Source organism: Gossypium hirsutum, chromosome D04, assembly GCF_007990345.1.
Source record: "Gossypium hirsutum isolate 1008001.06 chromosome D04, Gossypium_hirsutum_v2.1, whole genome shotgun sequence".
NCBI lineage: Eukaryota > Viridiplantae > Streptophyta > Magnoliopsida > Malvales > Malvaceae > Gossypium > Gossypium hirsutum.
In genome coordinates this window covers 52,042,354-52,114,442 of record NC_053440.1, presented here as the reverse complement: position 1 = coordinate 52,114,442, position 72,089 = coordinate 52,042,354, and the positions used below count along the sequence as shown (strand labels likewise).

The 72,089-nt window shown below is 32.8% G+C and overlaps 5 protein-coding genes across 5 annotated transcripts; all 5 read left to right on the top strand.

Moving 5' to 3' along the window:
* Positions 1-17,292: 17,292 nt before the first annotated feature.
* On the top strand, positions 17,293-19,749 carry LOC107898941 (uncharacterized). Its single transcript, XM_016824514.2, has 6 exons — positions 17,293-18,009; positions 18,086-18,288; positions 18,374-18,584; positions 18,665-18,750; positions 18,846-18,937; positions 19,018-19,749. The coding sequence occupies exons 1-6, from the start codon at positions 17,920-17,922 to the stop codon at positions 19,257-19,259; spliced, it is 924 nt and encodes a 307-aa protein (XP_016680003.1). The 5' UTR covers positions 17,293-17,919; the 3' UTR covers positions 19,260-19,749.
* Positions 19,750-28,158: 8,409 nt separating this feature from the next.
* Positions 28,159-29,187, top strand: LOC107898100 (ethylene-responsive transcription factor ERF054). Its single transcript, XM_016823646.1, has one exon. The coding sequence runs from the start codon at positions 28,159-28,161 to the stop codon at positions 29,185-29,187; it is 1,029 nt and encodes a 342-aa protein (XP_016679135.1).
* A 2,783-nt stretch (positions 29,188-31,970) lies between these two features.
* LOC107898942 (protochlorophyllide reductase) lies at positions 31,971-33,978 on the top strand. The gene is made up of 5 exons (XM_016824515.2): positions 31,971-32,253; positions 32,335-32,421; positions 32,566-33,100; positions 33,202-33,560; positions 33,657-33,978. The coding sequence occupies exons 1-5, from the start codon at positions 32,200-32,202 to the stop codon at positions 33,810-33,812; spliced, it is 1,191 nt and encodes a 396-aa protein (XP_016680004.1). The 5' UTR covers positions 31,971-32,199; the 3' UTR covers positions 33,813-33,978.
* A 10,989-nt stretch (positions 33,979-44,967) lies between these two features.
* LOC107898943 (probable polyol transporter 4) lies at positions 44,968-48,246 on the top strand. Its single transcript, XM_016824517.2, has 2 exons — positions 44,968-45,560; positions 46,377-48,246. The coding sequence occupies exons 1-2, from the start codon at positions 45,344-45,346 to the stop codon at positions 47,738-47,740; spliced, it is 1,581 nt and encodes a 526-aa protein (XP_016680006.2). The 5' UTR covers positions 44,968-45,343; the 3' UTR covers positions 47,741-48,246.
* A 1,253-nt stretch (positions 48,247-49,499) lies between these two features.
* Positions 49,500-51,099, top strand: LOC107898944 (bifunctional epoxide hydrolase 2). The gene is made up of 3 exons (XM_016824518.2): positions 49,500-49,742; positions 49,825-50,039; positions 50,247-51,099. Exons 1-3 carry the CDS (start codon positions 49,673-49,675, stop codon positions 50,895-50,897), a joined length of 936 nt encoding a protein of 311 aa, XP_016680007.1. The 5' UTR covers positions 49,500-49,672; the 3' UTR covers positions 50,898-51,099.
* The last annotated feature ends 20,990 nt before the right edge of the window (positions 51,100-72,089 follow it).

Here is a 72,089-nt window from a genome sequence, read left to right as displayed (position 1 = left end):
TAATATTCGATGTCATAAAATAGAGGATCTTCATTTATAGCACAATGTTTGGTACCACAATGAACATGCATAATATTATGAGTGGCATTATTTTGTAAATTGAGTAAAAACCATTTCATTAACCACCATTTCTAACAAATTTAGATTTATAAAATAAATTGAAACTAATGTTTGAAAACTAAAAAAATCCTAAAGGTACAAGTATTGAAATAGAAATTACATTTCTAGGAAAATTATGAATATAAAAAGTCTTTTTTTCTAAAATTAAAACAAAGCCACTTCTAAGCACTAATTTGTAGGTTCCAATTGCTTCTACATGCAACTCCATCTTATTACTCGGATAGATGTATCACTCAGCTCCCTCAGGTTTGTTAATCCCTGTAAGCAATTTGAGACATGGACTGTAGAACCAGAATTGATCTACCATGTGTTATAACTTACATCAACCACATTTGACTCAAACTAAACAAGTGAGATTGATTTACCTTTCTTTTCAAGCCATTTCTTATCATTGATACAATCTTTCTTTAAATGTCCCTTCTTTTTACAAAAGAAACACTTCAGACTCTTTCTTTATGTCAAATTGGGGATGCATTTTAGCCTTCCCCTTTTGATTGGTTTGGGTCATTTTCTTTACTTAAGTAACCTTTAGTGCACTCTTTCCCATTTCCAGTATCAATTGAGTTTCTTCTTGATCACACATGGTCTAAAGATCATCGATAGACCATTTATCCTTATATGAAGTGGAAGAATGTTCAATATAAAGTGCACTAAGAAAGATTCAAACATTTTGACCTTAAGTGCTTTCAATCAAGTCGCTAAACCCCTTAGTTTGTTGATATTGTTACACATGCCTTTCACACTAGTGAGCTTTATTAAAGTGAATTTCATGATTAGGGTGTTGGCTAATGACTTTGAGAAATCTTGAACTATTTTTCAATAGCTACTAGTAATTCTTAGACATTTTCATGTTGCTCAATTAAGCCACGAACATCAACAAAAGTCTTTCTCTTTATGAACATGATATTTAAGCAATGAGACCACTCCTATTTTTCATGCATAGCAAGATCAACTTGAATGTTGGTTTCAGTTATGTGGCACTCATATTTCCTTGTGGCATATTCAATATCCAAGCACCTTAAATGGAGGTGAATACTTTCCTTCCATAACTTAAAATTCTCACTAATTACTTCAGGGATATCTACTCTATTATCAAACATATTCACATGTTATAAAACTGCAAAATAAATGAACATACATGCTTAAAATAAATTTGAGGCATACATAAATTATAATTTACCTATGCAAATTATGTAATTAATAAATCTAGTGACATAAAAATTGCCTTGTGGGCTAAATTTTTAATTCAATTTAATCCACTTTATGATAGAATTATTGTTTTATTTCTGCGATAAAAATATATTCACGTGATAAAATTATTAAATTCATTTCCATAACTCTTGTGGGTAATTATAAAAAGGCATATAATAATTTTATCTTAATATTAATATTTATGTTTTTTATGTGATTTTTAACCTTAGTAGTTTTATTTAACTAAAATGGGGAAGAGTAACAACACCAAAAAAAAAGTCAAATTTTGCAATATAAAATAGAATGCCAAAGTCTTCTAAGCACTTAAACACACCTCAATAGATGATATTGTTTACTAACATGAAACTGTTTTTGTGCTTAGAGACCTTGGTTGACTTTTACTCATATCTATAATAGTTCTACCATCAAGAACTATCATAACCATTTTCTCTTAATTTCATAGTCATAATTGAAGGTTATGAGTATGTAAAAAAGAATGTGGGAAGTGGTTAGTTGACCCTTTTTCAAATGGTCCTCACACTATGGACCACTTGTAACACCCCTAACCCGTATCTGTCGCCGGAATAGGGTTACAGAGCATTATTAGAATTTACAGAACAAATAAACAAATATTTCATGTCATATAGCATTCAAATTAGTAACCAATCGAATTCAAGCATAATGTACCTTATGTGAGCCCTCGAGGCCCAAAATACACATTAGAAACAAGTCGGGACTAAATCAGGTGTAAGGGACACACGCCCATGTGGTCAGGCCGTGTGTCTCACACGGTCAAGAGACAAGCCCGTGTCTCAAGCCGTGTAGGCATTCGAAATAGGGACACACGGCCAAGCCACACACCCATGTGCTAGGCCATGTGAGCATTCTGTTTTGTAATTTAAAACATGCAAGGGACACACGGAGACACATGCCCATGTCTCTACCTATGTGTACAAAAATTAGGCCATTTTCAAGCCACATTTCTCACCTAACTTGTCATCAACCTATCTCAACATTTTTGGACATCAACAAACCATAATAAGACATTCAAATCAAGCCAAAATCAAGTTTTATACCTGACATATCACCACATATATCCAAGTATCCAAACTTACCAAATTAACAAAATACACATATATGCATATTTGTACCAAACATACTATCTCAAACCAATCTTCAATATGCCTATAAATTATTCATTATTCAACTATACCAAACACACATTAATCAGGATAAGGCCCTATATATACATATCAAAATATATCAAACACAAGCCACTCTAATGGCTAGTCTCAACAAGATAACTTTATGCCAACATTGGCCAAATTAACCTATACATGCTATTATAACCAAAATTGATTTACTATATATATCGAAATGGGTTGATGGATAGTGTGAAATAACTCCGACCAGCTTCCAACCAAATCGAGCTTCTAAATTACTATAAAATAGGAAAAATAAAATAGAGTAAGCATTTAAGCTTAGTAAGTTCGTATAACATGGAATTTAACTTACCATTATTTCACATATAAGGTAAGCATACAAGAATTATCCAAACCAACTGGGCCAAAATCCTAAACACATATCTTCCTCATGTTAGTGAAGTAATCACATATAATAGCCTTTAATCATGGACCAACAAAGTCATCAAGCAAGTTCCACATTCTAGTAACAACCAATTCACGCATCAATATATCAGGTAATATCATTTTCATGTACTTCATTTATATACAGGTAATAGTTTGTTTCGAACTCATATTATCTCATATCAGAAATTTGCCCATTGAACCATTTAAAATATTGTTGGATACACGGGTAGTGCACACGAAGTGTACAAAATTATAATTTGTCAATTCATATACATGTATGTTTATACAAATATGTAAACGGGAAGCTCTTTCGAGCCATATAATGGGAAGCTCATGTAAATTGTATAATGGGAAGCTCAATCAAGCTATATATCGAGAAGCTCATAAGAGCCATAAATCGAGAAGCTCATGCGAGCCAATTATCGGGAAGTTCAAGAGAGCCATTAATCGGAAAGCTCGTGAGAGCCAAATATCGGGATGCTCATAAAAGTTGTGGTGTGTCCGCAACACATGTAAGACCACAACCAATCCGAGAACCCTAATGACATGTCATTTGTATCCATCGAATTTCTAAAGTTCAAACGGGATTTTGTACTTTTCGAATATGTGATCAATAATATACATGGCATTTTATACAAATCACACACACAAAAATATTCAATTCAAATCATACAAATATATAATTTAGTTACACGAACTTACCTCAACAAGTATACGTAGATTTGTAAGCTACTAATCCGATACTTTCTCTTTTCCTCGATCTAACTTCGTATTAGGTCTATCCGGATCTATACGAATGAATTTAACTCAATTTAATACAATTCATAATCAATTCAATCCAATATACATATTTAGCAAAATTACTATTTTACCCTTATACTTTTAATTAATAATAATTTAGTCCCTAGGCTCGAAAAATGAAATTCGTACAATTTAATCATTATTTCAAGCCTAACCGGTTTTCATACATATCAATTGCAGCCCATATTTTTCACAAAATTTAGAATTTTTCCATAAATTTTTCATCTTTACAATTTGGTCACTAAATCATAATTTCATCAAAATTCTCTTTACAAAAGTTGTTTATCTAACAACAACCTTTCATTTTCTACCATAAAACTTCAAAATTAACTATACTCATCCATGAAAAAACCCTAATACTTTAACGGTTTTGCAAATTAATCCTCGAGATAGCTAGATTAAGCTATTACGATGTTGGAAACATAAAAATCATTAAAAACGGGACAAGAATACTCACCTAATTAAGCCAAATAAGTTTGCTAGAACTCAACTTCCATGGCTAGGGTTACCATGTTTTTATTTTAGGAAAGATGATGAAAATGATATTAATTTAATTATTTATTTCATTTATCATCATTATTTTATCATCTTTCCAAAATTAACCTTAATATTTCTTTAATTTCCAATGATGAATAATCATCCTTATCTACTAACTCCTCTAAATGGTATATTTTCCATATAAGGACCTCAAATTTTAAATTCCATAGCTATTTGATACTTTTAGCTACTAGAATTCAACTTTTGCACTTTATGCAATTTGGTCCTTTTTATCACATTAAACATGTAAACAGTAAAATTTCTTAACAAAATTTTCATACGATATTCCTATCATACTTTAGACCATAAAATAATATTGAAATAAATTTTCTTCTGACCTTGAATTTGTGGTCCCAAAACCACTGTTCCGATTTCACTAAAAACGGGCTGTTACACCACTAAAGCCACTTAAGACAACTCCTGTGTTGTAAAAGACCAACGTTTCATACTATTTTTTAAATTTATTTTTAAAACTTTTGAATATTATTATAATTTTTAAATTATTTTTTAACATGGCATATAAGACTAATCATGTTATATCAATATGAAATACACATATATGGATTGCCACACCAACATCGTTAAAAAATTAATGGTCAAATATAACTCTTTCTGAAATATTGATGGTCAAATTTAGCTCAAAAAAAGAATAAGAGCCAAATTGACAAAAGATGTAAACGTTAAAAGTTACATTTATTATTATGCCTATTATTTATGAAAAAAAAAACTTCAAATTTCATCGATATCTTCTTACTTTGTCAGTAGTATTATATTTTCAAATAATGTTTCAAAGAGTCCATTTACACCATAACGAGGGGAAAAAATGTATTATCCTAAAAGAATTTTTCAAAAATATTTTGTTAACAATTTTCTCAAATTTTAGTATTAGTCTTTATACCTGAATTTCTTTTTAATATTTTAATTTGGTCAATTTTAGTTCTTATACTTTTTCTTTTATTTTTAAATTTTTAATTTTGACTCAAATGACGACCATTAAATTCACTAACTTTTTTACGAGTATTATGTGAAAATAACAAGCTGACATAATATTAAACACGTGACGATATGTTTACATTATAAAATTTTAGAAATAATAGATTTTAATGAATTCAACGGCTACGATTTGATCACGATTGAAATTTCGAAATTCAAAAAGTATAGGAACCAAAAATAGCCATATTAGTTTTGACTTGTATGAAGCGATGGTTAATGCTCTTATCAGACACCCATTTAACACAGGTTAGAACCGTGTGGCCCCATCCCCAACCTTAACATTGTATAAAAAATTATCATATTAAAAAAAAACTAATTTCACAACTTACGCATAACACTAAAAGCATAATAGATTCTTTTCTTATTTTTAAGCATAATGATAAATTTAGCCCTCAACATTTACATTTTGTCAATTTGGTTCTTATTCTTTTTTTAGTTAAATGTGACCATTAACCTTTAAAAAGAGTCAAATCATTTTTTTAGCGGAAATGACGATTAAAACATTAATTTTTAACGTTGTTGGTGTGGCAACTCGCATGATGGTCCATATGCACATCATACTAACATAACATCATTTGTTTTATATGTCATGCCAACAAATAATTCAAAATTTATAAAAATTAAAAAATTAAATCAAAATTAAAATTTAAAAAATTAAAAGGTTCATGAAAATTGAAAATATATATAGCATGAAGTACACATGGATTGTCATGCAGGTTGTTATGTTTAAAAATTTAACATTTTAATTAGTATTCTACTTAAAAAAACATCATTTTGACTCTTTCAAAAAGTTGATGGTCAAATTTTACTCTTTTTAAAATGTTGATGGTAAATTTAACTTAAAAAAATAATAATAACCAAATTGACAAAAGATATAAACATTAAAGATTAAAGTTGACATTATGCCTTATTTTTACTTGGTTGCATTAACGTGACATGCAACAAAAATGGTAGGCAACGATACTAGTTATTGAATGGGAGTTATATGCATTTATTTCGCACCGAACTAAGGGAGTTGATTTGGTGGGAGGGGAGGAAGCTGTCTTAAATGCTTAATGTTTATAGCATATGATAACCATTCACCTATAATCCCTCATATGTATTTCAGCCATATTTCTACATCTATAGCTTCACGCATGACAACAAAATATTAGACCACTTTTCACCACAAACCCAAGGCCCCCCTCAACAGAAATCATGAAACATGAAGATTCATCATAATTGGCATCGTTTGTCACTCAACTAGGCTGGCAGATTAATGCCATTTTTAGATACCCAACTTGGGACTGTGCTTGCTGCATGCTACTACAAAAAAAAAAAACCGAAAACTTGTCACAAGTAATCCGTTTGATCTTTTGGATTACAACTGTGGATGTAGTTGAAAGTAGAGACCTGGCCAACTAATAGAACTTTTGTATATCCACCAATGAACATGCAAGTTGCAATTGGGTGCCCATGTGATCCTATATAGCTTTCAATTAAGTCTTGGAATTAAATTTGCTGATAGGTTTTGGAACCACTTTCTTCCTTAAGATTTTATAAGGGTGGAAGTCTCGCCGTAGTAGTGCTTATTGAAAAAGTAAATGGTTGACCACAAAATTTGCTCTATTCCCACGAGTAAGGATCGAACCCGTGCCCACATGATTGAAGGACGAAGTGAGCTATTACCATGCCACACCTTGTGGTTATATCCGCATTAGATTTACATTTGAGGAATGATGACTTAATTTCATTTTTGAATGAAGATGATAAAAGTACCATGGAGGCCCTTATATTAGGAGTCGGATAGTATTTTGCCCCTTCTACTCAAAAAATGAAAAAGTTAGTCTCTATACGATAGATCAAAGAGCAAATTGATCTTTCTGTTAAACATTAACCAAAAGGACTATTGATCTGATGTATAGAGTCTAAATTACCTATTTTTTAATAGACAAAATAAAATACAGTTTGACCTCTAATACAGAAATTTTCATAATACTTATAACAATTTCCCAAATCGGGTAAATGGGGCAAACACCCACGGATTATCCGCCAACTCTTTTGCCTCTTTTTCTTTGGTTCTGCCATAACTTTGAGCTTTCCTGCCCTAATTTTCTATTCTATATAGAAAAGGAAAAATTCAACTACGCCAATCAATGACCACTTTTTTTTTTCCTCTTTTCCTTTTTCTTGTTTAAAAAGGTGATTGGGATGTAATATTTTTCCAAGCAGAAGTAATGCATTTCCATCTTTACAACTAGTCTAAAATGTAGGTCCCTTTTTGCTTTTTTAATATTTTATTGATTACAATAATGAAGTTTTGGTTTATTCACAAGCTTAATATTTAGCTTCTTATATTTGAGTCTTCATATAAATTATATATAATTATATTAACATTACTTAATTCTCACACATGAATGGGTTTTTGTTCTTGAATTTACTCAATTTGTTTTTGTAATTTTAATTATAATGATTCTTCTAATGTTATATTATGTGTAATTATACTTATGATTGTATCTGTAACGTAATAAACATATTTATCAGAAATTTATATTAAAAATAATCATTGGTTGAAATGAGTCTCGTGAGTTCGAATTTCATTATGATTAAATTTTTATTAATTTTATAAAAAAATATAAGTATAATTAAAAATTATTTTAGTAATTTCTTATTCAAATTGACGTCAAATTAGTTCGTGAAACTTAAACCCTAAACCAAAAATTGTTTTATTCATCCCTTCTCGTTATTTTTTTATTTAATGAAATATTTCCAATTTTTAAAAATAATTTTATAATTACACAAATCATTTCACTCAAAGTCATAATTAAATACATATTTGAGATCCCATGGTAAAAATAAAAAAGCTTCAAAGGTAGTTAACGAGAATCCATTATAGTGATGGAGAAAAATAGCAGAATAACATTGACAATTGACTGCATTGGTGGGTCAGAAAGAAGCCTACATTTTATCTATTTACTAATGAACCACTAGAAATTAAAATGATTAAAAAAGGCATTCTCACAAACTTTAACCTTACCTTTATCTTCGTTAACAAGTAAAGCCTCCATCACTACAAAAGGTGGTGGGGTGGGGGACGATCTTGATACATATCAAGATGGATTCTAAACTCAATCTTTTTTCTTTTTTCTTTTTTAACATGGTAGATGTTAAATTTTAAGTAAAATTAAAATATTTAATTATTTGTTTGATTAAGGAAAATGTTGTTTACCTCTACCTGGTTTCAAGTGTCAAAAATATCCTCCCACTATAGCAAAATAGGCTTTTAGCGACATTTTTAGCGGCGTTTGAACAAAAAACACCGCTAAAAATGACGTAAAACGCCGCTGAAGATCGAGCATTAGCGGCGCTTTTTTTTAGAAGAATATGTGTTTGAGGTGGGGCTTTCATATTACTTATTTGTAGAATATGTGGAATTTGAAATGGGTAAATTGCATCTTTCATTTTGAAAAAAAAAAAGAAAGAAATTCACTAATTTTTTATCTTGTAAGATGCATGGATTAGATTGCATGTATCAATTTTAGTATTTTTATATTTATTTATTATAATATTATTATAAATATTTGTAACATTTCAATAATACCATGATTGAAAAAAATTGAAAGGGAAAATTAATTCATTCATTCAATGAATGAGACCATACAATTCAAAGGGGAAAAATAACGCGCTACTGGACAAGCTCCATCAACACAACAAAAGCTTCAGTATCAATAGAGCATTATGGCATGTTGATGATTAGCTCTATCACAACTCAGGCACAACATATTAAAAGTGATTGTAAGCACTTAATACAATAAGGAAATCAGCTCCGGGTGGTCCAAAGTGGCAGGCATAAATCGGTAAAAGAGTCGAGCATCCACCAAACTAGAGAGAACGACGACAAAACTAACGCTAAAATCACTCGCAAAAGCAAAACTACATGCATAAGCAATACTAAAAAGCGAACTACAAGAGTAGAAAAAAATTTAAAAGTGAAGACTTATTAAACAATGGAAAAACAAACAAAAAAAACATATAAAACTTAAGAAAACACGAGTCCAAACCGACTCATGAAATCATTTATTATTATGAAATACTCTCAAAATAGAATCAGATTAAGAATTCAACCAAGAGCTACTCACTTTCTAAAAGAAACTATCAGTGGTCAGTAGTATTTCAACGATGATAGACACCGTCGTCTATCCATCACAACTTGTGAAGACAACAAAAATACCCACAAAATAGATCTGTAAACTGTTTTAGAGAAAAGACGCATGGAGTGAACAAGAAGAAAAGAAAAAAAGTTAATGAGCAAAAGAAAAACACGACGGTAGCTACCCCAGAGGCTAACATCGCCGTTAGACAAAAACCAAAATATAAAATGCATGGTTGAAAATTTTTAAAATAATATAAATGTTTAATTTTTAGAATTATGATAGTTTTTATTATGATAAATATAAAAATCAATAAAATTGCACCCAATGCATACAAATATTCATGCAATATTAAGAAAATGTTTTTTTTTTAAATCACTTTAATTCACATGCCATTATACGTTATAAATATAGTAAATAATATCATTGAAACAATGATTAAATATAATATATATACATAAGAATATAATATTTAGAATATATAAAAACTAATTTCACATAACTATAGCTAATATGACATAAATACAACAATTAAAAATAAATAAAAATGGGCTATTAAAATAAACTTAAAACTAAGGAATTATACCAAGCCCAAGTTTTTGGGCTAAAAGCTTGCTGGGCCAAGTTGAGATGACGGAGTGGCCTGTTGGGTAGCTCAATCCGGTCCGGGTTCAAACCGGGTCCTTTGACCTAGGTCAAGGCTTGAAAGAGAAGGCTTTACTTTTTTAATTCATTTCCTCCCTATCTTCCAAAAACAATTATTCTTTCTCTTTCAAAAAAAAAAAAAAGCTTGCAGTTAGCTATCGTAGCTTATTCTGCCATGCTCCGACGCTTTCTCCGGTTGGAATATAAAAGTTTCAAACTTGAAAATCATTAGAATCATGAAAATCGAATTTAATTAACTGAATTAGATCAGTCGGATCTATTATTGCTATTAATTGGACACTGTCTGCTGTAGTGAGAATGCGTGTAAACCTGTAGAAGGCCATATTTTAGGCCCATTAAAGCATCTTTCAAGAGGGCAGCTTTAAAGTTGAAAAGATTTAAGAGGAAAGTAAGCTCCAGTCTTATGTACAGAAAGCCCAACTTGATCTTCAAAGTTTAATGAAATACAATAATACATTGTTTTGTTTGTACCAAATGACGAGTACCTCTAAATTTCCTATTTTAGATTATAATTAAATAATGATAACTTAAATTTTAAATGAAATACAATTTTTCTTTTAATATGTTCATACAATATGTGATATTAAAAGTTGGAGATGGTTTACACAATATATCAAAAGTGGTTAACAGGATTCAAGAGTATTTAAAAAGTTTGAGACAATATTTGGGTTCGAGTATCAATAATGTAGTGTGAGCTTAGACTTCTTAGTGATGGAGGGAGTTTACATAAGGAGGAGCTTGATGCGGACGTTTTTGGATAAGTGTCCTAGTACATGGGATTGGTAGTAGAATCATGGAGGCTTTTTATTAAGAATTGATGGGATGCGATCTGGTTACATCATGGAGTATTGGTAGTAAAGTTATGAGCTATTTATTGTATGTAGGCTTGAATGTGATAAGAGGTCTCAAAATGGATCTCAATAGTTTTCTATTGGAAAAATCCTTTTTCAAACAAACTCCTTATTAATCAAGGTGATTGATTTGACAAGATATCTCAGTTAAAGTCCTTATGTATAAAAAATATTAAACTTAAATAACAAAGTATTTACAATCTTAAACACAAACAACAGCCATTTTAGGTAAAACATTTTAGATGATTTTGGTTTAAATCAAGTAAATTTGGGTTAAGAAAATTTCAAATAGATAAGCACTACTTTCATGATTTTTTTTTGGCTAAGTTCAAGGAAGGGATAGCAAATAGCAAAGCAAGACGTTCAATCTATGAGACTTCTTACCATGAATTAATGCATGAATCATAGCAGGGGAAAAAGGAAAATTGATTTTCTTCTGGTTTATAGATTAAAATTTAATTTTAAAAGAAAATTTTAGTCTCAAATCTGAACTTAATTTTACTCGTTCAAATGATTCATTTTGTTCTTTAAAAGAAAATAATTTTAAAAAAAATTATAAAAACATTTCAAAGTAAAAACCCATAAATCTAAATTCGGTTTAAAACAAATCGAACGGACTACTTAATCCATAAACACTTGTATAGCTAAGTTCCAAACTCCATTTTGTTACAATAGAGCAGCCAAGTTGGCAAATACAGGTTTGATTTTATCTTTATCTTAAATTTGACTTTACTCTTTATGTGGATATTTAACAAGAATGAAAGGTCAAAAATGAGTTAACACGGTACCGTAGCTTTACCATCTTATAAAAAATATTTTAATTATTTAATTTCTGATTTATTAATAATTGTGTTAAATAAATATTTAGTATTCGTCAGACTTTTCATATCATTGATAAGAAATTATTTTATGGACCTTTCTGACCACATGATCTATGGTTTCTTTCTAATAATTTCTTGACATTTCAGTAAATTTTTTCATGTCATCGATACATAATTTTGGTAACTTTTTTACTCCGAACCCTGAATCCGAACTTTAGACTATGGACAAAAGTATTTATCAATTAGGGTTAGCTCAGCTTGTGTTATTAATTAATAATAAAAATAATAATTTCAATTTAAATTTAATTATAAAAGCGACTAATTTACCATGTCAAAAAAATTTTACGGGACTAGGCCGATTAAATGAAAAAAGACGGTAATGGGCCAATTTTTGAAAATCACTTCCAACTAGAAGCTTTTTCAAGTGATACACAGAAAAGTGCTTCCAGCTGGAAGCTCTTTCCACCATATTTCAGCAAAAGCGCTTTCAACAGGAAGCTCTTTTCCCCTGATTTTTTTAGCGTCATTTTTAAAGGGTAGGGTTTTGTTTATTTAAATTAGGGTTTAAGTTAGGGTTTTGTTTATTTAAAGTAGGGTTTAGGGTTTTTGTTTGAGATTTTTAATTAATCTTTTTGTAATAATTTTTTGAGATGTTAAATAATATTTTAATTCAAAATTTAAAAAAAATTATATTTTTACACCAATTGTATATTCGAATCCCGAAAAATTGAATTGAATTCATAATCGAAACTCTATCTACTTTGCAGGAATAAAATATTAGTTATTAATTTTTTTCGCCTTCTTAATATTGACGGAAATGTGGCTCTTATCATGACGGATTACAGAATTTGTCATTGATAATTTCAAAAAAAAATGAATACTTTGTATTAGAAAAATATTTTAGGAAAATGTTAAGATAATTTAAATAAATAAATTGAGAGAGCAAAAAAAAATAGAGAATTTAATTGGGTTCTAGAGGAATTTGAAAGAGAATTGATAATATGAAAGAGAGTTGAGATTGAATTGGGAAAAAATGAAATGGGAGGGTTCATAGGACAAATTTTTTTACCGTGGGTGGCAACGGCTAATTAAATAGCTGTTGAAAGTATGTGACTATTGGGGGAAAAGAGCTTCCTTCTCGAAGCACTTTTGCTGAAAAATGACAGAAAGAGTTTTCAGCAGGAAGCATTTTTCTGCATATTACCTGAAAAAGATTATAATTGGAAGCGTTTTTTTTCAAAAATTAGCCCATTCCCGTCATTTTTCATTCAATCTGCCTAATCTTATAAATATTTATTGGTAAATTAGTCTATAAAAGCATACACGTTAATAAAATATTTTTTAAAAGCCTAAAAAAGTAGCCGTACAAGAAAATTATCTTAATTTAGATTGCTGCAATGAATAAGTCTAATTCAAATTACAATATCCCAAATCTCTAATTATCCATCCTACCATATATACATATACATATATATATAACCATGTTTAGGCTTAGCAACCAAAAAAAAACCATGTTTAGGTAATATAATTACTAGGGTTTATTATTTTTAGTGAAAACAATTTCCTTTAATAATATAAACACACCACAAATCTAAACCATAGTTCTAAATCATATTATATATATATATATATATAACACAAGCATATTGAGTTATAGATTAATTATAAATCAAAATATTTACTCTCATTAATGATTTGTTATTACATTAATTCTAAATTCTAAATTATTAAATATTTTAAAAAACTTCTCTTTATTACTCTATTTTGAATTGTAACAATTTATAATTAAACCAATTAATTACTATAATAGTATAAAAGTGAATATATTTACTGCTTATAATTTCAACTATTTATTTTATATTAAAACTTATTTGCCATGAACAGTCCAATTTTTATTTTTAAAATAAATTAATATCATACAACAATAACACATTAAATTAATAAAAAGCATAATATCAATGGAAATAAAATTACAACAGTTAACAAACAATTCAGTATTCAAAATCCATTTTATACATGTATGAATACCTATAAATAATATCCTTGAAGAGTTATGAAACACAAGAAGAAAAATTATAAATCAAATCATTCTATTTTATTCTTTTTAATTTATATTTTACAAAATTTATTTTAACTTTATTTATTCTCTAATTTTTACATTAAAATTAAATAACTGTTGCATCAATAAAAACTAAATCGAAATATTTCTTGTTTTAGTTCTATATAATTAAAGCTTAATTTTCAGACACACCCATAAATATATATTTAATTTACATGAACGTTAAATTGGTTAATTTTTTTTAACAATCTTATCATAGGTTTTGATCATATTTGTTATTTTTTATACAATATTTAAAACTACCCACAGCTCCTCCCTAATCTATAAAAAAGAGAATAATGAGTTTCAGCGCATTTGAACCTACATCCTTCTGCATTAATAACAATACTCATATAAATCGAGCGAAGACTCAATCTGCTTGGTTAATTTTTTTAATTCACATGAATGTATACTTTTAATTCCGGTGTAAGAACATGATTCTACAATATCCCTCTCCTTTGAAAATGAACACCTTTAAAAATAATTATACGAACTATTTTAACGATTTATTTTTGTTCTAGATATTTAAATTTTATACGACAAGGTGAAGGGGGTTACAAGCTTTTATCCCCAGGCAGTTGGAACTTAGATTTAGAATAATTAATAATCACCTCAAAAATTAAAATATTAAGACAAAAGTAGTTAGGAACAGTTACAGAAAGAACAAATTAAAGGTTGTTAGACTAAGATCCACTGTTTAGGACCACTTCATAGGTTTAATAAGATCCATGGAAACATGCTCTAACAAACTCCTTTTTTTTTCTCTATATTTTTTCAATTCAATTTCTATATTCTCTTTTATTTTCGTGTAAATTTTATTGTTTATGTTCAAATTTCGTTCAAATTTATAGTTGTTTCTTTCAATAACATGCACAACATCTAAAGGGAACTATCCAAATAAAAATTCATCATTTGCTACTCAAAATTTCGAACCAAGATAGATAGATTCTATGAGTGAACAATCTTTAACCCCCAGACCTATAAACCAAGCTCTATTGAAGAGATGTGAAGAATCAAAAACTAATAAAAATGAAAAATAAATATTTTGATATTTCATAAAGGTCAGGCTACAGTAAAGAGAAAAAATATTCCATTTAAAGAACATGAGAGAGGATAATTTCCATAACAAATTATACAAATAGCTCATTTGTTGTAACCACCTAACCAAAGTGTCATGCAAACCTTGGTGATAAAATCCAACTCATTTAATAGTCTGGCTAGTATGAACACTTATTTTGATTAAAAAGGTCAATAATGAGAGTTCTAATATATACGATTTTAGATTAAAATAGATATAAACAGTGATGGACTAAAACTCAGAATCAATTTAAAAGATAACTCACACATAATTTTTTGTTTGCCTACGACGAGATTTGAACATTATAATTTCGTCCAAAAATTTATTAACTTTAAATTTAATTATTCCACTTGTTTTAAAATCGATTTATATTTAAATTTAATTATAAAATTTTCATTACTACACGTGTGTAATATTCATACAAAAAAATTTCGAGTGATTCAGATCCCTAAGTTAATACTATTTTAGATGATTGGCCTTGGATTATTTATATGAGTTGTATAGATCAAAGCTTCATTTTCAAGCCTTTTCTTCGTCAACAACATGATGAATCCACCTCTTATTAAATTTATCTTTTAATTTGTAACCATAATTAGTTTGTCTTTTTTTAATTCTTCAATTCATGCATTTGGCTTGCAAATAATTAGCTTAAGATCTCACCATAGAAAGCGATTACATTATTAAATTAGCATCATTTTATATTGATATATTTTATATACATATAATTATATTAATTCGATATAAAAATGAACGTATGTGTGTATTTGTTTTTTAAATGTATACAGTTGAATTAAAATCGAAATTTCATGTATAAATGTGAATCACAATTCAAATTTCACATGTATAATTACACCAAATCAAAGTTCATGTATCGAATTGCACCAAATCAGTTCAATTCAGTTATTGCAATAATTACCAAAACATATTAATATAATACATTCAATAATACAATAATATAATTACAAAAATACTAAATAATATAATACACTCAATTTTTCCTCTCTTCTTCCCGACGGGGACCATGGTTATAAGGTCCCCCAACACATCTTTTTTTCTTTTTTCAGATATGTTAAGTTCCATGTCCCCCAAAATTCTGTTACGTTAAGTCCTATCTCCCCTTGTTCGAGACGTTGCTGGCCATGGCAGTGTAACAGTGGTGCCGCCTATCAAATAGGCTTTACCATTCCAACCCTTTTCGTATTTCTATTAGAATTTTGACCCGCAACCCGTATACTAAACTCGTATTTTTAAACAAAAGCAATATAATATATTTTTTAAAAGGAATGTTGTTTGTGTCAGAACTGTCGAGGTGGTGCCGCCTTTGCACCACCCTCCACCACCCCAACAATACCATTTCCGTAATTAATCCAGTTGGTATCCCATTTTTGAAATTTTTAATTTTTTTTATATTATATATGTAAAAAAAGCCCTGGAAACCCAGAGCTTTTACTTGATCCAGGATGTGTGATGTATACGCCATTCCGAGGTGACTAGTTATTTAAAAGTGTTTGGTAAAACTTAGTTGATAGTTGAAAGTTAATATATGTAAAATGACAAATAACAGTGTGTCACATTTTATTGTCAAATATTTATTTGTTTATAATACTTTAGTCTTTATTGGATGAAATTATTGAAATAAAACACTATTTCAATGACAGAAAAAAGTCGAATTACAGTTACAAAAAAAATGTTGAATTACAAGGGAAAAAAATCAACTTACAAGGAGAAAAAAGAACAATATGAACTAAAAAATTTGACTTACAGGGAGGGAAAAAAACAAACTACTTAAAAAATGTACAATAATTTAAAAGCATAGAAAGAACTAACCTTAATGGATGGAATCATCTTGCAAATGAATCTCCATAGTTAATTTTTGTAGATTCACAGTAGAGTTTTTTTTTTTTTGAGATTTACTTTGGACTTTGGAGGTACAAGTGAAAATGAAAGAATGGAGGCTACTAATATCTTTGCACCCTTATTAGACTAGAGAACATATAGCAAAACGAGTAATTTTTTAGCAAGCTTGGTTAGATATATCATTCCATATATCTCATTCCCAATCAGCTCTGAAAAAAGTTGTTTATCCTTACGTTTTTTATTTAGAGGTTTGATTACTCATTTATGTCCAAATCAACTAAAAGAAGTTCAAAACGCTGTTTACCAAATACCTCATAGTGTAAGCAAAATAAACGCATGTTATTTAAGAGGGATGTAAATAATAATAAATCTCAAATTTTGGTTAATTGCAAACAAGTCCAGTTCTTTCTTTTCTCAAATTCTAAAAAAACCCTTTTGTTAATGCAAATAATTAAAAAGATTAATTAAAATAATTAAAAAGATTACTAATAAAGAAGTTCTGCATACACGTATCTTTCAAGAGCTGAGCTATAAATATGAAATCAAATGCTTCAACTATTATCGTCTTCCTTATCTAATCTTTCTTTGTCTTTTACAAGTTCTGTTCCAATAGGTATAGAAACCAATAAAATTTGAGAATTTTTCGGCTTTTGTCATCGAAACAAGAATAAAAGGGAAACTTTTCCCTTATTTTCTCTCGTTTTCTCGGACTTCACTTCGTTTTTCTTCTTCAGTTGGCGTGAAATTTGGGTTTGTTAAAAGAAAAACAACTTGTTTTGGTAGGTTTTGCGTAACTGGTTTTTGGATTTAACTTAAAGAATTAAACGTTGATTGGTCGTAGCGTTTTCCAAAAAGAAACAACAAAACCATTTCTTCATTTTTTATCAAAACCAGAGAAAGCTTGAATATTCAACAAAAAATTTTCCAACTACCAACAAAGACTAGGTTGAATCCAGATTTGTATTTATTTCAATTTTTTAAATTTAGTTTTCTTTCTCTCCATTTTCTGTTTCCTTAAATTTAGCTTATTCAAGCATTTTTTTTTCATTTATTTAACGAAATCGCGATAATCTCTCTCTTCCTCTATCCCCCATTGTTCTTCTCTTTTGTCTTCTTCAACTTGCCCTCTGTTTTCCCCTGTTTTTTGAGTTAGAGAGAAACCCCTTAATCTCTCTCTCTCCGAAATCATGATTTTCGACTCTGGTTCAACGCAATCGAACCTCGATTGTTTCCTCCATTGCACCACGCCTACTATCAAATCCCACTTCCTCTGCAAGGTCTGCAAATCCCCCTCTCTTTGTTTCTCTCTGTTTCGGTTCCATTTTTTAATGTTTTTTCAAAATGTTTTTGCAGAGCGAGATTAGGAACCTTAATCGTTTATGGCACCCTTGGGAGAGAGAAAAAGTTGAATATTTCACGTTGGGTGATCTTTGGAATTGTTACGACGAGTGGAGTGCGTACGGTGCCGGGGTTCCCATCGGTTTGAACAGCAACGAAACCTTGGTTCAATACTACGTCCCTTACCTCTCTGCAATCCAAATATTCACCAGCAGTAGGTAATAGAAATTGTTGTTTAATTTAAAAACTCATTAGTATCTGGAAGGCACATTCGGTAACATTTTTTGGGGGGCTTTAAAACAGAGAAGAAACGGAATCAGGCGATGGCGAGAGGGATTCTATTAGTGATTCTTATAGTGATGAAAGCGAGTTATGGAGATGGGACGGTTGTTCATCGGAGGAAGGTGGCTCCGATCAAGACAGCCTTTGGCATGTCAATAATAGATTGGGTTACCTTTATTTTCAATATTTCGAAAGAACTACACCTTATGGAAGGGTTCCACTCATGGATAAGGTATCATTCATGAACTATAGTAAGTGACCTATTGATTTTAGGTTTTAGGCTACAATTTATAGCTTCATGTCCCTTTGCAGATTAATGGATTATCAAGAAGATACCCTGGTTTGATCTCATTGAGGAGTGTAGATCTTTCTCCAGCTAGTTGGATGGCGGTTGCCTGGTAGGTGACATCTGTTCACAGCATTAGAAAAAGATAATACCTTCGTGTTTATGATTATTCGAATAAGAATTAATATGTGATGTGAATAATTACAGGTACCCAATTTATCATATTCCAATGGGAAGGACCATAAAAGACTTGTCTACATGCTTCCTTACTTACCACACTTTATCATCTTCTTTCCAAGGTGATGCCTTCAGCTTTTGTTTAAATTTAGAACATTTTTTTTCCCTTTTCTTTTTGCTGATGTTTATCGTGTATCTGTAGATATGAATCCTGAAGATAACATTGAAAATCCTAAAAAGAAACGAAATGAAGGGGACGATATATCACTTTTGCCATTTGGTTTAGCCACTTACAAGATGCAAGGCGACGTGTGGGTGTCAGGCAGTTGCGGCCAAGACCTAGAGCGACTAATGTCGCTTTTGAGTGTGGCTGATTCATGGCTCAAGCAACTTAGGGTCGAACACCATGACTTCAATTATTTCACCGGAATTCGACGTGGCTAAAACATAAATTTACTTTACAAGTAAATTTTCTTCGTGAAACCAATCCCATGGATTAAAGCGACTGATCACTAATTACCAAAAAAAATACAAAAACAAAAAAAAAGAGAGAAAAAACCAAAAAAAAAAAAGAAAGAAGAGAAACCTAAGTACGGGTTTTATTCTGGTTTTGTGCTTTGTGAAGTAATAGGGGGACCTTTAAACCTTATGAGCATTTGTGGTTGGCACTTAATATCGAAAACCCTTTTCAAAGTGGTCCAATCTGAGGCCAACCATTACAAGATTACAGCAAGTGGAGCTGTTTTTAAGCCTGTTTTCGGGCTTATTGCTGTAAACAAATGGGTTAGTGAGGCTCTTTGGGAACTTGTTTTTGGATTCTTTTTCACCATTATAGAGCCAATGAGAGATGTGGAAAAAATTGATGATAGCCTCCACAGTTTGACAATATTTTCTTTATCCCTATAGCAAAAATATTCAATCACTCATTTCTTAATCTTGATTTCATACTCTTTGGAGTCCTTTGTGTGATGCTAACATATGCATATGCAGTGACCAACTTATATCACAATCGCGGGTGCTTATATTATATTTCTAAGTTAAATTAAATTAAAATTAGGTTACAATTTTTAGATTACTTGACTTGATAGGGTTAAACTATAATATATTGCAAACAAATTGTCTCGTATATGAATCCAAGTTATTAATCAAGAAGTAAGTTCTTTTATTTTTGTTTTCTTTGTCCACAAGACTCGAACTTGAGATCTTATTTAAGGAATATCAAATTCTTTACTGTTCGATCCAACATGTATTGATGTCTCAAGTTTTTCTTTAACGCCTAGACATTGACTTGATTAATTAGAGTAACTGATCAACTTTATATTCAAATCGTCTCATCCAATTTTGCATAGTTTTTAAAGCCGAACAGAACCGGCTGGATGGACCGGAAATCGGTTCGAAATAAGGGGTTGGACCAATTGACTCGTCGACCGATTGAAATGAGTTAAAAACTTGTAAAGTCGGTGGTTGAACATGTTTTCTTTATTTGTTAATATTTTTATTTTTTGACTTTTTAAATAATTTATTCAATTAAACTAGGCAAACTGGACAGGCAGGGAACTAGTGGTTTGATCTATTCGACCACTTATCTAATTATGAAAACCTCGCTATTTTAAGCATGTTTTTATTAATCAGTATTTTTTAGATTTCCAATTTGCTTTTTACGTGTCTATCAATAACATTGGAGTCAATTTGCAAATCACTGATGCTACATTTAGTAGAATTATTATTTTTTACACATGTTTTAGTATATAGGTCAGTAATAAACTAACTTAATTGATAATGTTTAGTTATTTTTAGCAAAAAGAAAAAAAATTATTTACGAGAGTTTTTGTTTATATTTCTAATTTCTAATTTAAAATTAGACAAACTTTTTCATTTATGGGGATTATATTATTAAAGTTTTAAATGAATATGCAATTTAGGTATAAAGGTGATTGAGGGAGAACTAATTTGAAAGAAATTGGGACGACAAGACGAGGGTTTAGCAGTTGATATGTTGAATATGGGATTGACTATCTAACATTAAAGCTAGCTATAAAGTGCTGTAAATAGCCATAGCTCCTCTGACGTTGACAATGAAAATGTATCTCCTTTACTAGTTTCTAATAACTTCGTTCCACCGACATGTTCTTTAGAATAGTTTGTGCACCTACTCCAAATTATTGTCATAATATAAGTTGTAAAATGGTCATTGTACTGTTCCCCTGATCAAAAGAGAATCAATCTCGATGCAGCTACAGATTCGGAGCAGCCCTTGGATAGCTAGATATCTTCCTCTTCTTCTTCTTCTTCTTCATCTTTACCGTCATTCACTTGCCTTCATCATTATTTGACATTTCTCATCAACTCAAGCATATTGGAAACGTTTGCGAACAAAAACTCAGACATCCCTATAGTTAGTATTCATAGCTGGATTACTAAATAAATAACAAAGCTATCTGTGCATGTCACATACATTAACACGAAATTCCAATAAACTTTTTAGAGTTACTTTCGGTTAATGAGTGCAATCAATAAATTTTCCACTCGGAAACATAAAAAATGGGAAGCCCCACGATTCCACATTTTTATCAGGATGCATAACATAAGATCGAGTGTTTTTTTTTTTTCTCTAAATGCAACCACTAACCAAGTGTTATAAGGGAGAGTGGCAACATCACATGGGGGGCAATTGGCTCCATTAAGTCAATGTGAGCGTGGGTTGATATGGGTTGTATGGCACTTGGATTTTTGGTTAGCAGTCATCAACTTCGGCTGCCATTCCCACGGCTCAGATGCCTAACAGCTGTTGTATTTTGGGACTTCTATTTTTCTTTTTGGGGAGTGCCTCAATTATCTAACTTTACACACTTGCTTATTTGTGTGGTTTTAGACTTAAAAGAAATGAAAGACAATGCATATTAGAAGGAAACGCCAATTGTTTTGCATGTATTGGACAAACAATTCACTCATGCACTTATAAGGTAAATATTTAACAACTCGAGAAAGATAATTACGAATTTCTAAAAATTAATATTTATAAATTATAAAATAGATATGAAAGTCGATTGAGTTTTTGTTCGATTGGCATCGATATTGTTGTCTATGCCAGAGAATATGAGTTTGAGGCTGTCGATTGAGTCTTAGCTCGATTGGATTGGAAAAAAAATATGAATAACTTAAAATTTATAATAAAATTAATGTTAAAAAAAATTGTATCCCCAACCAACCACCAGACTGAATTTAAGAAATTGCTAGAGGAGAGAAGAAAATGAAAGCCATTAATTGGGATCACTAGAGATATGAAGTTGGACCTACATTATTAGACTTGCAAAATTGAATTTTAATATTCAAAGTTTCTCAATCCTAAAATATATTATTATTTTATTTTGATATATTATGTAATTTATATCATATAAAATTTAAATACATAATACTATATTTTAATATTAAAAGATATTAATTTTATGTTTAAAATTTTTAAAAAATAATCTTTAAATAAAATAATAAAATTTTTAAATATTAAATAAAAATTAACATATTTTTAAAATTTAAAAATAGAGATTGGTCGAAATATATTTGAATTAATCCTTTATTAATATGAGTGGACTTGAAAAAATTGTAAGATCCATATTTTAGGCCAAGCATGTTTTGAACGGTTATATATGGTGTTGAGTAAGTCTTGATTTGGTTGGCATCGAAATTATTGTCAATGCAGAAAGACATGGGTTCGAAAGCGTTGAAACGCGTTTCTCTTCCTATTTAAGGGTTCTTTAATTTTTATTAACAAACCAAAACTGCACAGAGATATATTATAAAGATTTAGAGACTTAAAAAAGGACATAATGGTAAATTTAGTCTTTAACATTTTTTTTTACTTTGGCCTTAATTTTTTTTTCTTTTATTGCTTTGGCCTACAACCTTCAAATTTTAGTTAAATTATTTTATTTTGGATGAAAAAATTGATTGAACCATTAACAGTACTGACTTGTTAACTCATGTGACAATTCATGTGTACTTCATAAAAATTAAAAAAAGAAAGAAATTGTTAAGAATTTAAAAGGAAAAGTTCATTGAAGTTATTAAAAGATATCCACGTTAACAATGAATGAAAGTACATACAGATTAGCATAAGGATTGTCATGTTAGTGCCATTAAAACAATTCAATCAATTTTTTTTCGAAAAAAATAATTTGGCTAAAATTTAAAAATTTAGAGCAAAAATGATAAAAAAAATTAAAATTAAAAACATACTGATTTAATTCTACGTTATAATTTCTCAAAAATATATTTATTTTTATTTTTTACTTTACATATATATGTAAGTATATTATATTTGTAATATTGAAACTTCTTTAAAAAGAAAAATCAAATAGCTAGTTGAAATGCTTTTGCACTCCTTGCAATTTTTCAATTCAGTACACTTTATTTATTTATTTCACAAATTCAGTACAATTAATTCAACGTTAAATCTTATTGCTGCACTTCGTCAGTTGGATTACTTTACTTGCACCAACCACCTGATGGCATTGGTAGCATTTTAGTGGGAGACAGAGCAAGTGCTTTTCAAATGATAACATGCATAAAAATATGAGAACAGAAATTTATTTAATACATGTCTTCAAATAGTTAAAATAATTAGTATAAATTTAAAATTAAAATTAAAAAGAAGAGTATTTAAAAAAAAGACATTTAAAAATAAGTAAAAAAAGTATCTTTCTCGTTATGTGAGTGACTAAAAATACCAATTAGAATTAAGTTATTACTAACTTATATTAAAATAAATATGTTAATATCATGCCTAGACTCGATTCGGTCTATGATCACCTCTACTCAATATAAAAAAATGTCTAATACAGTCAACATTCTCTATAAAAATCTTATTTGTCTATCAAGATTTTTTTCCTGTCATAGGAAGGTGACAGTTATACACTTAAAACAACATTTGGATGTTACAGTGAGATAGTTGATGTCACGTTATAAAAATTATATTTTATTAATAAATTAAATGAAATTATTTAAACACCAAAATAAGAATTTAAAAATTATATAAAGAAGTTTTTAGTGGGAACTTGTTCGTTAATGTGGCGAATAATTAATTAATTAATCATGAGTTATTAAGTTGAGTCTTTAATTTATAAGTTTACGATGTTTTAAATTAATAGTAGAATATTTAATTAAAAAATTTAATAATTTATTTAATTGATATATTTAATTTCACTGATTAAATATTATTTTTATTTAATAAAATGGATTAATATTTTATGTGAAATTTAAATATTTTATTAAAATAATATCTTAACCAATATCATTTTTATTTAATAAAATATAATCAAAATGTTTATTTATATAAAATAGCTATAATTTTTATTAAATTTGAGAACTAATTTAATAAAAAAATATATTTCATAATTATTTTTCTTGTATTATAAGCGAACTAATTTAATAAAATATTTTTTATCCTAAAAATTATATTTTAAAATAAATTATTCTTATAAAATCCAAATTTTATTCACAGCATTTCACCATGTACAAAGCCTATAGACCAAAACTTGTTGTGGGCTAGCTATGACCCAAAGCAATTATGGGCTTGAACTTGGGCTTAAAAAGCCTAAAATAAGGCTTTTAACTCCTTGATTTAGGAACAAGATGGTACATGGGCAATGGTGAACATGTTTTTAATATTTTTCAAACCAAATAAAAACTTGAAAATTTTCCGTTTAGTTTTTCAAAATATATTTTTTATTTTTACTTTTTTAATTGTTTTTTTATTTTTTGAAAATTTAAAAACGCATTTATAGATAAAAATAAATTTTTTTAATAATGAAAACATATATAATACCTATTTTCTTATAATAAACTTACATTTATATGAATTCGACCATAATATTCCAGTTTGAACTATGTCAATTCATTTAAAATTAAAAACTCTTATTTTCAAAGTTTTCCGTTTTACAAAACGTTTTTAGTGAAAATAATAAAAATAACTTTGTATTGATTTCTATTTTTTTACATATTTTCATTTTAAAACTTGTTTTTTAAATTTTTAATCAAATACGTTTTTCAATATTTTCTATTAAAAAAAACAAAAACAAAATTTTCTTGCTTATATTGCCTAAAACCAAACATATTATTTAACTTTTTGGCTTTCAAAAAAATTGGGTTGAATGCCAAATTATAAATATGATTTATATATAGTATATAATTTATTTTAAATTTCATATATCACAATATTAATAGGTTATCATAAATTATTTTTATATCTTTATTATTAAAAATCATTTAACAAACAATTTGGTTCTATAACTTTAGAAAACAATTTGCTTCTCATTAGGAGAATTTTGGTATTTAGGCTCTGATTATTTCACGTGAAAGCTTTTACGGAAAATATTTTTAGTTTTTTCTGATGTTTGTTTCATGTAAAATAGGATAGTCAATGTAAAATTACTCATGTCTTGCTAATTTGTTTTTTATAAGACATTTTCCACATTGATAAGGCTTTATTTACTAAAATGTCTTCCGACATTTTCTAGCCAACATTAGCTATAGATTAATATAAAATATATAACACTATCAATAACCAACCAATTTACATTCAATTATCAAGTTATAAAACTTTATAATGTATTCAATTTAGTCCCTAAAATCGAGACTAACATAACTTTTGATTTAAAGCTTCAAATTGAATTCTGATTTCATTACTATACATTTTGTTACAGTCAATTTTACATTTTATTTAGTTTAGTCCCTAATGTACCCTTTCTCATATCTAAGCTTAAAATCTATCACACCTAAAACTTCAAGAAATCAACAATGATAACTTTCTAAAACTTTAACAGTTTTACAAAGTAGTACTTGGGCTAGTTAAGTCAAGCTTCCATGACCTCAAATTTATAAAAATTACAAGAAAATAACCAATGACTTACTTGAATTTTGAAGTTAAAAGATTGGAGCCCTAAGAATGGAGTCTCCCTAATTGTATTCATGTTTTACGATTTTACCATAGATCCGAGCCCCTTCATTCTACTAATTGAATAATAATAAATTAGCTTTTATTTAATCTTTATTCTACTATTTTTTTGAAGCTAATTTATTATTATTCAAACAAATATTGTAGTCATCATATGGCGTACTACTAATTATGCACTTGGATAATATTATTAATTTAATGTTATGTAGTACTAATTGTGGTTTGGAAGCTAATTTATTATTATTATTCAATCTTTTTTTTTACACAATAAGGAATCATCTATTCACTTTAGTTGTTTTCAATTTATGACTCTTAATATTTCAGCTTAATAATCGAATAATATTATATATTTAATTTATGTATTCATTTATAAATGAATTATTGTAATATATGCAAAAAAATATAAAATATAAATTTATAGCTATAAAATAAACTCAATTCAACAATGTAAAGATAAGAGAATCTCAAATGTATGTTAATTTGTTTCATTGAAAACAACTTTTATGAAATATTTTCAAGAAATCTGTCAAATAATAGAAAATATTTTACACAGATTTATCTAAACATTAGAAAACATTAGCTTTTTCAGAAAAATAAATTATTTCTAAAAAAAAAATTCTGAAACACACTTTCAATGAAATAAACTAAGCCTATTGTTTTTAATAACTAGGCTTTGAAAGGAAATACCCCATAATTTAATCTCAAATGAGAGAAAGGATTGTATGAAACTGTGATTCCACGTCAACTCTATCCCTTTTCAATAGGAGAATGACAAATCATATTTTTTCTCCAGATATTTAACATTTTTAGTGGGATTTGAATTTTGTCAGGAGGACAATGTTGAATATCATGAGGAAAAATCTGATTTGTCATTCTCCTATTAAAAAGGGATAAGGATGACGTGGAATCACAGTTTCTTACAATTTCTTCTCCTCGAATGATGGGTTTGACAGTAACTTGGATTTAGAAACAATACTATAAAAAATATAAAAATAATTAAATATCTATATAAAAGTAGTATATTTGTAGACAACATTTACAAATATATTGAAAAAGAAGTCATCATTTACAAAAAAAAAAAAAATCTCTTTTAATTAACATTATAATCATATGCAAAAATTGTAGATAATAAGATAAGATACTTTAATCGTTAAACAATAAACGAAATGATATTTGTATGCAACTTACAATTATCTTAATTTTAAACGGGACTAAAAAATATTTATAAGGTTACTTAACCTGCTCCACAAGCAATAATTCTTTTTTATTATTAGTATATAACTATTAATTTAGGTGTTCATTGAGTTTTAGTTTAGTTGGCATCGGTATTATTGCCAATATAAGATAATGTGAGTTTGAACACACTGAACTATGTTTATCCATTTATTTAAGGTCTAAGTGATTGTAATATTGCATTAATTGGGCACTGGGGATCTTCCATGGTTGTAATATTGTTTGGACTACCAGAATAAATGTCTTTAGTGATTGAGTCGGACTCGTCTAATTCTGTCGAGATGATTTTTAAAGGAGTTAATAGCTGTCATCCGTTATTTTCTATGGTTGGAGGCATAACATACTTTGTTAAAATTTAAGATTTAGTATTTATACTTAAAAATGAAAAAAAAAGTGTTACTTATGTGGTTTAAGAATCTCAATCTAATTATTAATCTTGTCAGTATCTTTTGTCAAAATCTATCAATGTGATATATTAAATTAGGGTGTTATCACATGATATGATATATGATTGCTATAAAACAAACATAGTAAAAGTGACAAATTTTGATGGGAACTACGAAAAAGATAATGATTGACTAAGATTTTTAAGTTGAAAAAATAGGAGGATTGAATTGTTAACTTTTAAAGTATAGAGACTAAATCTCAAATTCTATAAAAGTACAGGGACTAACATCATATTTTAACCAAAAAAATCTGTATTCCTTTCTCTAAGAAGAGTCTCCTCCTCACCCTTGCCTTTTTATAATTCTCCTGGTTTTCAACTCATCTCTTCTCCTCCACTCCAAAACTTTCTCAAAATTATTGCTGTAAAAAACGAAATCAACACATTATTATGGTTACCGTAAATAGAAGGTGAGCATGGAAGTAAAGCTCGCTCTCTTTGTTTTTAATCACCATGGGACAGAGTTTGGGGAATTTTAGGATGGGGTCTATGATCCTGAAAATCGTATCTGATTCTGGGCATTCGATTCATAGGATTCGATATTTAATTCTGGTTCAAGATTCTTAAACATGGTCTCCCCTTTTTCCTTTTTTAATCTTCTGACCAAAATTTGAATCTTTCTCCACCACCTTTCTCTTCATTGTCCCATCTGGAAGTTTACCCCCCAAAGTTTTCTTTATATATAGAGAGAGCGAGCCAGTGTTTTGTCATTATCAATGGCTGATGAGATAGAGAAGGTGAAAGAGATTGCCAAAGGCAAGGGTGTTGATTTTGGGGTGGAACTGGAGAGGCAGCAATGGAAGCCAGTTTTTGATGAAGCTTCCATTTCACAAAGACCTCTTAAGAAGATCCGTAGCCCTCAACGTCGACACCACCACCTTGTTCATTCCTCTGTTTCTTATCCTTCTTTGCCATCTTCTAGACTAGTTTTTCCTTTTGCTTTTGATGGTTCTTTTGATCCAATGTCCCGCCCATGGCAGCCACAAAATCAACAACACATGATTTCCTTTAGTCCTCAGCCCCAGCAGCAGCAGCAGCAGCAGCTTCTTCAATACTGTAGTGGTGCGTTGAATTTGAGTCCAAGAGGGGGGATGATGGGGAGATTGGGGCAACCAGTGCAGCCTATACATACTAGCAAGCTTTATAGAGGCGTAAGGCAGAGGCAGTGGGGCAAATGGGTAGCTGAAATTCGTCTTCCTCGAGAAAGGACTCGCCTTTGGCTTGGCACCTTCGATACAGCTGAAGATGCTGCTTTAGCCTATGATAGGAAAGCATTCAAGTTGAGAGGAAAGAATGCAAGGCTCAATTTCCCTGAGCTTTTCTTCAAAAAAGATAAAGATACCTCTCCAAGTTCACCAGAACCAAACCAAAACCAGAACCTCCCAAAACAAGAACATGAAAGTCCAAAATTGCAGTCTGCAAATATGGAATCGATGTCTCAAGGAGATAATCCTGGCAGTGAGCCTACAACTATAGATATGGTGCAGATGACAGCAGAGGAAGGTGATTCGGGTTCTCAGGCATCCATGTGGGAAGATATGGCATTGGCAGAGGCTTGGTTCAATGCATTCCCGGAAGAATGGGGGCCTGTAAATCCTGTATGGGACGACATAAATGCTGCAAACAACCTTCTTTTACCGTCAAACCCTAGTTTCACCAATCAAAACCAACAAGACTTTAGTGAGTTTGATCACCAAAAACAAGACAGTTCTTCCACTTCTTGTCCAAAGAAACCCTTCTTTTAGTGCTATTAGTATTTAGCAGTAAGCAAGTTTTTCTTAAGCTGTTTCTATTGCATGTGTAGTTATAAAATCCAATTGGGTGCAGGGAGACAGTTTGGTGATCTCCTTTCTCAATTGGTCATATCCATCTCCAGCTTTATTTTTCTGCTAGGAGCCTGGAATCAAATCTACCATCATATGTACATTTTGAAGTTGCTTAAATTTCTTAGTTGTTGAACAAAATTGTAGTATTTTGATACAGAACATTTTACTGACTTGTGAAATGCCAATCTTGCAAGTAAATGCTATGGCCAATAGCTAGGCAGATTTTGATTGCTTTTGGCCTACTTTCAAATATTCTAACCATTTACAATTTTTTTAAGGAATTGCAGGCCACAATTTTAATTCAATTAGGGTTATATCGGTTTGATTGGGTTGGATTTTTTGAATTTTTTAAATAATTTATTATAATTTAATTTATCATCTAAACATCTCTACTCCATTTAATTTTCGATTTTTCTTATTCAATAGTACTAAAAGTTAAAATTTTAAAAGTTATAAGAGTAAGAAATAAATTATAATTATAAAAAAAATTATACTCCACAGTCATATCAATAATTAAAATATATCTAAATTTAAATTAAAAAAATCTCAAAATCTCTTTTTTTTAATAATTATAGTCAGGGGCCGAAATTAAATTATAATTTTAAAGGATTAAATCAAAATTTTATCATTTTTAGGAGAGTAAAAGTACAATTTTATCTTTATTAATTTAAAATTTTAAAAAGCTAAAATAAAAAAAATTCATTTTAGGAGGGCCGAGTCCCCTGCTAGCTCCCTGGATCGCCCTTGATCACTGTATCATATTTCAATTGATAGAATCACGTTAATTTTTACTAATGCCACAAATAATCAAGTGATTTGTTGATAATATTAATATTCATATAATTATTCATAGATGTTTATTACTATTTATAATCTTCAACTCATAAATTAAAAGATAATAAGCATTTAAAAATAATATTTCAGTTTAACAAATTTATTTAGTATTTAAAACGAAGGGTTAGTATTTGATACTCCGATAATATATATTATTATTATATCCCTAACCCACTAATAAAGAAATTAAAAATAAATGGGAATAATCAAGTCAAGAAGTATTAAAACTACTAAACCGAAGGCACATAGTTTGACTTTTAATAAGTTTGTATTGAATCTTAATCATGTGGTTAAACTTTAGATAACGGCGAGGGGAATCAAAGTTAAAGCAAATTCAGCGTTAATTAATCATGGAATCAAAGAATTGGAATTGGAATTGAAGATAGGCTTTGATTGACTGAAAACGGGGGTAAGAGATGGGACCATCCACCGCCCCATGACTTCACCGTTTATTACTTTATATGTTTTGACGGCGGGATAATGATGAACCAGAGTTTTATTATTATTATTATTATCAAATCATATGATTAAAAGATTTTTTTAAAAAATATCTTAACCTTGTAGCATATTTTAAAAATATTGGAATCATGTACTTATTAAATGATTTTGAAAATATCTTAAGCTTAACTCACATTTTGTCAAAGTTTGATCATCCTATATTATAATAATTGAGAAATTAATTTAATTAATGGTAAATACATAAATTTGAATTGTAGATTTTTGCTTATTTGTTAAATATAAATTAATAAACTATTAATTTTTTTTTGCTAATTTAGTGTTTATTATATTATAATACACCCATGATCTTGATGACTTTTTAAAAAAAAAATTGATATAGCAACTAAATATAACTTGTATTGGAATATTAAAGTTACGATATTAAAATATTTATAATGTTTTGAGTTTAAATCCAATCACTTACAAATATTTTTGTAAATAGTAAATATATTCCGTTGTTGTTGTTATAATATCACACTTGCCAACTATTTGGGTGAAAAAAAATTATATAACAAATATATTTATTAAAAATTATTAAAATCTAAATAGAGCATTAGATGAAATGATAAAGTTGCAATCTAAATTTATATGATTTTTAGTTCAAATCCCACTATATGTAAGTTTTTATTGATTTATAAAAAAAATTAATATATAGATTATCCCTTAAATTTGGTAATTTTTGTTGGGATCAAATTAATTTCTAAAATTGGCATTTTGTTACACAAATGGTTAACATTGTTTGTTTATTTTTTCAACAATTGGGTGATGTGACAAAACGTCCTCATCTTTAAACAATTTAAAAATATATAAAATATAAAAATTCAAAAAAATAAATACATAAAAAATAAAAAAAAATTAGTTTAAATTTCAAAATTTATAAAAAAATTGAAAAATATTTTTAAAATATTTAAAAACATTAAAAATAAACAATAAAAATATATTTAAACTTTTAGAAAATCACTAAAAAGTGAAAACATAAAAAATTCAAAAAAAGAAGAAGTTAAAATTGACCTTGGCCAGTCAATTATTGCTTTTAATTTCTAAAATATTTTTTTTTTGAAATTTCATTATTCTAATTTTATGTATATTCATTTTTTTGAATTTTTATTATATATAATGCTTATATATTTTCTAAAAATTGTTTATTGTTTTGAATTTTAATATATTTTTAATTTGTAATTTAAAAAAAAAAAGAAACATGGCATTCCCTTGTTTAATTTGAGAACAATATGAAAATAAAAAATACTCATAAACTGTGACCCAATTTATAAAATCAATACTCATTTTATTATTTCATAATTGAGTTAATATCGCATCAACTCACTAAAAATTAAACCCAAAATAAAAATGCATATCTCCCTAAACCCATTGGATCGGTTGTTGTTGCCTGTAAACTCCGGGCCAAAAAGCCTAGAGCGTGAACTTGGAAGAGGAATCAGAAACAAAATCCAAAACTCGAAATCTGATTGGATAATGGAAGCTGACATGGCGCATTCTGTCTGTCAAGATGCCTGAAAAAAACCAATCTTATCTGCCTCTCTCCAATCTCAACAAACAACATTAGTACACCCATCAGATTAGCTTTGCAGTAGCGGGTTCATGGCTCTCCAAGCAGCTTCATTGCTCCCACCCACCATCTCCATTCACAAAGAGGTCAGTTGCTATCTACTTTCACTTTCTACAAAATATACCCAAACATAAGCTCAATTAGCTTTTTTTGATTGCATCCTACAGGCCAAATCCAATGCTTGTCTTAAAGAGACAACTCTGTTTGGTGTTCCATTTTCAACCCATTTCAGCTTTCCTCTTCATTTAACTCAGGTAAACACCCAATTATCCTTCTGTTCCTTAAATTTTTTATGGGTTTCATGTTAAGAGTGTTGATAGTGATAGATGAAATTATTAGCAGATGATTGTCATAGTTTATATCTACAATTTGGTACACTGAATGGACTTCAATTATAGGAACTCAGGAAAAAGGGAGTAGCTGCCGGAATTGTTCGAGCACAAACAGCTGCTACAACACCGGCAGTCGATCGGGCTGCTCCACAAGGGAAGAAGACCTTGAGAAAGGGTACTGTGATAATAACCGGTGCGTCGTCCGGTTTAGGCCTAGCGACAGCCAAGGCTCTTGCCGAGACAGGGGAATGGCATGTAATCATGGCGTGTAGAAATTTTCTCAAGGCTGAGAAAGCTGCTAAATCGGTTGGCATTACGAAGGAGAGTTATTCCGTGATGCATTTGGACCTTGCGTCGCTTGAAAGTGTGCGGCAATTTGCGGATACCTTCCGTCGCTCGGGCAGGCCGCTTGATGCTTTGGTTTGCAATGCTGCTGTGTACTTGCCAACTGCTAAGGAACCGACTTATACTGCCGAAGGGTTCGAACTCACCGTCGGAACAAACCATCTCGGTCATTTCCTCCTAGCAAGGCTACTCCTAGATGACCTCAAGCAGTCAGATTATCCTTATAAGCGTCTCATTATTGTCGGTTCAATTACAGGTACCAGTCTATATCTCACTATTGAAGTTCTAAATACAATTTCACTATTGATGTATTTTGCAAATCGATAAATCGTAATCTTGCTCTCAATGCGATTCCAGGAAACACAAACACATTGGCCGGGAATGTGCCACCGAAAGCTAACCTCGGGGACCTTAGAGGTCTTGCAGGAGGCTTGAATGGAATACAGAGTTCAGCCATGATAGATGGAGGAGATTTTGATGGTGCCAAGGCATATAAAGACAGCAAAGTTTGTAATATGCTCACCATGCAAGAATTCCACAGGCGGTACAACGAGGAAACCGGAATCACCTTTGCCTCCCTTTACCCCGGTTGCATTGCAACAACAGGTCTGTTTAGGGAACACATTCCATTGTTCCGTCTTCTCTTCCCACCGTTTCAAAAGTACATTACGAAAGGCTATGTTTCGGAAGAAGAAGCTGGGGGCAGACTTGCACAGGTCAATTAAAACATGTCATTCTATGTTCACATGTACAGTTATAAAATACTTACTTACATGGTTGCATATGAACCAAACAAGCCTTTTCTGTTGCAGGTTGTGAGTGATCCAAGTCTTACAAAATCAGGTGTTTACTGGAGTTGGAACAAGAACTCTGAATCATTCGAAAACCAGCTTTCAAAAGAGGCAAGCGACGCGGAGAAGGCACGGAAGTTGTGGGAGGTTAGCGAGAAGTTGGTTGGTTTGGCTTAAATAGGCACCGAAATGAGAATATATAGACAAACTATAAATATAATTTACCTATGTTTCCAATTTGTAAATGCTACAGGTTTTGTTCTTAATTACAAAACACAGAAAGTTATCCTATTATTTGTCATTTCTATCAGCTAAAACATATGGGAATTGAAGCTTTTGTCAATTATTACTGCAAGCACGAGTAATCTATGAGGCAATAAACCAGTGTATTGTACATGATAGTGCATAATTTTCTTTGTACATATCTAGAACTCAAATCAAACATGCATTAGAGTTAATTCAGCTCTTCATAATGAAGGGATCGAGATTTTCATTCAAGTTAAGAGATGAGTAAAGCACTACCCTTGGTAAAAGAATTCTACATCAGACAACAAAAACAGAGTAAATTTCAGTAGAGGCTGCTCACAGTATACCACAACTTGGACACCCTTTGAAATGCTTTTGCCATTGTGTTATTGGCTTCCTTATTGTAGCCACGTCTTGACTCGGTACATATGGCAGCAAACCAATGTTGAGGGTATTGTGTATTCTACTTCACAGTTTAGGTCTCGTTTGGTACTTCCCCTTGTGGATATTCCCCTTGTGGAATATTTTTAAAATATTTATAATTTTAATACTTTAGCGGTAAAGGTGTATTAAAAGTCAGATTGTATTTTGTTTTTTTTTACTCAAAATTAAAAGTTAGAATGTATTTTGTCTCTTTTACTCAAAATATTAGTAAATTAGTCCCTATACGTTAGATCAAAAATTAAATTGATTCTTTTTATTAAAAATTTCATCTATTTGTATTGTTAGAAACTGACATGACTGGCATATAGTGACATGTCCTGCGTACCTTATGCTGACATAGAATAACCAGTTTTTAATAGTAGAAATGGATGGAATTTTTAATCAAAGAACTAATTTGTCCATTTTTTGAGTAGAGAGGTAAACTTCAATCTGACTTTTAGTACAAGGGTCTCCTTGGTACTTTTACCTTCTAATAGTTATAATTGGAAAGGTAACAATGATCCAAAAGTTATGTCATTTGGTTATATTAACCAAAAGTTATTACTATTTATGGTGATAAGTTATATATGTTGTTACTAAAAATTATGTTAATTAATTATTAACAAAAAAGTCATAATTATTCAAATGAATAACTATTAAATAGTTATGTTTATTGTTAAAAGATGTGAGAGTTATTATAAGACTTAATTCAAAAATTACCCCTAAACTATACCCGTTTTCTCAAGTAGACACCTATTTTTTTTTTGGTCAATTTGCATACTTGTTACCCACCGTTGGTAAAAGAAATTGTCCCCCAATCAAAACTTGACAATTCACCAGCCAACTGCTATTATTCAATTTTATTTTTATAAAATTTTATAAAGATTTTGTTATTCTGAGTTTAAGGGTCTGTTTGTTTCACTGAAAATGTCTTCTAAAAAATGATTTCTGAAAAATGACTTACTTTCATGAAAAAATTAATATTTTCTAATGTTTGGATGAATCTGTGTAAAATATTTTCTTTTGTTTGACAGATTTCTTAAAAATATTTCATAAAAGCTGTTTTCAATTAAACAAACATACATTTGAGTTTTTCTTATCTTTTTATTGTTTAATTGAGTTTATTTTATATCTATAAATTTATATTTTACATTGTTTTTGCATATATTAAAAATATTTTGTTAAATTTAGGTTCATTACAATGTCATTTTTTAGCTACATGACTATCAAGTGAGTATTTTTTTATTTAAAAATATGACATCAACAAAATTGACAAAAAAAATAAAGCAATGTCAACAATTGGATTTGACTTCCAAATTTGAAAAGTAGAGGGACTAAATTCTTGAAAATAAAAGTACAGAGAATAAATTGCAAATTTGTGAAGAGTACATAGACTTACGACATATTTTAACCTTTATATTACAAAAATTTATTATTAATATATTTATAATTGTAATAAATATTTATTATTAAAATATTAATAATGAATTTTTTCAGAATATTATTTAAAATTATTATTTTTAAAATTTATTATTAAAATAAAATTGAAGTATTAAATAATTTATTAAAATAATATTTTACATTAATTATATTAATAATTTATTATATGACCAAATATAAATAATTAAATATGTATGTTTAATAATATATAAAAATATAATATTTTATTTTAATATTTTAATATTTTTAAAAATAAAAATAAAATTTATTATCAATATAATAATATTAACTTGATTTAAGTTAATTTTTATATGAAAATAAAATTACCTATAGAAGAATTTTTTTTTCAAAAAATGAGCTACGCTTTTCAAAAGACTAAGTTTTTTTATAGGAAAAATAGTTTATTTTACATTGGCCTATAAGTCATTTTCCGTTGACCAAGTTGTTTTCTGTGAAACAAACACATTAAAATGCAGAAAATATTTTTCGTAAAATATTTTTCGTAAAACTTTTCACATGTAAACAAACGGACCCTAAATCTTATCATCAATATGTATTTTTTTAGATTGTATATAAAAATATAAAAATATAAAAATACATAAAAAATTAAAATAATATTTGTTACTTTACAATTGAGTTGGTTGAGGAGAAGCTAAATGCTAGTTTCACGGTGTTAGAACTTTTGTCTCGCATTTCGTGTGACCTTAAGCGATCTTTTCTATGCAAACACGCCTAAGTCAGCCTAACCACTAAACAATTGAGGATTCACAAAGAATTTCTCCAAGGCACCAATTTATATAGCGGGAGCAACACTGCCAAAAGAAGGCACAAAAGGAACAGAAAGCCAAAGAAAATTATGCACAAAGGTGTTTGAGTAAATGCTCTCAATTGTATTACTTTCTCTCAAAGAATAGAAGAAACAATGAAAGAATGGAGTGAGTTACAAGTAAAGGGAGGCTCTCTATTTATAGTTGAGCTCCCCCAAAACCGACGATCTAGATCAAGTTATACTGACGGACGAGATTAACCTATCCCTTAAATCAAAAGATTTACAAGATTACATAATCAATTTACATAATCAACTTCTATCTAATCTTACAAGATATGATTCCCCTCCATATTCTAAGACTAGTTCCCTTAATTACCAAGGTAGCCTATGTTGCCATATATTCATCATTGGGTCACTTAGGCTTCAATCTGACAGGTTTCTCTAACAGCTCTTTGAATCAGGTCAATTTTTATGGGCCAAATGATCCCCATCTAAACGGTAGACTTCCATGGGATACATTTAGTGCAATGGTAACGGGCTTTGAATTGCTGTCTGTGACACTAGAATGAGTCTTGGCCCCTAAAAATGAAAATTTTAGTTTAATCCCTCTAAAAATAATGAATTTTCAAATTGATCTATGGTAAAATTGTACTTTGGTCCCCCTAAATATGAAAAAAAATTACTTAGTCGCTTCAAAATAATTTAATTATAAATTAATTTATGATAAAATTACATTTAAATTTCTAAAAAAATTTATAATTTAATTCCAACACTTTTAAAAGAATTTCTGGTTTCGCCCTTGTTGGGACATAATAGATGTGATTATATCAATGAGGTATTAGTTGAAATTTCAAAGTGCTTGATGTGAGATGGTTGCTCGGCCTTAGCATTTTATAGGCTATTATTTCTTTGTAATAAAAAAAGTTTAAGATGCTTAATCTTTCTAGGTTTAAATCCTAGCATTTGTACATTTTTCTTTTAAGCTTAAATTGTTTTTAAAATAAATTTTATATAAATGTATGAAAAGATAAAAGTAGTCTATAATAATGTTTATTAGTTGTTGGTTTAATGTAATATTTGGTATCTAAACTTGACATTTTTTTAATTTGGTATTTAGATATTTTTGTCTAATTTGGTACTTAAACTTGATTCTTTTTTCCTAATTTGGCATGTAATCTCCTTTTTTTTTGATTTGGTACATGAACTTGTTAAACGTTATACAAATTACTCCAAGATGACATGATATTTCTTTTTTGTATTTTAAATGTTTAATTACTTTTAGTTTTATTTATTAATTTAAAATAATGAGTTTCTTTTATATTAGGTTTTTAAAATTCTCTTTTGCTACAGTAGTTTTTGAAAAAATAATTTTGAGAAAATGTTTCTGAGCAAATAGTGTCAAAAACGCTTCAAGCAGGATGCAATGTCAGCAAAAGTATTGAAAGAAGCTCCCACGTGGACGCTGTTTTGCTACAGTAGTTTCTGAAAAAATAATTTTGAGAATATGTTTCTGAGCAAATAGTGTCAAAAATGCTTCAAGCAGGATGCAATGTCAGCAAAAGTACTGAAAGAAGCTCCCACGTGGACGCTCTTTTGCTACAGTAGTTCCTATTTGGCCTGAGGTTATAAATGAGCCAAATTTTATTCTCAGGTTGCATAAGTTACAGCAAAAAAAATTAAAGAGGCTAAAAAGGATAGAAATTGAAGATGAGTGAACGTATTAGTGCTGTTATTTACTATGATGGTGAGGTTCGTCACACCGAGAACGGTGTTGTTTTTTTATCGGAGAATACAGTGTGACTGGTTTTTAACCAGAACATAGATTTGACAAAATTTCGTAAAAGAATTAGGTGTAAAATATTCAGAACGATTTTGTCTATTAGGTGTCGATTTTGTGCTTCTGTTGATCTGGTGACATATGACTCGTTCGGCATTAAAGGTGCTTGTAGCTTTGAGGTAATGGTGCAGACTCATCTCGCTAGTGGAGCACCCTATATTGAGTTATATGTACAATTTGTATTGCCAAATGATGCATTTGCGACTACTGTTTGAGAGGAATACATGACCCCTGCCCGACACTCTGTTAGTGGGTTACAAAACACAAAACCGCCCGTGTTTGGTAGCGGTATAGAATACACAACCCTTGTACGACACTCCGTTAGTGGATGAGACATGCACCTCGGTGGGTCAATGCTTGATGCTGGAAATACGTACTGGGGAACGACATCAACTTCTAGTGGTTGGAAATCTACATCCAATTAGGGACGTTATGAAACACCCAGAAGAAGGAATGATGTATTTCTTACGACGTCCACCGGTGAGGGGACTTCGTACGTTGTAGATGATGGTAGGTTAGAAGATGAGTCGATGTGGATCCACCTCGAGAGCCCGGGTCCGATGGTGCAGAAGTTGTATTATTTTCTAAACTGGAGCTTATTTCAACCGAACCTGAAGATGTTGAAGGGGGTTCAGATGAAGAAGAAGATCCACGATTCAGGGCATACTCGCCTCTAGCCCACATGCATAATGTCGATCTATCTGCAGATAATGCATTGGAGTTTCCAGATCTACCACACAGAATGCGTGATAGTACAAGTTCGTTATTGGATTCGGGTGTATTTGAAGTTGGTAAGGAGTTTTCCAATAAAAATAGTTTTCTTGGTGCATTGAAACAACATAGCATCAATAACGGCGTTAACTACCACGTGGTTAAATCCAGATCTGATAAGTTTGAGGCAAAGTGTGCAGTGTAAGACGGTACATGTTCATGGAAAATCTACACCTCGTTGAGGAAAAGGACAGGGTTGTGGGAGATAAAAAAGTACAAAGGTCTACATACATGTGCTGCAAGTACAATATTTAGGGTTTTTAAATAATGCTGTTATTATGTAATGTTGTATTATTTAACGTACTTCGTTGACAGGTATTTCATAAGATCATCCAAGATAGATTTAGCTATGTTAGCTAGCTTAATACTTCCCACGATGAAGGCAGATCCTAGGACTTTAGTGCTCGTCTTAATTGCCAATATTCGTAGCCAAATGGGGTACACGCCCTCTTACCGCAAGGCTTAGATAGCTAAGCAGAAGATGTTAGAGAAGATGCATAGTGGGTGGGACGCTTCATATAATGAAATATGGCAGTGGTATTAAGTCCTAGAGAGATACGTCTCATGTTGCATAATAGACCTTGAAATGGAACATGCGTACTAAATGACTGAGTGCTCTGTGGATGCAAGTGTTCAAACATCTGTTCTAGACCTTTAAGCAATACTGAGACGTATTTTTATACTGTAAGTCATTGGTACAAATTGACTGTACCTTTATATTTGGTAGATATACCCATCGGCTATTGCTAGCAATGGCACAGGATGGCAGTAGGAGAATTCTTCTAATTGCGTTTGCAAGAACACCGGGGGGGTCAACTGATGACTAGAATTTCTTTCGATCTAGGTTAAGGAAGTATGTGTACCCCCAACCTGATATCTGCATTATTTTGGATCGGGGCACCGGAATACTAGCTGCAGTTAAGCGATAGGGAAGCCTATGACAGCGCATACATTATCAGTATTGCCTAAGGCATGTTGCTTCCAACTACTACAGGCAATATCCATCTAAAAGTGAACGATGACAGGTGACCAACATGGGTATTTAGTCTCTATTAATATAATTTTGTTTGTCATTTTGAATTTATTCTAGATGAAAGAGTGGTATGTAATATTTGCTTTGAACTTATATTGACAGGGTATGAAATAAGTAAAGATCGTTTTCATGAGATGTTGGCAGTTTTGTATTCAGTTAACGACGAAGGCGCGGACTATTTCTGTAACATACCTTTCGAACAGCGGACACAAGCATACGTCAATGACTTACGATATGGTCATATAACCTCAAACCTGGCTGAATGCATAAATTCTGTTCTAAAAGGAACGTGCCATTTACCGATAACATCGGTTGTGCGAGAGACTTATTTTCGTTTAGCGGCGCTATTTCCAAAGCGAGCAGCGAGTTATACAGGCCAAATGCAGGGAGGCCATGTATGGTGTAGGAAGGTATTGTAAGAAATTAACAATGCGAAGGCGCAGGCGAACACCATGCACACAATGTGTCACGATCGAGACAACTTATGGTTTCATATGACAGAGTTTGACAGACCGTACCAAGGTATTACTGGCGGGCAATATCGTGTACACATGAGAAATAGGACTTGCGACTGTGGGATGTTAGACGCATTTCGTTGTCCATGTGCTCATATAATTGCAGCTTGTCAGAATCACCTTCTGGATCCCATGAGCTATGTCGATGAAGTGTACAAATTAGAATACATGTACAATGTTTGGAGACACGTATTCTCACCGGTCTCAGATGAACGTAAGTGACCGTCTGTATCGCTTGCTCCCTTTAAGCTGTTACCGGATAGAGAATTGTGTCGCAAATCAAAGGGTCGACCTTGCTCGACTAAAATACATAACAATATGGATTTCTGAGAAACAGCCAATCAACAGAAGTTGTGTGGATGGTGTAGGAACCCAGGCCATACAAGTAGATCATGTCTAAATCGCAATAGTTGATAGTTGTAAAAAACTATGTTGTATTATTTATATTTTATTAAATGAAATAATATAAAAATATTACCTTATTTAAAAGAATTTCTATTTTATTAAAAATATAAAAGTAAATTACAATTACTTTATTCAAAACAATCTTTTATTTTATTACATAAAATAATATAAAAATATTCAAAATATTTATACAAATATATTAAAATAAAAATCAATGTCCATGCTCGCCGAATTTAATGCCACATGGAGGTCATCGACGGTTTCACGTTGGATTCCTTCTTTGTCCAGCTTCCGGTGGGGTTTGTGGTTGCTCCGACAGGGATTCTGGTTCCTCCGGTAGGGGATCTGGTTGTCGGTGTTGGGAGGATGACCACCTTAATAGAATACTGACTGCGGAGGTGTTTGCATCACTAATGACGAAGTTGTTTGAAACCCATAAGGTGATGGGGATTGGTAAAAAGAATAACTTTCCGAGGGCCCCTCGTACGATCCCTCGTGCAACGACAGCCTATAGATCGACGGTCCACTCGGAGTAATCGAAAATGGAGATTAACCGGGCCATGCATTCTAACCTACCACAGGACTAGAAAAAGGAAACACATAAGGGTTATGATATATAAAAGGGCTAGGATACGCACCTGACATCATCTGAAAAGGCTGTGCTATGGGTGTCGTCAGTTGAAGTGTTGGGCCCGGTAACTGTGTGGGCGTTGTTGATGGGCCTGCGTCGTTGTCCATTCTTCTTAGATTTAAAGGGCCACGTCGTTCCCTTTGGACACGCAATTGCTGCCGCCTCTCCTCTTCCAACAGTAAATATGGCTTGCCATGGATCCTAAACCATGGCATGTATTTCGGTACGCATGCTAACTCTAGAACGATGATCGGTTCCTGAGTAGGTAGATAATCATATCAATCTTTCCATATTTGGATATAGTGTGACTTGAATCTTGGCCAATCCATATGCAATTACCGTAAGTCGATTCAGTGATAATCATCTAACACTTCAGGTGCCACGAGAATCGATTGTCAGAATCTAAATTGCTGTAATACTCTGTCTGACTGGTGCATCTCCATGATAGCATAATTGACCAATGGGACCTTCACATGCCAAATGTTTAGATTTTGAAAGAATTCATCCGGAATTACTGCCCGAATTGCTGGATCCTCGTATGGTGTCCATTGAAACTATATGAACATGATGGAAATATTAGTTATATACATAATACTAAATAATAAATAATAAATACTAAATACGAATCGACTATCTCATTATGTATATCTATTTTATTTAATACGTACTTGTGCTTCCGACCGTTGGTCTAATAGAAGCCGTATATCTTCAAGAAAGGTAGGTAATCCAACATAACTTATCGAATGGTTCCACCTAATTAAATAAATTTTTAGCATACGATTATATTTTAAATCTACGTAATAATTATAAAATCTAATATAAAATTTACCTCGTTATGAGTGGGAATGTATATGGGTGGTCCACTCGAGGACGTAAAAATAGAAAGCGAAATCGTGCCCATGATTGCAATATTGATAGGCAACCTCTGATTTTCGCTTTATTCGGTCGCGTCGCCCCGCACATCTCTCGGTATAATGTTGCCAACACGGCAGACCCCCAACTAAATTCACTAGCTGCTCTAAAATCAACGAGTTTCAGCAGCCATCTCAGATGTACAAGGTTTTGTGAGAAGTCCGGCATCAGAAAACCTCCAATTATCTCAATAATGTATGCCCGAGCATATCGTATTCTTTCTAGTTCAGTAGAATCATCATCTAGCTCTGGGAATGTGTCTCGTAACCAGCTCATCTCGATCAGACCTCCGTTAATATTATCCGGAATAACACCCAAAAGCTCGTAGCATATCGCTCCCCAATCACTAGATTGAACGGACCCGGTGACTGCGTACCCGTCCACCGGCAATCTCAATTACAAATTCGCGTCTTCCAAAGTGATAGTACACTCTCCACATGAAAGATGGAATGTGTGCATCTCGGGTCTCTATCTCTCTATCAACGCACTAATGAGTTTCGGGTCCAACTTGCACCCCTGGCCTATCGTCGCCACGTGCCAAAAACCCACTTCCCGCAGGTAATTCTCTATCAACGGTGATGGAGGACCAGACATATTACGAATATAGCATTGCATTATCCGATCTACAGACTTTGATAAGAAATAAGAAAATAAAAATTATTTAAAATTGCATAAATGAAAAAAAATCTTAAATAATATTTAAAAATTAAAGTTAACACTTATCATTTTCTTTTGTTCGACAGATATGTGTTTATCATCGAGACGAATTAATTCTCTGGCCATTGCTAACACGATCAAATTTTTTTGATTTAAAAAATAAATTCAAAAAAAAATAAAATTAGAGCTTTTTTGAAAAAAATTAAAGAGAGCTTTGAGAGAAATTTGAGAGAAATTTGAGAGATTGAAGATGGAAAGGATTTAAGTGTGAAAAAAATAAAATGGGGGGTTTTTATAGTTTTTTTTACTATTGGGGGGTTACCAACGGTCAAAAAAATAGCTGTTGGTACTGTTCATACACGTGGAAGAAGCGTTTTCCTGCTTTATCCCCTGACAACGCGCTGACGTGGACGCGTTTTGGGGGAAATTGGTCCGTTCTAGTAATTAATTTAGGACCTGACTCATTTCGGTAATTTTAAAAATAAAGGGGCTTTTATTAGTAATTGGACAAGATGCTTAATCTTTTTAGGTTTAAATCCTAGCATTTGTACATTTTTCTTTTAAGCTTAAATTGTTTTTAAAATAAATTTTATATAAATGTATGAAAAGATAAAAGTAGTCTATAATAATGTTTATTAGTTGTTGGTTTAATGTAATATTTGGTATCTAAACTTGACATTTTTTCTTAATTTGTTACTTAGATTTTTTTTGTCTAATTTGGTACTTAAACTTGATTCTTTTTTCTTAATTTGGTACGTAATCTATTTTTTTTTCCGATTTGGTACATGAACTCGTTAAACGTTATACAAATTACTCCAGGATGACATGATATTTCTTTTTTGTATTTTAAATGTTTAATTACTTTTAGTTTTATTTATTAATTTAAAATAATGAATTTCTTTTATATTAGGTTTTTGAAATTCTTTTTTTTCTTATTCAATATTAATCCGTTAAGCATAGCTCAATACATAATTTTTTAACACAAATTCCCTCTAATACTGATGATATTTTTATAGCATAACACGAATTTTTTAACGTCGTTAATGTTTTGAGGTAATTTGTATAACATTTAACAAGTATTGAATCTAAAAGAAACTTAGGTACCAAAGTAAATCCAAAAAAATTTAAGTATCAAATTCATAAGTCAAATTGGGCCAAGAAATAGTTTGGATAGCAAATTAAGAGAAAAGGTCCAAATTTAGGTATAAAATATTATATTTAATAATATAGATATTTTTAGTTATTGGTATGATATTTATATTGAAAATTATAAATTCTAGGAAGGAGACCCATTCCACCATAAGTTAAGGCGAATTTCAACTTTACGCGTAAATTGAAGTCTTTTAAAGATTCATCAACTTGTTCCAAATTCAAAGGGTTGAATTTAAAGAAATATCCCAAAAGAGGGGCTATTGAGAGTTAATTACCATGCCTTAATAGGATTGAAACGTATATGTGGACTGTTGGCCTGTAATTCTGAGTAAAATCCCAAATTCGAGCCTTTGATGCTGAAAATAATGTCAAATAATCATGTCTTCCATATTTAGAAAATCAAAGTCAGACACTTCCAACTCATTTATGCCTGAAAGTTACCTCAGGATGTCTTAATAATTCACCTGTTGCTTTGGTAAGATTTGTGAAGTGTGAAACGTGTTAATAAAGGAATTAATGGATGAGAGAATTCTATCATAAATTTATGGCAGAATTGTGGGGGGAACTTTGCATATGTAACACACTTTAGGGCTGTATTGTTTCCTTTTAAACATCATCAAGCCATTGTTTTAGAATTTAGACCTTGTTGATGTTGACTACTTTTTATCTTTTATTTTCATTTGCATATGTAAGTAAGCTTTGTTGGAGAATACTAAAGTGGCTACCTTTGCTTGGGTGGTAAAAAGAAAAGGAAAAAGAACCCACCTGTTCTCAGACTTTCATTTTCTTCCCTTCTGGTTTTAGATCTAAAAAACCCAATTCATGGTTTAATCCTTGTTGTGACCAAAAAGGAACATCTGGGTCTGTTTTGCTATTTTTGTTCTGGTAAGGGAGAGGAATTGAAGGAAAGGAGAGTTATGGGGCTGGTTGGTGTCCAAGAAAATGGGAAAGGGGAAATGGCTTTGTCTTTGGGGAACAAGAGCAAGTACAAGAGAATGGATTCTGAGCTATCTGATGAATTTGATGACGAGGCTTCTAATCATTATAATGAACTAGAGAGGAAGAAAAGTATCAGGAAATATGTTCTTGCTTGTGCTATTTTTGCATCTCTCAACAATGTTCTTCTTGGCTATGGTAAGTTTTTTCTATTTGCTTTGGTTGCTTCAAAAGTCAAGCCTGCTCTTTTTTTCTTTCTTTCTGGGATTATTGGAAATTCCATGGTTTTCTTATTTTTCTTTGTTGACCTGCTTGAATTTGGTAGGAAAATAATTGTTAGCTCCAAATCCTTGAAATGCTATGTTCTTGTCATTTTATAGTTCATTGATATTTGTTTCATATGGCACCAGATACTATACGCAGACAAAATCATCAGTGTTTTCCTAAATTATAATGGTTAGATGAAAAGACCCAACTTGAATATAGATTATGGTAAAACCAGGATTTAGCATCCCTTGAAATTCACCATTTTGGCTCAGAATCTATTTCTTTTGTTCTATCATCATAAGCACATCTTAGTTTTTGTACCTTGTGTATCTTATTATTGCCCGCATCTTCATTGAGGATCCATTTTGGGGCTTGCAAATTGTTAATGGAGATCATGGAGTTGAACATTCAGGAAAAACATGCTTTGATGTTTTGCTGCTTATTCATTTTGTAGTAAACTTAGACTTAATCCACGGAGACCGAAAGGCTGTTACATGGATAACGGAAACTCAATTTAATCAGGAAATTCAGTCTTTGATATTTAGTCAGTGCAGTATGTACAACTTAAGATTAGTGAATTGATTTTCAAATTCAGAGCAGAAGTTCTTACATGAGAGCTTCACACTCAATCCACCAAATTATCTGAATACTGTAATCTGTGATTTAGGAACCTTGCCAAGAAGTCCGGTTGGTTGCATTGCTTTGATCTTAAACTTTGTCACTGAAGGATTTCTCTTTTATGTACAGATGTAGGTGTCATGAGTGGAGCGATTATATTTATTCAGGAAGATCTGAAGATAAGTGAGGTACAAGAAGAAGTTCTCGTTGGGATTTTGAGTATCATTTCCCTTTTGGGTAGCTTAGCTGGTGGAAGGACATCTGATATCATTGGTAGAAAATGGACAATTGCCTTTGCAGCTGTTATATTTCAGATTGGTGCAGCTATTATGACATTTGCACCTTCATTCCAGATACTAATGATAGGACGAGTTTTGGCCGGGGTTGGTATAGGCTTTGGAGTCATGATTGCTCCGGTCTATATTGCTGAGATATCGCCAACTGTTGATAGAGGCTCTCTTACTTCCTTCCCTGAGATTTTCATAAATCTAGGAATTTTGCTTGGTTATGTCTCAAATTATGCATTTTCCGGTCTTTCAGTTCATATAAATTGGAGGGTGATGCTCGCTGTTGGAATTTTGCCTTCAGTCTTCATAGGATTTGCACTTTTTATCATCCCTGAATCGCCAAGGTGGTTGGTAATGCAGAACCGAGTTGAAGATGCGAGATCTGTGCTATTAAAGACAAATGAAAATGAGAATGATGTGGATGAGAGGCTCTCGGAAATAGTAGCAGCCGCTGGAATGTCTAATGGAGAGAAGAATGAAGAGAAAGCTGTATGGCGTGAACTGCTAAGTCCTTCTCCTCCACTTCGTCGGATGCTGATCACTGGATTCGGAATCCAGTGTTTCCAACAAATCACTGGAATAGATGCAACTGTGTATTATAGTCCTGAAATCTTCAAGGAAGCTGGGACTGAGAATAACTCTAAGCTTCTTGCTGCAACAGTTGCCGTGGGTGTTACAAAGACCGCTTTTATACTGATTGCCACATTTCTTGTGGATAGAGTTGGGAGGAAGCCCTTGCTCTACGTGAGCACAATTGGGATGACGGTCTGTTTGTTAACCTTAAGCCTTACCCTTGGTTTTCTGGGTCACGGGCAGCTTGGAGTTGCACTTGCGGTCTTGTGCGTTTGTGGTAATGTAGCTTTCTTTTCGGTGGGAATGGGTCCTATTTGCTGGATTTTGACATCAGAAATCTTTCCATTGAGGTTGCGAGCTCAAGCATCTGCGCTTGGGGCTGTAGGTAACAGGGTATGTAGTGGCCTCGTTGCCATGTCATTCCTCTCTCTATCTCGTACAATTACAGTGGGCGGAACCTTTTTCCTCTTTGCACTGTTGTCAGCTCTTTCTGTTCTCTTTGCTTACAAATGTGTTCCGGAGACGAAGGGAAAATCATTGGAACAGATTGAGTTGCTTTTTGAAAATCATAATGAATGGCAAGGAAGTGAAGTGGAGATGGGAGACTCCGAGCATCTAGTACAGAAAGCGTGAGTAATTGGGGATTGACGGCTCATTTTCCAGGTCGAAACTTGCTACTTACGGTTTAATGATTGAAGTGGCAAAACCGATAACCATACGAAATGTTACACCATTCAAAGCTAGCATTGTGCATCAACCTGCAAGTGTCGGAGAATGTTTACTAGCACCCTAAACATATGCAACTGGAAGCTCTAAGGAGGAAGCATAGTGCCATTGAGGTGCATCATTACAGTCAGAAATCATGTCTGAAGCTATTTTTGTTCTCCATATCGGTACACGATTTTATTTGTTTCAAGATCCAAGTGAATATAGTAGTATTGTTGTTAGACATATACTTGTATCAATGCTTGATTTCTTGGGACAAATCTTAAATGGATGGAAAAGAACATGTTTGTGACTTGTGTCTCATCATGTTTGTACCAAACTTAAACTCATGTTAGAAATTGAACCATCTTTTTGTTCTTTGTGAACTTCAATGCTGAGAGGTAGGCCAATGAATGAAACATACTTTTCAGTCACATGGTTGAGTGAGGAAAAATTAACAAGCTGCAACAGAGTTACCCCATCCTTGTCGTTTGGTATGAAAATCTGAAAGGCAAACTGCAAAATGGAAGATGCTTTCTATTGTTTTTACATAATGGTCAATTTTTGAAGTTGACCCTTATACTATGCTGAAATTTGCTATTTGATCTTTATACTTTACTTTTTGACACAATTTGATCTCTCTACTTTATAATCTCATTGGTTAGTCTAAATAGTTAATTTTGTTCACTATTTTAATTAAAATGCTGATGTAAATTTTTTTAAAAACATTATTCCAACAAAAATAATTATCATGATTAGTTTGAATTGCTATTTAAAAAAAAAAATCCGAATTGGTATTTTAACACAATTTGTACCAAATAGAAGAATAGTTCAAATTTAAGCATAGTAAAGGGATTAGAATTATAATACGACCGAAGACAATCTAAACCTTAACGCAATCATTCTCAATATATATTATATAATTTTTTAAAATAATCGACACTATACAATATAATTTTAATAAATTATTGAATTTATTATTCAATATTGTTTGATAGTGCATATAGATACGAGCGAAAGAAAATTTATTACGTGATGGCGTTCTTTTATTACATGTCACAACCTTGCACTTCCTTTTCTAGATTATATAACAATGATTAAATATTAATTTTGGTATATAATTTATATATTTTAATTTGAGATTTAATTTATATATTTTAATTTTTAATATAATTTAGTGCCTCAACTTTTATTATGATTAATTTATTTTGATTCAATTCTAAAAAATTGATAACACTATTAAAATTTTCTATCAAATTCAAGTCCACTATAATGTCAATTTTTGTTACATGACCACAAAATAATTACTTTTTATAATTTTAAAATGTCACACTAGTGAATTTAATAGAAGTTTAACTGTGTTAATAATTGTATCTGAATTTTTAAATTCGAAAAGTAGATGAATTAAATTCATGAAAGTAAAAATTTATGAATTAAATTTCAAATTTTAAAAAAAATATAAGGACTTATTTAACTTTCAAATTTTTACTTTATAATTTGATCACACCAGCTTAATTGGATTAAAACTTAAATCATCATTTTATAACTATCCGAGAAGGAGGTGGTAAAAAACAAAGAAAATTGTATGAATAAATTAAAGAAACATAAAGATGGTGAGACACCAACAAAATCCAAATGGTCAATTATAGATGGAATTATTAATATTTAATGGTGCATGACTATTAAATACGTCTTAGTATAAGGCTAGTAGTTGTACCTTTAAAACTATATTTATTGATTTTAATAGTGAGAGGTTCAAAGGTACATCATCATCATCTTCGTGAACTCCGATAATCTCATCCCAATTTCCTCCCAAGCATCACTCTGTTTGGTTTCTTGGTCAGTTTCTGTTATTAAACAATGGAAAAGATTCAGCACAGCCATGTCCAAGTGCGAGGATTAAAGCTTCACGTAGCCCAGATTGGAACAGGTTTGACGTATACTATATAATATAAGATTGGTTGATGTTGGTTCCATTGGAATTAATGGGGATAATTAATGGTGTTGTGCAGGTCCTAAGGTGGTGCTTTTCCTGCATGGCTTCCCGGAAATTTGGTATTCATGGAGGCACCAGATGATTGCTGTGGCTAATGCTGGTTTCCGAGCAATTGCTTTTGATTCCAGGGGCTACGGACTCTCCGACCACCCACCGGAGCCCGAAAAAGCAAATTTCAAGGACCTTGTCGACGATGTTGTTGCCCTTCTTGACTTGTTGGGAATCAATAAGGTAACCATTACTTCATTTTTCTTGTTTGTTTGTCTTCTTGCCTTGCAGAATATCTGCCTTTTCTTCATTCTTGATACCAAATTCAAGATTTTTGTCTCATTCGTTTGGCCGGAGCTGAATTTAATAAATCCGTAGTTTTAAAATCATGTTGTATTTATACATTAATTTGCAAATTAACTTTTAACCATATGGAAAAAAAACATATAGGTTTTTCTTGTTGGGAAGGATTTTGGAGCAGTGCCTGCATTTATGGTAGCTGTTATCCACCCTGAAAGGGTGTTAGGTGTCATAACACTAGGCATTCCTTTCCTTGTACCTGGTCCTGTTGGTATCCAATTTGATCTCCTCCCCAAAGGCTTCTACGTATTAAGATGGGCAGAACCAGGAAGAGCTGAAGCGGATTTCGGCCGATTTGATGTTAAGACCGTTGTAAGAAACATTTACATTCTCTTTTGCAGAAGTGAGCTACAAGTAGCTGGTGAAAACGAGGAGATAATGGACTTGGTTGATCCATCTACTCCATTGCCACCATGGTTCACAGAGGAGGATCTTGAGGTCTATGCAGCTTTATATCAAAATTCTGGTTTCCGAACCGCATTGCAGGTCCCCTACAGGTGCTCTCAATTGGATTATGGTATAACCAATCCAAAAGTGACAGCTCCATCATTGCTGATAATGGGGGAGAAGGACTATTTTATGAAATTCCCAGGAATGGAGGAGTACATGAAGAAAGGGATAGTGAAGCAGTTTATGCCTAATCTGGACATCACTTTCATGTCAGAAGGGAATCACTTTGTTCAAGAACAACTACCAGAGCAGGTGAATGAGCTCATCATCACTTTCCTCAACAAAAATTAGCAGCATTTGATGTGAGCATTTGTGTGGTACAGAAGAGTTAAATTGAGAAGAATAAGTGTCCTTTGCTAGTGCTAATGGTCAAGCTTTAAACAGTGTATGCTAAGGGCAACTTGCCTTGTTACACTTTGATCTTTTGTTTTTGTGGATTTGTTCACATACCCAGAAACATATTATGGGGAACATGTCTCTCAACTATTTTCCATGATTTGGCACCAAATGATTGAAACTTAAAAACCTGATTAATGTTCACACAACCTTTTAGAACTAAAATATGGAACTACTTAGATGCTTTCATGTTTAGAAAGAGAAATGATTGTATGAAACTATGATTCGACTATTGAAAAGAGATAGAGATAACGTGGAATCACGGTTTCATACAATCCTTTCCCTGTTTAGAATTAGGATTAAAATTTTTTGAGAAAATTGATTATATTTTTATTCTTTTAAGATATTTAATTTTTTAATATAAAAATTAATTTTCATACATGAGCCAGGCACAATTTTATTATATGTAATAATTAAAATATATTAAATTATTTTATAAATTTTATGAATAATATGCATATTTATATATGTTGGTTTCTGAGTTTTACCATGTGTAGTTGTCATGTGCAGGTTTTAGCTCAATCCAATTAGCTCAATTTGTTAGCTTTAGTTTGGATTGTACTGGTTTTTAATTCGGTTGTGCTTGTAATTGTTTGATTCTACTATGTGATTACTTAGACAATTATTTTCAAGATTCGAACTCGTATCTTTTTTTGAGAATGCAAAACTTATCACTACATCTAACACTTTTTGATATATTATATCATATTAATATTATATTAATTACGATTTCATATGTTAAACATATATTAAAAATGCAAACTTGAAAATAATAAAAATGAATTTATAAATTAACACATGCAAAAGTAATAAATATCACTTCCATTTTTTTTTACTAAAAATCGATTGGTTCATTTATTAAAGTAAAGATAAAATACAAGAGATAGAACTATTCTAAGTTCTGAGGGTAAACTTAGAAAATAGAGAAACATAAAATAAAAATAAATAATTGGAAAAATAGATAGGCAAAAAGAAAAGGAAAAGTAAACTCATTCTCTGGAGAAATGAGCCCTTCGATCTCCCACGAATCAGAGATTAAACTTCAACTCATAATCTTTCTTCAACCTAATCACTTGTCTTGAAAGAACAAATATCAAAGAAAGTAAACTGGGGAAGTACCACTGCCGATAGTAAATATCCCCAAATCAACATCGAAATCAGAGATTAAGGAGGGTCAAGAAACTTCCAATCAACGGCAAGAAAATGAAGGATTTTCCAAAGTGCATCCTCCACCCAATACCAGTCACTGGATCTTCTCATGCCTTCTAGAGTCATTGCAGGGCAAAATACTAATAAAAGCCCATTTTTTTAAAAATTTATTGAAATGGGCCCATTAAATAATTAATTACCAGAATGACCCAATTTTCCGAAAGTGCGTCCACATCAGCGCGATGTCAGGGGATGTGGCAGGAAAACGCTTCCTTAAGGAAGCGCTTTGTCCATGTGGACAAAAAGCGCGCCCTCAAGGACGCGTTTTCCTGCCACGCCAGCACTCCCCTGGGGATGAGTTTCGCCCGCGCGTGAACAGTAGCAACGACTACTTTTTTTACCGTTGGTGACCCCCCAACGGTAAAAAAAACTATAAAACCCCATTCATTTTTTTCACAACTAAATCCTTTCTCTCAATTTCTCTATAATATTCTCTCAAATTCCTCTCAAATTCCTATTTAAAAAAGCTTTAATTTTTTTAATTATTTTTAAAAAAGTTTTAAATTTTATTTTTTTAATTTTTTAAATCGTAAAAATTTGATCGTGTTAGCAATGGCCGGAGAATTAATTCGTCTTGATGACAAGAACATATTCGTCGAACAAATGAAAATGGTAAGTGTTAAATTTAATTTTTAAATATTATTTAAGATATTTTTTATTTATGCAATTTTAAATAATTATTATTTTATTATTTGTTATAAAAGTCTGTAGATCGGATATTGCAATGCTATATCCGTAATATGCATGGTCCTCCATCACCGTTGGTAGAGAATTACTTGCGAGAAGTGGGTTTTTGGCACGTGGCGACAGTAGGCCGGGGATGCAAGTTGGACCCGAAACTCATCAGTGCGTTGATTGAGAGGTGGAGACCCGAGACGCACACATTCCATCTTCCATGTGCCGGATGACGATTCTATGAAACTAGAAAGAATCCAATATGCTCGGGCGTACATTCTTCAGATAATTGGAGGTTATCTCATGCCGGACTTGTCACGAAACCTTGTACATCTAAGATGGCTGTTGAAACTCGTTGATTTTAGAACAACTGGTGAATTTAGTTGGGGGTCTGCCATTTTGGCCACATTGTACTGGGAGATGTACGGGGCGACGCGATCGAATAAAGAGAAATTCGGAGGTTGCCTGTCACTACTGCAGTTATGGGCATGGTTTTTGTACAAACCCATTTGCCCGGGCCCAATAAACAAAACAAAAACAACTAAACCCAACTAGCCTAACCCAATACCCCAAGCCCAATATCCAGCACGAACCCTAAATCTGACCCAAGAAGATTAGTCAAACTAGGGTTTCAGTTTTTTTTGAAACCCTAGCCTAGCCCTACCGCCGCACGTCTCTTCTGCCAGTGCCACCACCGCCACCGCCGCACCACACATCACCTCAGCCATCTGCTTCAATCACCGCAACTTGCGCCTGCAAACAGAAAGAAAGAAGTGACAAATGCACAAAAAAAAATTAAAAATTCATGTAAAAAGGGCTATAAAAGCCGAACATGTGACTTTTTTTTCTTCTTCTAGCAACTCCTGTAACAAAAAATAAATTTAACAGAGAATAAAAAACAAAAACTTTGGAAGGTGATTTTCGTTTTTGCATTTATTTTTTATCCTTTTTTGTTATTTATTTTTATTGTTTCAGAAAAACAGTTTACATTTGCTAAAAAAAAGAAATAAAAAAGAGAAAAAGAGGAGTTTTTACCCTTTTTTGGTGGTGCCAGAGCGATCAGGAGGGCGAGGAGACCATTCAGCGAAAAAGGGGAGACTTTTGGTCTTCCCGCCGCCGTGCACGGTGGTGCCGGCGATCGGTGGCCGGTGCATTGGCCCTCGGCCGGACTCTTGGCCGGATTCTGGGGAGAATAAGGGGGGAAGAGAGAGCATTTTTCAGATTTTTTCTGAAAAGAGGGGGAAGAATGAAAATTTTGAAAAAAAAGTAACTTAAATAGGCTTCCAAAACGACGTCGTTTTGGACAGCCTTTTCAGGCACCAAAACGGCGCCGTTTAGGAGCCGACCCGATTTGCCCGACCCCCTCCAGGCCAGGATCTGCGTGTTTTGAGCGGAAGGGCTAATTGCGCTTTCAGCCCTTCCGCTTTTAAATGATTTTGCAATCAAGCTCTTTTGTTTATTTTTAATTTAGCCCCATAATTTTGTTTTCGTTTCAATTTGGCCCGTTCCAACGCTGCGTTTTGGGTCTTTGGCTTATTTTCCATTTTGGCCCTCCGTCCTTTAGCGCGCGTCACATTTTGGTCCTTTTTGTCTTTTTATTTCAAATTCGCCCACTATTTTTGTTTTATTTTGATTTAGTCTTCTTTTTCAGTAGTTTTATTATTTTGTTTATTATTATCACTTTCCTTATTATTATTATTATTATTTACCCACTTATACCATTTTTAGATTTTGTTATATATATTCATACTAACATATATATATACATTTTTAACTTTTATATATGTACGTACTTATATTTTTATATGCTTTAATATATATACTTACTTATGTATTATTTATACTTTATACTTTATATATGTATACCCACATATTTTAAATATACATACTTATTTTTTTAAGGCTTTATAATTTTATGTATATACATACATATATATTTCCCTTATATGTGCATACATATTTTTCATGTTTTATAATTTTCATATATCTTCCTTTATTTTTATGTTCATTTATGTATGTATGTTTATGTCCATTTTTATGCTTTAGTTTATTTATTTATTTATTTGCTATGGTATATGCATGATTGATTTATTTTATTATTCGTTTTTGTTCATTTTTTATTCACATTATCATGTTTATTATTCCATTATGCATATAAATATCGTATTTCAAAAAGGAAAATATTTTTAATTGAGGCAATGTTTTGCGTTTGGGAAATTCGGGAAAACATGCCCTAAGGTGCTGGGTGTCGATTTTTCTCGTTCAACCAAATGGCTTAATATCCTTTTAAAAATTTTAAAATAAGGCAATGTTTTGCGTTTGGAAATTCGAGAAAACGTGCCCTAATGTGCTGGGTGTCGATTTTTCTCATTCAACCAAATGGCTAAATATCATTTTAAAAATTTCAAAATAAGGCAATGTTCCGCGTTTGGGAAATTCGAGAAAACATGCCCTAAGGTGCTGGGTGTCGATTTTTCTCATTCAACCAAATGGCTAAATATCCTTTTAAAAATTTCAAAATAAGGCAATGTTTTGCGTTTGGAAATTCGAGGAACGTGCCCTAGTGTACTGGGTTTCGGTTTCTCGATTGACCGAATAGCCAAATATCCTCTTGAATCTTAATCCATGTCATTCAAGTTTTTTTTAGGATCGTATTTTAAATCTCTTTAAAGTTTTCAGTTTTTCGACTCTAAAACATTAAGTAATCAACTAGGTACCAATTTTGGGTGTAACGAGGGTGCTAATCCTTTCTCGTACGTAACCAACTCCCGAACCCGTTTTCTAAATTTCGTGGACCAAACTCATTGTTTTACTAAAATTAAATTGTTTATTAAAAACAACCATCTTTTCAAGGTGACCCAATCACACCTCATCAAAAAGGATTGGTGGCGACTCCCGTTTTCGTTTTCATTTTGAAAACCCAAGTCGACCCCATTTTTCAATCAAAAAAATGGTGTCTACAGCTTGGCGACTCCGCTGGGGAGATTTCCAAAATAAGAGAGTCAAGCCACGAGTTGATTACTTTTTGTCTTTTTGTTGAAAGTTGAAAATTTGGTTTAAATTTATGATCCTTTCATTGTATTTCATTCGTCTTCATTACAATTGTCATTATGTTTTATACTTGCGGTGTTGGTTTAAATTTTGGTGTCTTTCTGCACATTGCATTGCATGACTGTTGGTCACACCCTTTTAAGTGGGAGTGAGAAGCTAGTCCTTCGTGAGGTTTTCACCTCCGTGCAGGATAGTGGATCGCTTTCGAGATACATCTGTACCTATGTCTTCGTGAGATTTTCATCTCTTCGTGAGATTTTCATCTCCGTGCAGCCATATGGAAATGTATTCCCCTGAACCGAACTCGGTCTATATGAGCCTATAATGTGTGAAGATCGAGGAATCTGCTGGTTCGGGTACCCTTACTTTAGAGCCAAACCTCATGTAGTGAACCTTAGGAGCCCACCCTAGGTAGAACCATTTTGATCCCCTAGTATTCACCCGAATAGGTGTTCTATTTATTCTTGCTTGCTCTTGCTTTGTACTAACCTGTTTTCTTTTTTGTTATGATTTCATTGCATTTTCATCATAAAGAGGTGTTGATTCACGTTTGGTTGTTAAATAGAGAGCTTGTCATAAGGAAATGGGTTTCTTGATAAAGTGGATAATAATACGGTTGTCCGAATATGGTCCAAGAAAACATGATAAGAGAATGATGATAGTTTAATGGAGGACTACACGACCATTGCTCCGTTGCCCGAGAATTCAAGATAACAAAGATTATTCGAGAGCCGCTGAACTTTCTTAAGGAGAAGCCAACGAGTGTCACGAGGATAAGCGAGCAACGAGTCGTGGCCCAGATCAAGCAAAATGGAGATAGAAGAGACGTCCTTTTGAAGAGTTCATGAGATTCATCTTAACACGCGAATAAAGAAAAGGATCGTTGTATTAGAATATAAGGGCAAAGCTGTATATATATCCGCTTTATGTAAAGAGATTTGTTTTCTAGTAAAGTTGTTCTAATAGAATTGAACCAAGAATCAACGTCTCTTTTTGCATTTATTCTATGCATTTGCATTACATCGCATCATATGCATTAGATTTTCATAAAGTGACCCTAATTAGGTAAAATTATTTTAGTTAACCTGGAAAACCGACACCCCTACGGAACTCGAGCGAAATCAAAGAATATGGATCAAAGATTAGAAAAACTTGAACAACTCCAAAAAGTTATGCAAGATCAGATACAAGAGCGGCTGGAAAGAATTCAGCAAGAGATGACAGAAAAGATGCGGGAGTCCTAGGATGACATGATGGCACGATTAACACAGCTGTTGAAAGGAGGAAATGACAAGGGAAAGGACCCTGTAGTTAATGTTGAAGAGGGAAATAATGATGAACCCCTCTACCCTCCAGGCTTTACCCCTCCACACGTGCATACTCAAGCTGAGCTGTACCCACACAAATCCTCTGTTACAATCAGACCTCAGCAGTCTCAGATGGGTCCTTCAGTGCCAATGAGCTTTCAAATTGGAGTAGGTACTAATCCCGGAGAGAATCCTACCAATCCCATGGTTTCAGATCTCTATGACGTAGCAGAAACGAAGAAAGCAAAAATGGATCTGCCAAAACAATTAGAAGACCGATGTAAATGGCTAGAGGAGAAGTTCAAAGCCATGGAAAATGCTGATTACCATCAAGGAATGGATGCTAAAGATTTGATCTTGATACCAGATTTGGTCCTCCCTCCCAAATTTAAAATACCGGAGTTTGAGAAGTATAACGGGACAAGCTGTCCTGAAGTTCATATCACTATGTTTTGTAGAAGGATGACCGGGTACATCAACATAGATCAATTACTGATTCACTACTTCCAGGACAGTTTGATCAGGTCAACGGCTAGATGGTATAATCAATTGAGTCGGGCCAACATTCACTTATGGAAAGATTTAGCGCAGGGTTTTATAAAGTAGTACAGACATGTAATGGATATAGCACCCGATCAAATTGTATTGCAAAACATGGAAAATACACCTAATGAGAGCTTCCGACAATATGCTCAGAGATGGAGGGAAGTGGCAGCGCAGGTTCAGCCACCACTTCTGGAGAAAGAAATAACGATGCTCTTTATGAACACACTGAAACCCCATTTCATCACGCATATGTTAGGAAGTGCTTCAAAGAGTTTTTTGGATATAATCATGAACGGCGAAATGATTGAAAATGCCATCAGAAGTGGAAGAATAGATGGTGGAGAGAGTAACAAAAAGTCAGTCTCAAGAAAAAAAGAAGATGAGATGAATAACATAGGTTACTCAAGATCAGTTACTGTAAGTCATCTAGGTAAAGGAGTTGCTAGTCAACAAGGCTCATTGAGACAAGAACCTGGAGTGAAACCAGGTACTGAGAAGCTCCAGTTCACACCAATTTCGATGTCATATAAAGAGCTGTATCAAAATTTATTCGATGCGCATGTTGTTTCCCTTTCCTACTCAAAACCCCCACAACCTCCGTATCCAAAGTGGTATGATGAGAACGCACAATGTGATTACCATGCAGGAGTTATGGGGCACTCAATAGAGAATTGCATCACCTTCAAAAAGCTAGTTGAAAAACTCATCAACATGAGTGTTGTCAAGATGGGTGACTCATTTACTGCAGAAAATCCGCTACCCAATCATGATTGACAATAAGGTGAATGAGATGTATGAAGAGATGTTGGGAAATGTTCACATCGATGACATGTATGAAGACACAAATGAAGAAGGGACCTTGTTAGATGTCTGCTCTTATAAACTTGGGAGTGTTCTAAGCAATTGGGTAGCGGAAGAGACCCTTGTAGTTTTTAGAGCTTATTTAGAGTAATGTTCAGAACACACTTGTTGCTTTTAGCCTAGAGGCAATAAGAACTCTTTTGTGAAATAGGCTCATGTCTGAACATCATTATTTTAATGGAAATGCGTCTTTGCGATCTTTTTGAACCAATATTCTTTCATTTCTTACGAATGATTATTTTTATTCTTTTATTCTTTCTTCCAAATCATTATTGCATTCATAATCATATTATACATAACTTCATACATTCTTTTTATATTCTCTTGTACCTACAATAGGTCCCCAGATATCAATGACATGAATAACACCTCTACAGACTCAGAATCTTCTTTTGAGCGAGACATGTGTTTAGGGGGATCTCACGACTTTGAAAATGACATAGATTGTGGCCTATCTCTGGATTTATTGAGGATGGTAGAACAAGATGGAAAACAGATCCTACCCTACAAAGAATCACTGGAATCCACGACTTCTACCTATGTGGGGCATGAATGTCATTGAGCCGATCTTGCCAAAAAATTTTGGCGGTCAACAATTCATCTTTGCAACCGTCGATTACTTCACTAAGTGGGTGAAATCTGCTTCATATGCCAGTGTCACGAAGTCGACAGTCAGCAAAACTTTGAAAAATTTGAACAAGAACATGATATCAGAAGTTTGCAGTTTGTTCAAGATTAACACCATATCGCCCCCCAAAAAAGCTTTACCGGGACAATGCCATCCTTTTTGGCTTATTGTGGTTTCACCTATTGAAGTTGAGATTTTCTTCTCTTTGAGTTTTTGGATCCAACCCTAATTGAAGAGGAATGTTCAAAGTTATCCATCATGGTTAAATATGCCAAAAGTAAAAGACGCGAGCTCAAAAAATTCACCCTAGAGGATTTCATGAGAGGACTTGGTATTGAAGAAGATCCTTCTCACACAAAAAGAACTTCATGCCAAGATGGGAAGAACCTTATGTGGAAGGCCTTATCTGGAAAAACATTAGTCTTGAACAGAAAGGATAACAAGGACATGCCTAATCCTATGAGTTTAGATTCAATCAAAGAATATTTAAAAAAAAAAGGAGAGGTCAAGGCGAAAACCTGCAAAGGGCGTATTGAGACCAAAGAGGCTTGAGTTGAAAACCTGAAAAGGACGACTCAAATTATGGATCAAATTGGCGTATGAGGTGATCAGAGCAACTTAAATTTTGATCAGATTGGGGCATGTGATGATCTTGCTATACCTGAATCAATAGGAAAGGGTAGGCAATATCTTGGGGCATCAACAAAGTCCTGTAGATCTCCTAAACACATGTCAAACTTAGAATGGTCTTTCAAAAAGTTTGTACAGAGAAGTTCAAGCTGCGATATCTGAGGCATCTAGTCCTCATATTATTTATGTTGAATTTCTTGTTCTTGGAATACTTCATTCTTCTTCAAGATATGTGTTCCCAATTAATTCCCTTTTTATTCTTACTATTCTTGATAATTTATTCATTTCGAGCTAGCTTCCAAATCAATTTTATTTTTATCCATTGTTATGATCTTTTTGCAAGTATGTTGCATTGGAATAATGCTTAATGGACTAATAATACTTTCACAAAGGAAGTTTTGCATATTACTCTAAAAGTTTCTAAATAATACAGGAACTTGAAACAAGACTATTATTTAGAATACACCCAGTTTAAAGATTGAAATATCTAAGAAGGAAGAGTCTAAATTAAGACTTTCTCTTTGGATTTTTTTGTCAAAAACATTGATTGAACAAAATGACAAGATGCCGTGTTGGTGACAAAGTTTCAATAAACAAACAAGCAATGGTCACCAAGTGATAAGAAAAGGTTTTCTCGGAGAAGAAAATTTTGCGTTTGTGCGTGAGCATTTGGTATGACACCTTGGGAATGGGGTATATGACCAAAAAGCTTCACATTTTGTATCCTTGAATTGTGATAGAAGAAAATTGAGAAAAGCCAGATCTTTCTACCCTTGGGTTACAGTGGGAGAATGATGGTACAAAATTTGCGCCCCAATGGATTAAACTTTGAGGTTCACAGTGGGGGGCAACTTGGCTAAATATTTCTTCAGAAAAGCCAGTCAAGCAAGAAGGCGTCGTAGCACGTTAGTCACAAAGCCTTAATAAACTTTGACTAATGACAACCTAAGCAGGATCATTCTCGGAAAAATAAAATTTTGCATTCATGCAAACACCATTCACACATGTCTAGTTAGGAACATTTGATTCATTTTGATCATGCCATCCTAATCATTAGGAATAATTAGGTCCATTGTACATGTGATGTTCCCCAGAGAACAGATTAATGAAGACAATAGATCTTTCCTTCTTGCATTGACAGCGAAGTAGATCGAGGACACAAACCTTGCCTCTCTCGGTTGTAGTATAGCTGGTTGAAGACGACAGATCTTGCCTTCCTGCATTGACAGCGAAGTAGATCGAAGACACAAACCTTGCCTCTCTCGGTTTTAGTGGAGCTGGTTGAAGACAACAGATCTTGCCTTCCTGCCTTAACAGCGAAGCAGATCGAAGACACAAACCTTGCCTCTCTCGGTTGTAGTGGAGCTGGTTGAAGACAACAGATCTTGCCTTCCTGCCTTGACAGCGAAGCAGATCGAAGACACAAGCCTTGCCTCCCTCGGTTGTAGTGGAGCTGGTTGAAGACAACAAATCTTGCCTTCCTGCATTGACAGCGAAGCAGACCGAAGCTGATAATTCTATCTCCCTAGTTGGCAGTGGAATAGATTGAAGATAAAAAATGGAAGATTTTACCTCCCTGTGACTATAGTGGAGTACATTGAAGCCGATAATTCTATCTCCCTGGTTGGTAGTGGAATAGATTGAAGATTAAAGATGGCAGATTTTACCTCCCTGTGACTACAGCGGAGTACATTGAAGCCGATAATTCTATTTCCTTGGTTGGTAGTGGAATAGATTGAAGATCGAAGATAGCAGATTTTACCTCCCTGTGGCTACAGTGGAGTACATTGAAGTCGACAATTCTATTTCCTTGGTTGGCAGTGGAATAGATTGAAGATCGAAGATGGCAGATTTTACCTCCCTATGACTATAGTGGAGTACATTGAAGCCAATAATTCTATCTCCCTAGTTGGCAGTGGAATAGATTGAAGATCAAAGATGGCAGATTTTACATCCTTGTAACTATAGTGGAGTACATTGAAGCCGATAATTCTATCTCCCTGGTTGGCAGTGGAATAGATTGAAGATCAAAGATGGCAGATTTTACCTCCCTGTGACTACAGTGGAGTACATTGAAGCCGATAATTCTATTTCCCTGGTTGGCAGTAAAATAGATTGAAGATCGAAGATGGCAGATTTTACCTCCCTGTGGTTACAGTGGAGTACATTGAAGCCGATAATTCTATTTCCCTGGTTGGCAGTGGAATAGATTGAACATCGAAGATGGAAGATTTTACCTCCCTGTGGCTACAGTGGAGTACATTGAAGCCAATAATTCTATCTCCCTGGTTGGCAGTGGAATACATTGAAGATCAAAGATGGCAGATTTTACCTCCCTGTAACTACAGTAGAGTACATTGAAGCCAATAATTCTATCTCCTTGGTTGGCAGTGGAATAGATTGAAGATCGAAGATGGCAAATTTTACCTCCTTGTGACTACAGTGGAGTACATTGAAGCCAATAATTCTATCTCCCTGGTTGGTAGTCGAATAGATTGAAGATTTCAGATCTTATTTCCCAAAGTAGAGCAGATTGAAGATGGCAGATTTTACCTCCCTGTGATTACAGTGGAGTACATTGAAGCCAGTAATTCTATCTCTCTAGTTGGCAGTGGAATAGATCGAAGACTGTAGATTTTGTCCCCCTAAGCAATAGTGGAGCAGATCAACAATAACAAATCTAACCACAAACCTCACCCCCTGAAGTTACAACAGAGTGGATTGAAGCTACAAGTCTTGTCTTTTTGAAGTTGCAGTGGAGTGGATCGACGCAACAAGACACAGTGGACTGGAATGAAGCTACTTGAAAAGAGAAGCGTTAAATAAGTCAAGACTCAGCAAGACCGGGCAAATTGGTCTTTCTTAGTTTTTGCTCTGTTCTCGTTACACGACAACGAGCAAAGAGGGGCAGCTCTACAAGCCCATTTGCCCGGGCCCAACAAACAAAACAAAAACAACTAAACCCAACTAGCCTAACCCAATACCCCAAGCCCAATATCCAGCCCGAACCCTAAATTTGACCCAAGAAGATTAGTCAAACTAGGGTTTCAGTTTTTTGTGAAACCCTAGCCTAGCCCTGCTGCCGCACGTCTCTTCTGCCAGTGCCGCCATCACCGCGCCGCACATCACCTCAGCCATCTGCTTCAATCACCGCAACTTGCGCCTGCAAACAGAAAGAAAGAAGTGACAAATGCACAAAAAAAATTAAAAATTCATGTAAAAAAGGGCTATAAAAGCCGAACATGTGACTTTTTTTTCTTCTTCTAGCAACTCCTATAACAAAAAATAGATTTAACAGAGAATAAAAAACAAAAACTTTGGAAGGTGATTTTCGTTTTTGCATTTATTTTTTATCTTTTTTTGTTATTTATTTTTATTGTTTCAGAAAAACAGTTTACATTTGCTAAAAAAAAGAAATAAAAATGAGAAAAGAGGAGTTTTTACCCTTTTTTGGTGGTGCCAGAGCGATCAGGAGGGCGAGGAGATCATTTGGCGAAAAAATGGGAGACTTTTGGTCTTCCCGCCGCTGTGCAAGGGGGCGCCGGCGCCAGCGATCGGTGGCCGGTGCGGTGGCCTTCGGCCGAACTCTTGGCCGGTTTCTGGGGAGAATAAGGGGGGAAGAGGGCATTTTTCAGATTTTTTCTGAAAAGAGGGGAAAGAATGAAAATTTTGAAAAAAAAATAGCTTCAATAGGCTTCCAAAACGACGTCGTTTTGGGCAGCCTTCTCAGGCACCAAAACAGCGCCGTTTACGAGCCGACCCGATCCGCCCAACCAGCTCCAGGCCAGGATCCGCGTGTTTTGAGCGGAAGGACTAATTGCGCTTTCAGCCCTTCCGCTTTTAAATGATTTTGCAATCAAGCTCTTTTGTTTATTTTTAATTTAGCCCCATAATTTTGTTTTCGTTTCAATTTGGCCCGTTCCAACGCTGCGTTTTGGGTCTTTGGCTTATTTTCTATTTTGGCCCTCCGTCCTTTAGCGCGCGTCACATTTTGGTCCTTTTTGTCTTTTTATTTCAAATTCGCCCACTATTTTTGTTTTATTTTGATTTAGTTTTCTTTTTCAGTAGTTTTATTATTTTGTTTATTATTATCACTTTCCTTATTATTATTATTATTTACCCACTTATACCATTTTTAGATTTTGTTATATATATTCATACTAACATATATATATACATTTTTAACTTTTATATATGTACGTACATATATTTTTATATGCTTTAATATATATACTTACTTATGTATTATTTGTACTTTATACTTTATATATGTATACCCACATATTTTAAATATACATACTTATTTTTTTAAGGCTTTATAATTTTATGTATATACATACATATGTATTTCCCTTATATGTACATACATATTTTTCATGTTTTATAATTTTCATATATCTTCCTTTATTTTTATGTATGTATATGTCCATTTTTATGCTTTAGTTTATTTATTTATTTATTTGCTATGGTATATGCATGATTGATTTATTTTATTATTCGTTTTCGTTCATTTTTTATTCATATTATCATGTTTATTATTCCATTATGCATATAAATATCGTATTTCAAAAAGGAAAATATTTCTAATTGAGGCAATGTTTTGCGTTTGGGAAATTCGAGAAAACATGCCCTAAGGTGCTGGGTGTTGATTTTTCTCGTTCAACCAAATGGCTTAATATCCTTTTAAAAATTTTAAAATAAGGCAATGTTTTGCGTTTGGAAATTCGAGAAAACGTGCCCTAATGTGCTGGGTGTCGATTTTTCTCATTCAACCAAATGGCTAAATATCCTTTTAAAAATTTCAAAATAAGGCAATGTTCCGCGTTTGGGAAATTCGAGAAAACATGCCCTAAGGCGCTGGGTGTCGATTTTTCTCATTCAACCAAATGGCTAAATATCCTTTTAAAAATTTCAAAATAAGTCAATGTTTGGCGTTTGGAAATTCGAGGAACATGCGCTAATGTGCTGGGTTTCGATTTCTCGATTGGCCGAATAGCCAAATATCCTCTTGAATCTTAATCCATGTCATTCAAGTTTTTTTTAGGATCGTATTTTAAATCTTTTGAAAGTTTTCAGTTTTTCGACACTAAGACATTAAGTAATCAACTAGGTACCAATTTTGGGCGTAACGAGGGTGCTAATCCTTCCTCGTACGTAACCGACTCCCGAACCCGTTTTCTAAACTTCGTGGACCAAACTCGTTGTTTTAATAAAATTAAATGGTTTATTAAAAACAATCATATTTTCAAGGTGACCCAATCACACCTCATCAAAAAAGATTGGTGGCGACTCCCGTTTTCGTTTTCATTTTCAAAACCCAAGTCGACCCCGTTTTTCAATCAAAAAAATGGTGTCTACAGTTTTACTTTCCATTTTTTCGTCATCGAGTGGACCACCCATATACATTCCCACTCATAACGAGGTAAATTTTATATTAGATTTTACAATTATTACGTAAATTTAAAATATAATAGTATGCTAAAAATTTATTTAATTAGGTGGAACCATTCGGCAAGTTATGCTGAATTACCTACCTCTCTTGAAGATATATGGCTTCTATTAGGCCAACAGTCGGAAGCACAAGTAAGTATTATATAAAATAGATATTTCCATCACGAGCTAGTCAATTGGTATTTAGTATTTAGTATTATGTATTATGTATATAACTAATATTTCTATCATGTTCATATAGTTTCAATGGATACCATACGTGGAGCTGACAATTCGGGTAGTAATTCCGGATGAGGACTTCCAAAATCCAAACGCTTGGCATTTGAAAGTCGCATTGGTCAACTATGCGACCGTGGAGATGCACCAGTCGGACAGAGTATTATGGAAATTTAGATTCCGACAACTGATCCCCGTGGCACCTGAGGTGTTGGATGATCATCAAAAAATCGACTTACGACAATTACATATGGATTGGCCGAGATTCTGGTCATACTACATCCAAATGTGGGAAGATCGGTATGATTATATACCTACTCAGGAATCAATCATCGTTCCAAAGCTAGCGTGCGTGCCGGAATACATGTCATGGTTTAGAATTAATGGCAAGCCGTATTTACTGTCGGCAGAGGAGAGGCAATGGCAATTGCGTGTCCAAAGGGAACGACGTGACCCTTTAAATCCAAGAAGAAGGGATGACGATGCAGGTTTATCAATGAGGCCCAGACAATCACCTGGCCCATCATCAGCACCCACACAATCACCAAGCCCAGCAACAGCACCGACACAGTCACCCGACCAGTAGTTCAACCGATGATACCCATGGTACAGCCTTTTCAGATGATGCTAGGTGTGTATCCTAGCCCTTTTATGTATCCTAACCCTTATATGTTTTCTTTTTCTAGTCCTATGGCAGGTTGGAGTCTATGGCCCGATTCATCTTCATTTTCGATTACGCCGAGTGGATCGCAGATGTATAGGCCAGCATCGCATGAGGGATCACAAGAGGGGCCGTTTGGGAGCTATTCTTTGTACCAATCCTCATCACCGTATGGGTTTCAAACAGCTTTACCGTTGGTGATGCAAACACCTCCACAGTCACTATTATATCAAGGTGGCTCATCGTCCCAACACCGACAACCAGATCCCCTACCTGAGGAACCAGAATCCCCGCTAGAGCAACCACAATCCCTGCTGAAAGTTGGACAAAGGAGGAATCCAGTGCGTAACCGTCGACGGCCGCCATGTGGCACTGAATCCAGCGGGCACGAAGATTGATTTTTATTTTAATATATTTGTACAAATATGTTGAATATTTTGATATTATTTGATGTAATAAAATAGAAATTCTTTTATATTATTTCATGTAATAAAATAGAAATTTCCTTTTACATTTTTAATATAATAGAAATTATTTTAAATAAGGCAATATGTTGAATAATTCTATATTATTTCATTTAATAAAATAAAACGTTATTTTGAATAAAGTAATTGTAATTTAATTTAATATTTTTAATGAAATAGATTTTCTTTTAAATAAGTCAATATTCTAAATATTTGTACCAATTTTTGATTTAAAAAATATAAGTAATATAAAGTTTTTTACAACAACGTTCAACTATTACGATTTGGGCATGATCGGCTTGTATGGCCTGGGTTCCTACACCATCCGCACAACTTCTTTTGGCTGGTTATTTCTCGGATATCCATATTGTTACGTATTCTAGTCGAGTAAGGTCGACCCTTTGGTTTGCGACGTAATTCTCTATCTGGTAACAGCTTAAAGGGAGCAAGTGATACAGACGGTCACTTACGTTCATCTGGGACCCGTGGGAATACGTGTCTCCAGACGTTGTACATGTTTTCTAATTTGTACACTTCGTCGACATAGCTCATCGGATCGGGACGAAGATTCTGACAAGCTGTAACTACGTGAGTGCATGGATAACGAAGTGCGTCAAACATCCCACAGTCGCAAGTCCTATTTCGCAAGTGTACACGATATTGCTCGCCAAGAACACCTTGGTGCGGTCTGTCAAACTCTGTCACACGAAACCATAAGTTGTCTCGATCGTGACAGACTGTGTACATGGTGTTCGCCCCCGCCTTGGCCTTGTTAATTTCTTGCACTACCTTGCTGTACCATACATGACCTCCTTGCAACTGGCCTGCATAACTCCCTGCTCGCTTTGGAAATTGCACCGCTAAACGGAAATATGTCTCTCGCACAACCGATGTTATCGGTAGATGGCGCATTTCTTTTAGAACAAAATTTATGCATTCAGCCAGATTTGAGCTCATATGACCATATCGTAAGTCGTTGTCGTATGCTTGTGACCACTGTTTGAAAGGTATGTTACAAAGGTAGTCCGGCCTCCGCCTTTAATTGAACGCAAAATTGCCAATATCTCATGAAAACGATCTTTATTTATTTCATACCTTGCCAATATAAGTTTATAGCGAATATTACATACCACTCTTTCAATTAGAATAAATTTAAAATGACAAACGAAATTATATTAATAGAGACTAAATACCCATGTTGGTCACTTGTCGTCGTTCACTCTTAGATGGATATTGCCTGTAGTAGTTGGAAGCAACATGTCTTAGGCAATACCGATGGTGTGTGCACTACCATAAGCTTCCCTGTTGATAAATTGCAGCTAGTATGTCAGTGCCTCGATCCGAAATAACACAGATATCAGGTTCGGGGCACACATGCCTCCTTAACCTAGATAGAAAGAAATCCCAGTCATCAGCTGACTCCCCCGGTATTATTGCAAACGCAATTGGTAGAATTCTTCCACTGCCATCCTATGCCACTACTACCAATAGCCGATAGGTATATCTATCAAACATAAAGGTACCGTCAATTTGTAACAATGGCTTGCAGTATAGAAATGCGTCTCGACATTGCTTAAAGGTCCAAAACAGGTGTTTGAACACTTGGCATCCACGTAGCAATCACTCGTTGTAGTACACATGTTCCGTTTCAAGGTCTGTTATGCAACCTGGGACATATCTATCTAGCACTTGACACCACTGCCATATTTCATTATATGAAGCGTCACACCCACTATGCATATTCTCCAACACCTTCTGCTTAGTTATCCAAGCCTTGCGGTAAGAGGGCGTGTACCCCATTTGGCTATGAATATTGGCAATTAAGATCGGTACTGAAGTCCTAGGATCTACGTTCGCCGTGGGTAGTATTAAGCTAGCTAACATAACTGAATCCATCTTGGGATGATCTTGTGAAATACCTATAAACGGAGTACATTAAATAATGCAACATTACATAATAACAGTATTATTTAGAAACCCTAAATATTGTACCTGCAGCACATGTATGTGGACCTTTGTATTTTTTTATCTCCCACAACCCTGTCATTTTCCTCAACGAGACGTAGATTTTCCATGAACATGTACCGTCTTGCACTGCACACTTCGCCTCAAAGCTAATATGTCGAACGAGTCATATGTCACCGGATCAACAGAAGAACAAAATCGATACGTAATAGACAGAACTTTCATTGGCGTCATTCCGAATATTTTACGCCTAATTCTTTTAAGAAATTCTGTCAAATCTATGTTCTGGTTAAAAACCAGTTGCACTGTTTCTCTGATAAAAAAAACAACACCGTTCTCGGTGTGGCAAACCTCACCATCATAGTAAATAACAGCATTAATACGTTCACTCATCTTCAATTTCTATTCTTCTTAGCCTCTCTAATTTTTTTTTGCTGTAACTTATGCAATCTCAGAAAAAATTTTGCCTCATATATAGCCTTAGGCCAAACATGCGCTACTGTAGCAAAAGCGCGTCCATGTGGGAGCTTCTTTCAGTACTTTTGTTGACAAAGCATCTTGCTTAAAGCGTTTTTGACACTATTTACTCAGAAACGTCTACTCGAAATTATTTGTTCAGGAGCTACTGTAGCAATAGCGCGTCCACGTGGGAGCTTCTTTCAGTACTATTGCTGACAAAGCATCCTGCTTAAAGCGTTTTTAACACTATTTGCTCAGAAACGTCTACTCAAAATTATTTTTTTAGGAGCTACTGTAGTAAAAGCGCGTCCACGTGAGAGCTTCTTTAAATTAACAAATAATTTAATTAAGTAACCCTAAACCCCAAACCTTAATTTATTTAAGTTTTTACTTAAAAACCTTAAACACTAAGCCCTAATCTATTTTTTAAAAAAATTATAATTAATTTAATCAAGTAACACTTAACCCTAATTTATTTGATTTTTCCATAAAAACCCTTAACTCTAAACCTTAATCTAATTTTTAAAATTTTTTAATTAAATTACTCAAGTACCCCTAAACCCTAATTTAATTGATTTTTCTTAAAAAATAATAAACACGAAACCTAATCCAATTTTGAAAAATTTATAATTAATTTAATTAACAAACCCTAAACCCTAATCCCTTATTTATTTAATTTTTTCTCTAAAACCCTAAGCTTTAAAACACTAAAATCCTAACTCTAACCCTAAACCAATAACCCAAAACCCTAACCTCAGGATACACGGGCAAAACGCGTCCTTGAGGAAGCGTTTTGCCTACTTGGACATAAAGCGCGCCCTTAAGGGAGCGATTTAAGGGCGCGCTTTATGTCCAAGTAGGCAAAACGCTTCTCCAAGGACGCGTTTTCCTGCTTTGTCACTTGACAACGTGCTGACGTGGACGCATTTTCGGGGAAATAGGGTCATTTCAGTAAATAATTATTTATCGGGCCCATTTTGGTAAATTTTTTTAAAAATGGCTTTTATATGTAATTTGCCCGTCATTGCATGCGCCGTTTGGTTTCCATTTCGACCAGGGAAGTTAAAACGACAGGAAAGGAAGTTTCCGGCCAACACTTTGGCATCCCAAGTGAGTGAACCAATTTCATTATTCGTCACATATAATTAAAACATCATTTCATTGTTGTATACGTTCTTTTGTGTCCATAATTTACTTATAAGAATAAAGTATAAATTTATTAGTACTATTTTGTACTTAGATTAAGTTTGTAAATGTAATAGAATTTACTTAGCTTTGTATTTATTATATTAAAATTTTATGAAAAAGCAATGATCATGTATTATATTACTCACGTGGATACAATTTACTTGTTATTACTGTGTAATGCTAAGAGTTGAATTCTTAAAACTTACACCAAACTAATTTTCTTCATGATGTATTCTTCTCTATATAGCCCTGATGCAAATATTGCGATATTTCATGCATTGTAAAATAAAGCCAATTTGAAAATCAAAATCAGGTTCACTTCACATGTTATTGACAACATCATCATACTTTCATTGCTAGTATAACCTAACCTATTCTAAAATTTAACATAATTTGCAATGCAATAAATTTGATATCAATTATTTCCTTATATGCTTTTGGAGCCTTTTTTTATTGATTTCTTTAGAAGTCTTTCTTTTTTTTAACATTTTATCAGTTATTCTAGGGTGAGCTTTTAATTTTACTGAATAACGATATCAATTTTCAGTACTTTTCAACATATAACTAACTTAAAATGCACCATGATATCATGAATTTTTTCATTTTATGGCATATTTGATGTAATGTATATATGATCAACAAAACAAGTTTTATACTACATTCAAGAAACATATTTACCTACCTAATTCAAGACTAGCTTTAATTACTAACACGATGATCGCTCGTTGAACATCAAATTTGATCTCCTAATTTAATTAGTTTCAACATTTAATTTCTTTAGTTTTTTTTTGGCTTATATATACACATTTCATCCAAGAACAACTTCATTTCAAAGCATCCAAAAAGCTAGTAAAACATTTTTTTTAATCTTCTTGCTTGTTTCTTTTATCCTTAGATCTTTTTGCGCAATGGCAAGCTCAAGCAAGAAAACTAGGGGAAGACAAAAAATTGAGATTAAGATCATTGAAAATGAGGATGACAAGCTTATCTCATTTTCAAAATGATGTTTAAGAATTTACAAGAAAATCTCTAAGCTCTCCATTTTTGTGGTAGTGAGATTCTTTTTATTGTTTTCTCACTGACAAGTAAGACTTATGTGTTTGGTCATCCTTTTGTTGAATATATTGCTAAATACTTTTTGAACCCAAACCAAACTTTTTATGAAACCATTCACACTTCTGTTGAGGCTCACCGTAAGGTAAGAATCAATCAACTCACTAGTTTGATGCGGTGATTGAAAGCACCAAAAATATCATATCCCTAATAAATAATGAAAAAGAATAGTAAAAGGGAAGTAGGGTCAAATCCTCAGGGACTGAATTTGCACAATATCTTGTTCCGTGAAATCCTGACAGAATCTTGCCCAAGAAAACCTACGTGCCTCGAAAAAAATAAAAATAACAGAATTAAAGGTTTGGATCTGGAAATGAAAAATAAAATAAAAATAGAATTAAGAATATTGAATCGAAAATTTGAGAAATTAAAAATAGAGTTGAGAGAAAGGAAATTCTTATGGGAGATTCCAGCCTCCAGTTGTCTCGTTCCGCCTTGGATTCAATCCTCGGCTTTTAGATGATCTTTCCCAAGTCGAATAAGCCAATTGTAGTGGAAGAGGACACCTACGACTACCAACTCCAAGGATTTAGACTTACGATTTAGTGGAACCTGACTCTAGCCAACAATCGCGTCTGTGGGATCGTCTTATGCTAGATCAACGCTTTTCAATGGCGAATCTCACGCCATTTTGTCTCTTGGGCTCGCCAACCTCTGACGCAG

Bases quoted from the DNA above. Each gene is read 5' to 3' on its own strand.
- LOC107898944 (XM_016824518.2), top strand. From the start codon at position 49,673: ATGGAAAAGATTCAGCACAGCCATGTCCAAGTGCGAGGATTAAAGCTT. The intron at 49,743-49,824 runs GTTTGACGTATA...GGTGTTGTGCAG, and splicing joins CGTAGCCCAGATTGGAACAG to GTCCTAAGGTGGTGCTTTTC. The intron at 50,040-50,246 runs GTAACCATTACT...AAAAACATATAG, and splicing joins ACTTGTTGGGAATCAATAAG to GTTTTTCTTGTTGGGAAGGA.
- LOC107898100 (XM_016823646.1), top strand. From the start codon at position 28,159: ATGGCTGATGAGATAGAGAAGGTGAAAGAGATTGCCAAAGGCAAGGGT.
- LOC107898943 (XM_016824517.2), top strand. From the start codon at position 45,344: ATGGGGCTGGTTGGTGTCCAAGAAAATGGGAAAGGGGAAATGGCTTTG. The intron at 45,561-46,376 runs GTAAGTTTTTTC...TTTTATGTACAG, and splicing joins CAATGTTCTTCTTGGCTATG to ATGTAGGTGTCATGAGTGGA.
- LOC107898942 (XM_016824515.2), top strand. From the start codon at position 32,200: ATGGCTCTCCAAGCAGCTTCATTGCTCCCACCCACCATCTCCATTCAC. The intron at 32,422-32,565 runs GTAAACACCCAA...CTTCAATTATAG, and splicing joins TTCCTCTTCATTTAACTCAG to GAACTCAGGAAAAAGGGAGT. The intron at 33,561-33,656 runs GTCAATTAAAAC...TTTCTGTTGCAG, and splicing joins CTGGGGGCAGACTTGCACAG to GTTGTGAGTGATCCAAGTCT.
- LOC107898941 (XM_016824514.2), top strand. From the start codon at position 17,920: ATGATTTTCGACTCTGGTTCAACGCAATCGAACCTCGATTGTTTCCTC. The intron at 18,585-18,664 runs GTATCATTCATG...GTCCCTTTGCAG, and splicing joins GGGTTCCACTCATGGATAAG to ATTAATGGATTATCAAGAAG. The intron at 18,751-18,845 runs GTAGGTGACATC...GAATAATTACAG, and splicing joins AGTTGGATGGCGGTTGCCTG to GTACCCAATTTATCATATTC.